This window comes from Nicotiana tabacum, chromosome 22 (assembly GCF_000715075.1).
Source record: "Nicotiana tabacum cultivar K326 chromosome 22, ASM71507v2, whole genome shotgun sequence".
NCBI classification, from domain to species: domain Eukaryota; kingdom Viridiplantae; phylum Streptophyta; class Magnoliopsida; order Solanales; family Solanaceae; genus Nicotiana; species Nicotiana tabacum.
This window is the reverse complement of record NC_134101.1, coordinates 31,219,724-31,291,812: the sequence shown is the minus strand read 5'-3', so window position 1 is coordinate 31,291,812 and position 72,089 is coordinate 31,219,724. Positions and strand designations below refer to the sequence as shown.

The 72,089-nt window shown below is 37.9% G+C and overlaps 1 protein-coding gene across 1 annotated transcript; it reads right to left on the bottom strand.

Moving 5' to 3' along the window:
* Positions 1-16,487: 16,487 nt before the first annotated feature.
* On the bottom strand, positions 16,488-33,316 carry LOC107798884 (uncharacterized). Its single transcript, XM_075242768.1, has 6 exons — positions 32,226-33,316; positions 31,804-31,875; positions 31,556-31,695; positions 30,884-31,443; positions 17,088-17,290; positions 16,488-16,551 (listed from the first exon to the last, which is right to left on the bottom strand). Exons 1-6 carry the CDS (start codon positions 33,314-33,316, stop codon positions 16,488-16,490), a joined length of 2,130 nt encoding a protein of 709 aa, XP_075098869.1.
* Between the last annotated feature and the right edge of the window lie 38,773 nt (positions 33,317-72,089).

Here is a 72,089-nt window from a genome sequence, read left to right as displayed (position 1 = left end):
TGCCTTTTGTTTAAGCGCTCTTCGTGGTTCCCCATATTCTTGCTAATTATTATCATTAGCAGTGAAATTGTTTAGCAAGATCTGGATCTCACTATACGGTCTTGCCATGCAACTACCCCCACATGCTGAGTCAAGATTCATCTTTGATGTCTCGTCCAACCCATCAACTAAAGTGTGACGCAACACCTCATCAGTCTGACAATGATGTGGGCAGTCTCTGAGTAGCTTCTTGTATCTTTCCCAAGCTTGACGAAGAGTCTCGCCATCTCGTTGTTGAAACCCGAGAATCTGGCTCCTCAGCGACTTTATCTTCTTAGTGGGAAAAAACTTGATTAAGAATTTCCTTGTTAGATCATCCCAATTTTGGATTGAGTTCGCGGGCTCCTTTTGCAACCATTCCTTAGCTTCCCTTAGCAGTGAAAAGGGAAACAATGTCAGCCTGACATAGTCCTTAGAAACGTTCGGATAATTGTAAGAGTCTGTAATTTCCAGGAAGTTCTCAATGTGCCTCTGCGGGTCTTCATGAGATAGACCCACATATTGCCATGTGGACTGAATCAGCTGTACCATGTATTGTTGGAGTTCATAGTGACCCGTGATCTCAGGCTTCACAATTGCCTGAGTCATATTAGCAAGATTGGGTCTTGCAGCTTCTATCACCGGACGCCCTTCATTACCTGCCATCTCTATTGGTTGTGGTTGAACTACGATGTCCAACTCTCTTTCAATTCTAGTTCTAGCTTCAACTTCCCTCCTCACTCTATGAAGTGTTCGTTCGATCTCAGGATAAAGAGGAAGGATATTGTTTTCGCTTCTACTACTCCACATTCAACAGAAGAGCATGCGTTATCATAAATAAAGCAAACTAAAAATTAAAACTTGAACAAATAATGAATAAAAGCTTAACTTAGATAAACAATCAATAACTAAGTCCCCGTCAACGGCGCCAAAAACTTGTTGGTTCCCCAAGTACACACAAGTATACATGGCCGTCAAGTAATAAAGTGACTCGAAAGTCGGATGTCGAACCCAAAGAGACTTAGATCAATTGTCAACTAAGCAAACAAAAATCAATTAATTGTCCATGATATTTAAGAGAGATGTTTTTCTATTAATCTATAATTGCGGAAATTAAAAAAGCAACAACTAATTTATCAAGAATGCAAATGTTTATGATGAGATTTTAATTCAGAGGAGGTGAAAATTCAAGGATTGTGGTTGGTTTATCAATCCTATTAAGCTCAATAATCACACTCGTTAATCCAGATTATCTATGGTTGCTAATTAGCCGGATCATTTATATGAATAGCATGTTCCCACAATACTACTCGCCTGCTCACTGTATATCAATCATAAATTCTTATGGTATTGAGTCTATCATGAACGAATATAATACGGTATTCAATTAAGCAAGACTGTTAGGTATATTCTTATCCTAACCGCGAAATCGTCCCCCAAGCCACGGGTTCAGAAACAAGCTCTCTCTAATTCTATTCTAATCTAAACACAGTCTCGCCATCTCATTGTTGAAACCCAAGAATCTGGCTCCTCAACGACTTTGTCTTCTTAGTGGGAAACAACTTGATTAAGAATTTCATTGCTAGATCATCCCAATTGTGGATTGAGTTCGCGGGCTCCTTTTGCAACCATTCCTTAGCTTCCCCTAGCAGTGAAAACGGAAATAGTGTCAGTCTGACATAGTCCTTGGAAATGTTCGGATAATTATAAGTATCTGTAATTTCTAGGAAGTTATCAATGTGCCTTTGTGGGTCTTCATGAGATAGACCCACATATTGCCCTGTGGACTGAATCAGCTGTATCATGTATTGTTTGAGTTCAAAGTGACCCATGATCTCAGGCTTCACAATTGCCTGAGTCATATTATCAAGATTGGGCCTTGCAGCTTCTATCACCGGACGCCATTCTTTACCTGCTATCTATATTGGCTGTGGTTGAACTACGATGTCCAACTCTCTTTTAATTCTAGTTCTAGCTTCAACTTCCCTCCTCACTCTATGAAGTGTTCGTTCGATCTCAGGATCAAGAGGAATGATATTGTTTGCGCTTTTACTCCTCCGCATTCAAGAGAAGAGCCTGCGTTATCACAAACTAAAGCAAACTAAAAATTAAAACTTGAACAAATAACGAATAAAAGCTTAACTTAGATAAACAATCAATAACTAAGTCCCCGGAAACGACGCCAAAAACTTGTTGGTTCCCCAAGTACACGCAAGTATACGTGGCCGTCAAGTAATAAAGTGGCTCGAAAGCCGGATGTCGAACCCACAGAGGCTTAAATCAATTATTAACTAAGCAAACTAAAATCAATTAATTGTCCAATATATTTAAGAGTGATATTTTTCTATTAATCTACAATTGCGGAAATTAAACAAGCAACAACTAATTTATCAAGAATGCAAATGTGTATGATGAGATTTTAATTCAGATGAGGTGAAAATTCCAGGGTTGTGGTTGGTTTATCAATCCTATTAAGTTCAATAATCAATTCGTTAATACAAATTATCTATGGTTGCTAATTAACCAAATCATTTATATGAATAGCATGTTCCCACAATACTACTCGCCTGCCCATAATATATCAATCCTATATTCCTATGGTATTGAGTATATCATGAACGAATATAATACGTTATTCAATTAAGCAAGACTGTTAGGTATATTCCTATCCTAACCGCGAAATCGTCCCCCGAGCCACGGGTTCAGAAACAAGCTCTCTCTAATTCTACTCTAATCTAAACACGAATTTCCCCAAACATAACATAGATAGTAGGGTGAATTGGTAGCTACAACAATTCACAAGTTAAAACTAGAATTAAAGAAACAACCACAATATGATAATTCAAATTAACAAAGATGTGCTTAGCCACTCATGTTCTTAGTAACAATCTTCCAAGTATTTTGCATAAATAAATTACAAAGAAAAGAAAAATGAATGAAGAACTCGCTGATTTTCTACTCCGAAAGTTGTTCCACGTGATGTTCTTGCCTCCGGTCGCAAAAACACCTCTAAAAATATTGTTTAATGATTATTTATATGTGTAGGGAAAAAACCTAGACGAAATAACCAAGTCTAAAACCAAAAAGGATACAAAATAGGTTTTAAAACCCGGAACACCCTCGCTACAGGCCTCACGGCGGGAGGCAAAACGCGAGCTTCATCTCGCTGTAGCCCGTGCGACGCAAGCTCTGTCGCGCGCTTTAATCCTCGCCTCCCCTGCTCTAACGCGAGCAAAGTAGCTCGCTACGCCTGTTGCTGCTTCGATTCAATTTTGTTGCCTAAAATTTCCAATTCACGTTTTTGTTTCTTTTTTCAATTGTTATTTTTGTCTTCTTTTGATTTGTCTCTTTTGTCTTCCTTTGTAATGTTAAACTTTAATCCTTATATATCCACTAATTAAATAATCATAATTCCATTCTTGTAGTGTATAAAATACATATAAAATCTCTACTTTGCTCCCAATTTCGTTTTCAACGTACCTACACATAAAATAAACTAAATTAAGCACAAATATAGTATAGTTTAGCATTAAAACCCCAAAATGTAAGGTAAGTAATGCAGTAAAAATATGGAATTACAGTCAAATATCAGAAATCACTCGGATAAATAGTCATTCACGAAAGGGGATATCCTATAATTATAATAGATCAATATACAATCTGTAACAAGAAACTGTTTGATTTTCTAGACCAAGTGAATTTCAAATGGCTCAAACATGCATCACCTTTTATGTTCCCCATGACGTGAGTATCAAAATTGCCCACTTAATGTTTGGCGTTATTATCACTTGCCACTAAGATTTTAGTGGAAAAGTTAAGTACAAGGATAATACGAAGATCCTAAAATTCGCCCGGGCGGTATTAGTTTATAGATATTAATAATTTATATATATTTAATAAATTTCTAACATAAATACAGTACTTATGTAACATGTACACTAGCTCCACCCGCAAAAGAAGCCAAATTCTCATATGAATATGTGTAAAAGAAGAAAGGGGAAGAGACCTAAAACATGGTAGAGCTAAGCACCTGCTCATCTCTTTCAGTAGTAGAATTAGTTTAGACAGTTTGTAACACATGATCAAGCTTATTAGTTTAACAGTATCAGAAGAAGATTCTTTGTCTAAATAAAAAGTTGAACACTAAATTCGGACTAATAGCATCTCAAAAGCAGCAAACCAAAGGACTATTTAGAAAACAACTTGAAACTACTGATATTACTTCAAAAGTGCAGTATGTACAGTTATTGTTCAAATCTCAAATGAATTGCTGGAAAGATTATTACAATTTGTTAGAGATATATCCATGAGAAGCATTAAATACACTTTCAAAGACAAGAATTGAACCTAGCTAATACTAAGTTAGCTGAAACTTGTCAGGTAGATTGTTCCAAGATTGTTGGTCCAACATTACTGTCTGATCCATCCTCATTGCAGCCAATCTTTCCGTCATAGGCGCATTATCTAACATGGCGTCCACAAGATCAGTAATGAAGCTAGTTTCTGTTTCAGTAATTGTTTCCCCTGTCAAAACATCCTCCTCGTTACCCGTACCCTCATCGAGTTGTACTAACTCACCCCCTCTTGTGTGTGCAGCTCAGGTTCAACAGAGGCTGGTCCTTCCAACTGCAGAATAGTATTCCCTTCAGATACTAAATTTACCTCAGGTACTTCAATAGTGGTTGGTAATATCAATTTGCTGGTTGAATAGAACAAGGTGTTGTGTCACATTCTCCTGTTGCAATTTCATTAGAATTTAGCATAGTAGTCGATTCAGGTACCAACGACATGGACATTGAAGATTCATACAACCGATCCCAACTTTCTAGGAAATATTGTAGTCCATTGATCAGGTACCAATTGCACCTGATTGTTCCCCATACCATAACCCCTGCAACCAGTTAGTAGTTCAAGAAAACTTGTAGCCTTGACTTCAGATTCCATAAATGCAATATTATGCTCCTCATTAACAGCAAAAGAACAACCTTCTTCTTCTTGATCTTGTGTCTGGATCTTCTCCAATAGTGTTTCACAGCCCATATTTTCATCCGATCTAACCATTATTTCAGGCACATTAAATTCTTGCATCGCGTTCTCAAAGTCAGCGATCATAGATTCTTGAAATTGAGAAAAAGTAGTTAGCCCCAACGACGAACCATTCTCTACACCAGTAGCCTCGTGACTTTGCACCTTAGATTCCTCCATTGGTTCTTCAACATAATAGATAGGAGTGATCATCTCAGTATATTCCTGATCCATCAAAGGCTTAACCGAATTTATCCCAACAGTTTCCACCATTAATGGTTCAACAGATTCTACTATTGCTTTCTCAACAAAATAGTCCTGATCCATCAATGGCTGATCAACATAATTATTTATATCAGAAGTCACCTCAGTATCCACCTTCTCTTGTTCAGAACATGACTCCATAGTAGTTGTCACATTACTAGTCTGACTAAAATTACAAGTAGTACTTCTTTTGGGCAACATTTTTATGGCACAAATAACATAATCTTTACGCTCAGAATTACTGAACTTATTAAGAATAGGATCAGACAACACATATTCCTTCATTAGCCACTTACCATCATTATAATCATCAGAATTGTTTCCAAGTTCCACCTCTTGTTCCTACAATCCTACTAAACCTTCCCTTGTTCTTGAATATGAAGATGAAAAAAACGCAGCGGCCGAGACTAGAGAGTTTTGAGTGATAAAATAGGGCTATATATATGACTTAGGAGTTTAGATACTTTGTATTTATAGAATAAAAAGTTGATTATGATCAACGGCAATGAGTTCGATTTTAGGGAAGTACGTGAAGCCCAAGTATATTCAACAAATTTTACCTGAAACCCCTGCCTTTGTAGGAAACCAAACGTGTAACAATTTAGGAAACTTTCTTCAAACGGTCGAAATTGTTCGTTGTAAAATAATTAAAAAAAAGGAACTGTTAATATATGGAAACATGGTAGTTAAATAATAAAAACAATGTACAATATTTATTCATTTAGCATGTAGTGATCTTTCAAAGAAACAAAAGAGTTAAAAGAATTTCCAAATTAATATATTTTTGCCAATCTTACTGTGAAATATATGTTATTTTTGTGTATTCTTGAGTTTTTTTTATTTTTATAGAATTTAATGTTTATATTTCATTTTAAAACGTAACAGAAATTGTTAATATGTAGAAATTGTTCGTAGTAAATAAAACAAAAGTGTTAATATGTGGGAACTTCGAAAATTTTTTCTTTAAGCAATACATATTTATTAAACAACCAAGTCAAAACAAAGTTACGTTATGGAAAATCCTTGTTCTTCAAATGAGAAGCATCAAAACAAAAAATAAAAGCTAAACATGAAGGATAGAAATCCCAAGTTACACGAGTTACATACGATAAAGCTATACGAGCAGGAGAGAGAGCCGCTTTATTAACGTTCTGCCTAATCCGTGGAAAGATAAATCATTGAATTAATTCTTCAAACACAAACAATCCCCAATAATTTGTCTGAATGTGGAAACTTAGGAGTTAAATAATAGAAACGATGTACTCTATTTATTCATTTATCATGAGTAATCTTCTTCTTTTAAAAAAAAAACCAATGTTAAAACTTCCAAAAATATGTTATTTTTACGTATGACATTATCTTTGTCTTTTAAAAAAATAGAATTTGATATTTTTATTTATTTTAAAAGGCATATACTAAAATAATATTGGCAGAATACATAGACAGGCCTTTTAACTATCCTAGAAATTCCACTTGAACACCTCAACTAAGCCATTTACCAACGGAACACTTTAACTCTATCTTTACAGTACCATTTTAACACGTCCGACTGACATAGAAAATAACGTGAGCATCACTGTTGTTGAGCGCGTGAACATTAAAAATATGCTGACAAAAACTATTTCAACGGTAAAATACAAACGGTAAAAATATACCCCTTCCCTATTATATAAACCCTTGTCCATGTTTACTTTGTCTCTTAAATCCAATCATATTTCTTCACACTTTTCTTTATTTTCTGTTTAAAAATTCTACTCTTCTCTCCAAATTGAAAGTAGTCTCGCCTGAGTGTTCGGATTTTGGCTTAAGCTCTCAATTTTGTGGATAATGTCTCTCACACCAAGAATCGATTCATGTCGGTGTGATCATGAATGTCAATTAAAAACTTCATGGTTTCCATGAAGGAGGTTCTATGGATGCAAAATTGAAAAGGTAAGTGTTAAATAACTACAATTAATTATTTTTACTATGTTGTCCCCGATTTTAGTTTGAATCAATTTCTTTTTTGTTTGAAGGACAAAGGTGGATGTAAGTATTTTAGGTGGGTTAATGACGAGTTTCCTAGCCAAGCGAATAGTGTTATTTGGGGTTTATTGAACAGGGTCAAAGATTTTGAAGAAGAATGGGCTCGAGCAAGAATATGAAGGAAGAAATTGGCTTTTGTTATAGTAATAATACTAATTATCTGGGTTTGCTATTGTGCCTTCGATCATTGAAGTTGTTGTGGTTCTGCATGTGGTTGGAGTAGAAGCGTTTTGATGCCATTATGTCATCTATGTCTTAGCTCTTGTATTTTGCGTTTGTAATGGTGGTTGATATATTTTGGATGTGTCTTAACTGGTAGTTTATGTGAATGTAATTGTGGTCTGTGGCCTTATTTCAATGAATTGAAGAAATTTTCTGCTTTTTTTTATATACTGGTTCAAATATGGAATTCGAAGTACTAACATGTTGAAGGTTTAATTGAACTCAACTGATAAGTATTTAACAAATATCCGTCGCAGCCTACCATCTTCCAGATTTACCAAGCACATACAGTCCAACTTATCAGCCATATCTTATGTTCATTTGAAGAAAAAGCATATCAATTGCATTCACAACTGTTGCAAAGGTTGTTGAGGCTGCCAACTGATGTTATAAAAGCAATAAATAACACGAATGTTGAGGCTACCAATAGTATTTAAATTGCATTCACAACTAAAGTATTATACAACACCAGTCATATTTCCAAAAGTTGAATAGAAATGCAACAAAGCTTGAATATAACTTCTTAAAATAGTATCAACTAGTGACCCAAAAAAGACAGAATAATTAATCCAAGTCTGGATACTTAGCAAAATACATGAACTCAAAATAGCATAATCCTAACACAACTACATTCTTGAGGATGCTCTTTTGCATTATGGTGCTGGAGGGGCTGGACTTGCAACTGAAGAGGTAGTTGATGAAGATCCAATTTGGTTTTTCCTGTTTGCACTTAGTTGTTATAGCTGGGAAGTAGTAACAGCATTTCTGCCTTTAAACTTAAGCCCAGAAGGTTTAAAATCAAGATCAATATCGACTGCACTAGTATCCTTCACAACCTTAGTCCCATTTGATTGCTTTTTTAATCCCAACATTAAGTTAGGAGCAGTTGTTGGAGATGCATTTGGAATGCACCCATGCCAAATCTAGTATTGTTTCCCCTTCCTCTGCCACTGCTTGTATTAGTTGCACTAGATTCTTGAGTTGCTTGACTTCCTTAGTTTTCTTGAGTTGCTTGAGTTGACCGTCTACTTGTAGACTCTCCAATTACACCCTAAAAAAGATTCCAATTATAACATTTATTTAAGTTAGCATTTGAAGTGAAAAGAAAGGTGAAAAATATTACAACTTACCCTTGATTGGAAGGAAGACTTGCTATGGCCTTCTTGATGACATTTTGAACATGTCATCTTCACTCCTTGCTTAGAGAGCTTGCCATACTTCTTTTTTAAGGCTCATTCTTGGCCTTTCTTCTCTTTTTGGGGGGTCTGCATGGCATTGGCTTTGGTGTTGGAAGCTCAATTACCATGTTATTAGTGTCAGGCCACATCTTCATGTTAGGGATTTGTTCAAGAAATTATTGATATGCCTTGAGAAATGTCTCCTTTCTATGCCAGTTATCCACATAATTATATGGTTCTTCTTCTTGGTGATAGATTGCACATATTGCATGTGCACAAGAGATCTCTCTTAACTGTCAGGATCTACAAGTGCATGTTCTTCTCCTCAAGTTAACTCCAGGATCTACAAGTACATGTTCTTCTCCTCAAGTTCACTATATATATGTATTCATACTCATCAACCTCAAACCCATCAGTTCCAAACCACAAAACTTTGCATTTCCTAGAAAACTCCTTATTTTCTTCTAGTATCACCCTTGCCATAGGAGAAATTTCTGTAATCCAAATCTCTGCAAACTTTATCATATCAACATGTCTCCTAACTACTTTATATCTAATGTCCTCTAATATGCTAATAATAGACTGGTGCCTAGGTACCAATATCCAAAAACTAAAGGTTTCACACATATTATTTTCTACAATATCACATTTGAAGTATTCAAGAAAAAACGCTCTGCACTAATACTCTTTGTTATACTTCAATAGGCTTTCGCATATATTTTTTCATGTTTTCCCAACCTGTTCTTCTTTCAACTTCATGTCACGACCCAAATTCCAACTAGTCGTGATGGCACCTAACCCAACCCGCTAGGTAAGCCAACTTTCAACTATCCAATTCCAATAACAATTATTTAAAAATTGAAGTAAATAATTATCTTAACCTTTTACATTCCCCAAGAACTGGTAGTACAAATCATGAGCTTCTAAGAATAGAGTATACAAAGCGGAAATGAAATAAATACATAGTCTGTTTGAATAGTACATAAACAGAGCTTTTATAAAATCTAAGTCTACCCTGAACAAGGGACAGCTACAGCAGGAACGCAGGTACATCTTCAAGTCTCGCAACCATCGAGCACAGCAACAACATCAGCCAATATCTGCACGCAATGTGCAGAAGTGTAGTATCAGTACAACCGACCCCATGTACTGAGTAAGTAACAAACCTAGTCGTAGGTTGAAAGTAGTGACGAGCTTCTACCAAGGTCGGGTCCAAAACCAATAGTCCACAACAATCCATAACAACATAAAGCAAATAATACCAGAAGTAACTCAGGGATAAAATACTCAGCCAAATAATGATTTAAAAAAAATAGTAGTTCTTTCTTTCAAATACATCAGTGAAAACCCAAATCGTTTGCCGAAGTAGCCAATAATATGAATAGTTTGAAAACAATAACTTTCTCAAAAAAGGTTCTTCTCAATAATAAATAATATGTTTCATTTTTCTTCCGGATAACCCCTATAAAACAAATGCATCACTATGCCCATTTGTCAAAATATGTGAGAAATCATGAATGATGTGATGTTGTACAACATGAGAAAAAATACATCTCTATGCATGTATATCATATGTGCATGCCAATGCGATACAATTCAGTGATAAAATCATAAACAGCCCATCGGGCAGAACATCACTCATATACAGCCTCTTGGGCAAACCTCACAGTCACTCGTGCCACTCGGGCATACCTCACAATCACTCTTGCCAATCGGCCATACCTCACAATCGCTCTTGCCATTCGGGCATACCTCACAATCACTCTTGCCACTCGGGCATACCTCACAATCACTCATGCCTCCCAGTCACTCAGCACTCGGCACTCACACTCAATAGGTATCTGCGCTCACTAGGGGTGTGTACAGACTCCGGAGGGGCTCTTTCAGCCCAAGCGTTATAATCTACACGGACAACTCACGTGCTGCACGGACAACTCACGTGCTATAATAATAATATATGTTGCACACGGGAAGCCCCGATCCACACTCATCCTCACAATCAGGCCCTCGGCCGATATCAAACATGCTGCGGTGTGCAGCCCGATCCCATAAATATGTAACATAAATCAGGCCCTCGGCTTCACCCAGTCATAAACCTCTCAAGCCACTCGGGCATTTCAGTAAAACAGGGCATTCGGCCCAAAACATTTATATGCATCAAAATAGAGTCATAAAACTGAGTTATGATATGCAATGAAATGAATATGACTGAGTATGAATTTTCAATTTAACACAATAATTCACAGCAATATGACCTCTGAGGGTCCCAATAATACTGGCACATAGTCTCAACATGATTTTTAATATGCTTTTCAGCTCAATTTCTTTAACACATAAAACCGCATGGAAAATGCCAAGATTATTTAACTATCAAAATTCACAGAAATAATTATGTCACAATTTCTATAGTGCACACCCACACGCCCGTCACCTAGCATGTGCGTCACCTCCCAAAATTCACAAAGTACATATATTCAGGATTCATACCCTCAACTGCAAGATTAGAAGAGTTACTTACCTCGAACAAGCCAAATCCAATGCCGAGCAAGCTAATTAATGCTTCAGAAATCCCATTATGCGCGTATCAACTTCCAAACGGCTCGAATCAAATCAAAATAATTTAATTCAGCCCACCAAAATTATAGGAATTAATTCCATATCAAAACACTAATATTTTTCAAAAATCCGAAATTGCGCCCCAAAAATCATCCGTGGGGCCCACGTCTCGGATTCTGGTAAAAATTACAAAATCCGAACCCCCATTCAACCACGAGTCCAACCATACCAAAATTACTCAAATCCGACCACAATTCGGCCTTCAAATCCTCAATTTAAACTAAGAAAGTTTTCAAACTTTTCCAACTTAATTCACCAATTAGATGATAAAAACAACCATGGATTCGGGTAATTTAACCAATATTAAGTTAAGAACACTTACCCCGTTGTTTACTTTGAAAACCGCCCAAATTTCGCCTCAATCCAAGCTCCAAATCGTTAAAAATGGAAAATGGGAGTCCCATTTTCTGAACTTCAACTTTCTGTCCAGGCCTCTCTTCTTCGCGAACGCGACAGGACCCTCATGTTCGCGAAGCACAACTCGACTGCCCACAAGTTAAACTCTTCGCGAATGCGACCATGGCTTCGCGAACGCAAAGTTTTGAAAATCTTACCCTTCGCAAACGCGAACGCGAAGCTTTACTAGCTCAGACCTTCGCGAACGCGAACGCGACCGCCACCTCGCGAACGCGTAGAACAAGAACCCGGGGTCCCCAATCGCCTCACTCCTCTTCCCGAACGCGACACCTCTCGCGCATTCGCGATGCACACACAGACCATACCTTCGCGAACGCGAAGAACAAAACCTCACACTCAGAAAACACTCTTCGCGAACGCGAAAGAGAAAATCAGAAAAATGCAGCAACAGATATCAGTAATCCCACCAAGGCCAAAAATGATTCGTTAACCCCCCCGAAACTCACCCGAGCCACTCGGGACCTCAACCAAATATACTGACAAGTCCTAAAACATTATAAGGACTTAGTCGAGCCCTCAAATCACCTCAAACAATGCTAAAACCATGAATTACACCCCAATTCAAGCCTAATGAACTTTGAAATTTCTAGTTTCTACAAACGACTCCGGAACCTATCAATTCACGTCCGATTGACCTCAAATTTTGCACGCAAGTCATAAATGACATAACGGAGGTATTCAAATTTTTAGAATTGGATTCCGAACATGATATCAAAAAGTCAACCCCCCAGTCAAACTTCCCAAAAATTCAATTTCAAGCCTAATTCCACTACGGACTTCCAAATAATTTTCCGGACATGCTCCTAAGTCCAAAATCACCATACGGAGCTATTGAAATCATCATGATTAAATTCCGAGGTCGTTTACACATAAGTCGACATCCGGTCACTATTTTAACTTAAGATTTAAACCTTGGAACTAAGTGTTCCAATTCATTCCAAAACCTTACCTGACCCGAACCAATTGCCCCGGCAAGTCACACAACAATTGTAAAGCCCAATTTGAGAAGTAAATGGGGAAACGGGGTTGTAGTACTCAAAATGACCGTTCGGGTCGTTACACTTCACCTCAAAACTAGCCTTAGAATACCTCCAAAATTGCTTTCTCATCTCCTCACCTCTCCAAGTTTTTGACCAGTTAGACCATATGTGCCTAGCACACATTCGATGCTCAAAATTTGGTAGTAATTAAGGAATGCTTGGTACCAATCCCTACAAAACATAAATGAATCAAACAGAACCCTATAAAATAGAGATGAATAAAACAAAATAATAACACATGAAGTAGAAATTTAAGCCAGAAAGTTTTGGTAAAATAGCTTTTGCGTATCAAACATAACTGTTAATCCAGCTTCATCTCCTAACTCCAAATCAGATATTAAGTTGTATATAAACCAACTCCAAGATGCTTTTGACTCATTGTCTATCACATCCCATGCAATGGGATATTAAGAAACTAGATAAAGGATCTCTAGTTGTCGCAAATAGATCAATATTTTCCTTAATGATAAAGTTTGCCTTCGCAAATGAGAAATTACTGGTTCTCCAAGTACATGCAAGTATACGTGGACGTCAAGTAATAAAGTTACTCGAAAGTTGGATGTCAAACCTACAGAGACTTAGATCAATTGTTAGCTAAGCAAACTAAAATCAATTAATTGTCCAAGATATATAAGAATGATATTTTTCTATTAATCTACTATTGCAGAAACTAAACAAGTAACAACTAATTTATCAAGAATGCAAATGTGTATGATGAGATTTTAATTCAGAGGAGGTGAAAATTCCAGGGTTGTGGTTGGTTTATCAATCCTATTCAGTTCAATAATCACACTCGTAAATCCAGATTATCTATGGTTGCTAATTAACCGGATCGTTTATATGAATAGGATGTTCCCAGAATACTACTCGCCTGTCTATAATATATCAATCCTATATTCCTATGGTATTGAGTCTATCATGAATGAATATGATACGGTATTCAATTAAGCAAGACTGTTAGGTATATTCCAATCCAAACCGCGAAATTGTCCCCCGATCCACGGGTTCAGAAACAAGCTCGCTCTAAATCTACTCTAATCAAAGCATGGCTTTCCCAAGCATAGAATAGATAGTAGGGTGAATTGGTAGCTACAACAATTCACAAGTTAAAGCTAGAATTAAAGAAACAACCGCAAGATGATAATCCGAATTAACGAAGATGTAATTAATAAACGTTAATAATCATGTCAACTACAACCCTAGAACTAGAGTTCTTAGCCACTCATGTTCGTAGTAATAATTTTTCAAGTATTTTGCATAAATAAATTACAAAGAAAAGATAAATGAATGAAGAACTCGATGATTTTCTCCTCCAAAAGTTATTCCACGTGATGTTCTTGCCTCCGGTCGCAAAAACTCCTCTAAAGTGGTGTTTAATGACTATTTATATGTGTAGGAAAAAAGTCTAAATGAAATAACCAGGTCCAAAACCAAAAAGGAGACAAAATACATTTAAGTGTGCGGCGCGAGGCAAAATGCGAGCTTCATCTCGGTGTAGCCCGTGCGACGCAAGCTCTGTCACGCACTTTAATCCTCACCACGCTTGCTCTAACGCGAGCAAAGAAGCTTGCTACGCCTGCCGCTACTTCGATTCAATTTTGTTGCCTAACATTTCCAATTCACGTTTTTGTTTCTTTTTTCAATTGTTCTTTTCGTCTTCTTTTGATTTGACTCTTTTGTATTCCTTTGTAATGTTAAAATTTAATCCTTATATATCCACTAATTAAATAATCATAACTCCATTCTTGTAGTGTATAAAATACACATAAAATCTCTACTTTGCTCCCAATTTCGTCATCAACGTACATACACATAAAATAAACTCAATTAAGCACAAATATAGTATAGTTTAGCATTAAAGCCCCAAAATGTAAGGTAAGTAATACACTAAAAATATGGAATTAAAGCAAAATATCACTACCCCATACTTAAACGTTGCTCGTCCTCGAGCAATCAAACTACATTTTATATAGACACGACCTTTTGAAACAATTCTCCTAACTCATCACACCAAGAATCTTTAAAATAGACTAAGCACAAGGGTGTAACATCTTCACCTCAAGATTTGACTCACAAGTACCATGCATTATTCACTACTCACTCACTTACTCTAACATAGAGGTAAATGACATTATTACCTTTCCTTCATGAATCAAGTGCCCTCACACAACAAAAGAGAGTAGTTCCACACACATTAAAATTTAAGAACAATTATTAATTCAAGATAGGAAGAATTCACTCACTCTTAGAAATAACATTCATATGCCACAAAGAAGCACCATAGGCTTGCCCGTAGTGTACCACTCTACTAATCGAGCTCATTTAGTCTAGGATCAAGTATGGCTTTAATTGTTTGTAATGTAGGTTGCTGGTCGGGTAGGATACATTTGGCTATAAGAGTGACTACACCTCCCTAAGCACTTTAATACATATACTTTAACATTCAAACCCCATACTTATGTCAAACCAAACTCCACCTTCACATCTATGTATATTACTTCATACTTCTTTTAAGCACAATTACATCAAGAGTCACCAATATCAAGGAATATTTTTCACATCAATACAACTATATTTTTTTTTCTTTCTTTTTCAATTCACGTGGCTCTTAGTTTTTCAAAACAGTGCACCTCTCTACTTATTTCATTAGTTCCACTCAAAAGCCAAACCAACCACCCCACACTTTAACTTTTACAAAGTTCACTACAATTCAAGTGCTCATGAGAGGTTAAAATGTTCAAATAGATGGTTAATTCAAACAAATGGGTAAGTCTTGTAATGTGGTTGCCAAAGAAACAGGATTATAGGCTCAAAGGGGTTAACTATGATACATAACAATTAGGCAGGTAAACTATATATATCTATCTGGCTCAACAAAGAAATGCCTATATCACTTCCAAGACTGAACAAAAATACTATTTCGCTTTGCAAACACACGGGGCAAGTTATAGACATCAAATGCAATGCACAGAATAATACACAAACCTCACACACACCTGACACGTAACTCACTCAGGATCGGACTCATCAAGACACTCTAGTCAAAGCAGTTAAGCAAATTTTAGATCATACAATTTAAGGTACTTATACAAGAGTCAAAAATTGAGCCTAAGCGTCACAACCAAAGTACTCACTATTCTCAAGGCATAGCAAAGTCAAGAGATATTGCTTCAATTCAATTCATCTCACAATGGCTCCTACTCCTAAAAAAATAAAACTAACTACACCCGGTTCAAACAAAACCCTTGGAAAAGAAACGCGACACAAAGAAAAAACTAAGGGGGAATTACTACACTACAAACAAAGAAAATGTTTTTGTCCTTTTTCCTTAGACCTAAATCCCTCAAGAAAACTGTCTAGGAGATCCATCGTCGGGAAAAGTCCAATTTTTCTACTTGTTTTCTTTCAATTTTTTTCATAGCTAATAAAATACTAAAACACTACACAACTACGAAAACAAAAATAAGAAGTTAACATTTTTCTAACTTCCTACCACTAATTATCTAGAGAATTCTCCCACCCTACACTTAAAAGAGTACAGCATCCCCAATGCGCAAATAAATCAAAAAAATAAAGAGGGTGGACAAGAAACTCTATGAAAGGCCAAAGGCCGAAGCAATAGCGGCTTACGGGGTACTCAGATTTCCCCCCAAGCATGGTCCTTTGTGCGGGCACCCCATACTTAGTTCTCACCTTCTAACTCGATTTTCACACTTCCAATGGCTTTGCCTCTTATGCTTATAATCCTGCAAAACATAAACAAACACTACAACAATAATAAGATAAAAAATATAAATAAAATAAAGCAGCAAAGATGGGTTGCCTCCCAACAAGCGTCTGATTTAACGTCGCGGATTTAACGTCGTGGCACGACACAAAATCTCGTCTAATCATTGGCAAGTAACACCTTCGACTTCTGACGATCAAAGTCACCTCCATAATAGTGCTTTACTCTTTGTCCGTTCACTAAGAATGTTCTCTCGCCACCTAAGATGCGTTGCTCAATTGCACCATGTGGAGTGACTCTCACTACCTCAAACGGGCCTGACCATCTCGATTTGAACTTCCCTAGAAATAGTCTTAACCTCGAATTGAACAAGAGAACCAATTGGCCCGGTTCGAACTCGCGATGGTGGATATGCTTATCATGCTAGCGCTTGGTATTTTCTTTATATAACTTGCCATTCTCATACGCATGCAAGAAAAACTCATCAAGCTCGTTCAATTGCATCACCTGCTTTCTACCCACTAATTATGCATCAAAGTTCAGCTTCTTTATCACCCAATAGGCCTTGTGCTCAAGTTCCACCGGTAAATGGCATGCCTTCCCATAACTAGCTTGTAAGGGGAGGTTTCGATTTGAGTTTTGTAGGCAGTCCAGTATGCCCATAAAGCATCATCAAGCTTTGCAGCCCAATCTTTCCTTCTTGCACTAACCGTCTTCTCCAGGATCTGCTTTATCTCTCTATTTGAGACTTCAACTTGCTGTGATGACCCAAAAGATCATATTTAAATTTGATAAGTAATTCTATGTTCTAAGACCTCGAAAAGCACTATTTATCATTCCTCGACTTGCATGCGCAGTCCGTATAAGTTTTCGGAAAATGTTTATGTGAAAAATGGATTAAAATATGAAATAGAGCCTTAAAACTCAACAGAGTTGACTTTGGTCAATATTTTGAGTAAACAGACCCGGATTGGTGTTTTGACAGTTCCAATAGGTCCGTATTGTGATTTGAGACTTGGGCGTATGCCCGGAATTTAATTTGGAGGTCCCTAGCTCAAGTTATGACCATTTAACAGAAACTAGAAATTTAAAGGCTAAAGAATTCCAGGTTTGACCACGGAGTTGACTTTTTGATATCGGGGCCGGAATCCAATTCTGGAAATTGAAATAACTCCATTATGTCATTTATGACTTGTTTGCCAAATTTGAAATCATTCCGGATTCATTTAACATGTTTCGGCACGACATTTGCAAATTGAAAAGTTTAAAACTCAAAGTTCGAATCGAGGTGTGAATTGTAATTTTTAGCATTGTGATTTGAGGTCTCAACTAAGTTCATATGATATTTTAGAACTTGTTGGTATAATTGGTTGAGGTCCCGGGGGGCTCGGGTGGATTCCGGATGGTTACAGGTTCAAAATTTGGACTTAAGGAAAAATCTGAAATTTTGGCCTTCTGGTGTAATCGCACCTACGGTCAATTTTCCGCAGAAGCGGAAATGCTGGATAGAACACATAAAATCGGGTTTTAGCCATTTTTACTCAATGTATTGAGTTTTGAGTCTCGGATTTTGGCGATTTCAAAGCGATTTTTCACAACTTTGAATTGGGTCAGTGTTCTATAACCAAAAGTGATTATATTTCATAAATCTATGTCTATATTCATCATTTATTTCGGATTTAGATGGAAGAAATTGAATTTTTTTTAAAACTTTCAAAAAATAAAAAATTATGATTTGAAGATGCACTTGACATCAGAATGAGATAATTTTTGTATGGTTGGACTCATATCGGAATGGGTGTTCGGATTTCGTAACTTTTTCTGAGATTCGAGACGTGGGCCCCACTGTCAATTTTTAAAGTGAATTTCAGATTTTATACGGAAAATTAATAAATTCATATGGAATTAATTCCTGTGATTCGTATTGAGTATATCGAATTGTTTGTGAATAGATTTGAAGCTTTTGGAGACAAATTTAAAAAGAAAAGCTGTGGTCGACTAATTTATTGAAATTGCAAAGTGACGTAAGTGTCGTAGCTAACCTTGACTTGAGGGAATAGAACCCCTGAATTATTTGACTATGTGAATTTCATGTGCAACGATGTATAGGCAAGGTGACGAGTGCCTATACTTTGTCAATTTAATTGGTTGCTTAATTATTTAAACATCTTAAATTGTTTTAAGATACGAATTGATTGTTATAATAATTGTTTCTCTCCTATTCTTTGTCAAATATTAATTCTTTAATTCTTGCAATAATTGTTACATGTTTATTTGATTTATGTGTTTTAATTGCTACTTGACATTTTGCGTATTAAATATTAAACTGCCTATGTTCTCCTTGATTTCCATAATAAATTGTTATTTGTCATTATTTGTTTCATAAATAAATCATAATTATTGTATGCTTGTTGTCTTATAATTTCATATTAATGCATTTATTGGGGCAATTTCTTTTATAAGAATTGGTAAATGAATATATTGGAGGAGCGGGTTGCACACCGCAACAGAATTGATTGAAATGAACATATTAGGGGTTCGGGTTGCACGCCGCAACAGACTTATTAAAAGTCCATATTGGAGGATCGGGTTGCACGCCGTAACAGACTTATTAAAAAGTCCATATTGGGGAATCGGTTTGCACACCGCAACACACTTATTAAAAGTCCATATTAGGGGATCGGGTTGCACACCGCAACTAACTTGTTTAAAAGTCCATATTGGGGGATCGGGTTGCTCGCCGCAACAGACTTAAAAAGTCCATATTGGGGGATCGGATTGCATGCCACAACAGACTTATTTAAAAGTCTATATTGGGGGATCAGATTGCATGCCGCAACAGACTTATTAAAAAGTCCATATTGGGGGATTGCACGCCGCAATAAACTTATTTAATAATCTATATATATACTTGATTAAAATAAATATATTGGAGTGTTGAAAATGAATATATTGTGGGAACGGGTTGCACGCTGCAACAAAAATTAGTTGAAATAATAATATGTTATGACTGCCGAATTGGCTTTCACTGTTAAAAATGAGTTACCTAATTTATTTATATTATTGTTGTTATTACTATTATTGCGTACAGGTTATTGTAAGTGACCTGCCTTAGCCTCGTAGCTACTTCGTCGAGGTTAGGCTCGGCACTTACCAGTACATGGGGTCGGTTGTACTGATACTACACTCTGAACTTCTTGTGCAGATTTCGGAGTTGGTCCCTGCGATGTACCATAGACTTGCTCGGATTTCAGCTATCCATAGGAGACTTGACGTATAACTGCAAGGCATCCGCAGTTCTTAAGTCCCCATCTACTTTACTTTAGTTGTGTGTTTGTTTTCAGACAACTTTATTTTATTCAGACCTTTATTTATATTATTCTAGAAGCTCATGCACTTGTGATACTAATTCTGGGATGGTATTTAGACACCGTTATTTTTATGGATTATTCACTACATTTCGAACTTTTCTTCCGCATTTGGTTCTTTGTTATTAATAAAATTAAAAATTATTTTAAAATGGATAATATTATTCTAACCTTGGCTTGCCTAGCAAGTGAAATGTTAGGCGCCATCATGGTCCGAAGGTGGGAATTTCGGGTCGTGACAGTTGGTGTCAGAGCACTATGTTACATAGGTCTCACGAGTCACGAGCAAGCTTAGTAGAGTCTGAAGGATCGGTACAGAGACGTCTGTACTTATCTCTCAGTGGCTATGAAGCTTAGGAACAATATCACTTTTTTCATTCCTTATCGTGCGGCATTGATTTAGCTTGAAACATATATCTCGTATTCCTTTGTACCCACAAGTGTATGACATTGCGCACTCGGTATCAGTTGTGCGTCGACGGTTCGTGATGCCGCAGATGGACTACGAGGGAGCCAGAGATGCTCAAACATTGCCTCAATGTGTGGTTCCGACTGAAGATGTGGACGCATTGAGAGACCACCCAGTGAATCATGTGGGGGGTGCAATGGACCTTGGCATCTGGTTGATTTATACGAGCTGTGAAGATTAATATTATGGATCATCGGACGTGGTGAACTATGACTTCGCACCGAGTGGGGGAAGTCCACTATCAATGGATGTATTGCGGGGTCATGTGTTATATTAGTTTTGGCCTAAAATGTATATATGTGGTACTGAAAGGTTCCCCATAATTTAACACATGTTTAAGGCCTGGGATTTTGTAGAAGATAAGGTTGGGACTTGCGGTATGTCTACCTACTTTAATAATCCTATACTTCAGTACCAAAGGAGTTAGAGAAAAAACTTTAAATTTAGAGAAGGTCTACTCAGCGTGGACGTCATAGTTGCGGATTTTGGGGTGCTTCGGAGGAAGTACATTGGTTGACGAGATTCTGGACTATGTGGTTCGTGCCAAGATTTGTCTATATGGAGCTCTACTTTTGTGATCGTGGTGTATAAATAGGGGTAAGGGTTACCTCTAAGAAGAATCGAAGAGTATGTTAAGAAATGGGTCAGCCCAACAGTGTTGAGTCAGCATAACAAAAGAAGAAATTGGCCTTGGGAGAGATAATTCTCCACAGGTGTCCGTGGCAAGCCTATGAAGAGGGGCAGACCAGCCAATGAAACACCGCCCACTTGGCTTAGTTCTCAGAAATTCTTTTGAAAAAGTTTGTTCCCGAATTCTCCGTAATGCGTGGCGCATATGGTTCGAACGGTTGCGTCAAGTCACCATGATGATGTCAGAATATGCCATCAGGTTCAATAAGTTAGCCCGTCATATTCCTACTTTGCTTCCTATATCCAGGGAGCGAGTCCACAAACTCATTAAAGGACTCAATTATGATCGTAAAATTTTGTACGACTTAGGAGCTACAGGCTGATACTTATTTTTCACTAGTGGTAGAAATTTCCAAGATATTAGAACGTGTTCGGGTGAGGAAAAAGGAAACTAAGGAGACCAAGACGTCTCGAGGTTTTGGGGGATTCCGTGGATTCTACTCTACAAGTATAAATCATTATGGCGGGGGCTCGGGCAGTCAGCCAGCCTAGTTCGCATATCGGATTACTCGTGGTGCTCCAGTAAATTCTTTTAATGCACCACCGACATGAGTTTACTGCAATGGTTATTCCAGTTATCTGGCACAGACTCAATATGAGCAGCCAAACCCGTAAAAGGGGTTGTTATGAATACGGTGATACTAGGCACATCATGAGAAATTTGTCCCTAACATGGGAGAGACATTTCATCAAAGCACTCAGGCTACGTGCCCCATTGCAGTTACTACACCACCCACACGACCAGTTAGGGATGGAGGACAAGCGGGTAGAAGGCGTCCTAGAGGTGGAGACCCAGCCGTTGATATAATTGTTGTATGGTATGGCGGAGGTCATTACATCAGATGGTGTCGTTACAGGCACGACCTCAATTTAATATAAAGGAATAATTTCCTTAACTTGGTTCGGTTTTGAGTATCGAGACGAGTCCTCATATTATGCTTCACTTATGAGTGAGCTTCGTAATTCTATAATCTACTTATGTGTTTACTCGTGTTGGTAGGTTCTATGGAGATAACTACGCCTATCATTCTACGTTGGACTCTAATAAGAGCTGTGAGGCTAAATGTGGCTTTCTGGTACTCATTTCGGTAAGTTTTGATGTAATTTCCGGATAATCAATTACAAATTGTGAATTATATGCCCTACCGGTATAGGGTTCATTATGTGTTGTGATTTGGTGTAACTGAAATTATTTGAAAGAAGAAAATGGAAATTTTTGATTGGCACGATGTGCATATTATTTGTGATTCGAAACTGAGGACGAGATCCTCACACTTTAACATAAATTGATATGTTTAAACCGGGCTACGAGCTGCAGTGGAAGTTATATAAGAATGCAATCCTTGTGAGGAAAATTCTTGTGTTTAAGTTCTCCCTTGTTAAAATAAAGTTGTACTATAGCAATAATAGGGAGTCATGCCTGTTAGGCCTAATTGAAAATTCTTGTATGAAATTCCCTGTGCATACTTGCCAAATTTGTATTGTAATTATTGAGTTTTAACCTATGATATAGGTGCCCGCCCAGGTGGCATTAAATGTGACTCGTTAATTCGGGTAAATAATTATGAGGTCTGGTTATCATCAGTTGAAGATTAGTGCATCTGATGTCCCTAAGACAGCTTTTCGGACTCGGTATGGGCATTACGAATTCCTAGTGATGTCATTTGGGTTTAAAAATGCCCCAGCAACATTTATGGATTTGATGAATCTAGTGTTCAAGCCTATTTGGATTCTTTTGTGGTTGTATTCATTGATGATATCTTGATTTACTCCATCAGTCGAGAGGAACATGAGTAGCATCTTTGGAGTGTGCTTCATACTTTGAAGAATAATCAGTTATATGCCAAATTTTCAAAATGTGAGTTTTGGTTAGACTCAGTTGCCTTTTCAGGGCATGTTGTATCGGCAGAAGGCATAAAGGTGGATCCTAAGAAGATAGAGGCTGTTCAAAATTGGCCTAGACCTACTTCAGTTACAGAGATCCAGAGTTTCCATGGTTTAGCAGGTTACTATCGTCGGTTTGTGGAAGGGTTTTCATCTATAGCAAGCCCATTGACCAGACTGACCCAGAAAGGTGTCCCATTCAGATGGTTAGACGAGTGTGAGTTGAGCTTTTAGAAGCTCAAGACCTCTTTGACTACGATGCCAGTGTTGGTATTACCCACAGGTTCAGGATCGTAGACGGTATATTGTGACGCATCTCACATTGGGCTTGGTGCAGTATTAATGCAGGATGGTAGGGTGATTGCATATGCGTCGCGGCAATTGAAAGTTCACGAGAAAAATTATCCTGTTTATGACTTAGAATTGGCAGCCATTGTTCATGCGCTGAAGATTTGGAGGCATTATCTCTACGGTGTTTCATGTGAGGTATTTACTGATCATCGTAGCCTTCAGTATCTGTTCAAACAAAAAGATCTTAATTTGAGGCAGAGAAGATGGATGGAAATGTTGAAAGACTATGATGTCACCATTTTGAATCACCATGGAAAGGCCAATGTGGTGGCCGATGCTTTGAGTAGAAAGGCTGTGAGTATGGGCAGTCTTGCGTATATTCTGGTCGGTGAGAGGCTGTTAGCTCCAGATGTTCAGACTTTGGCTAATCAGTTTGTGAGGTTAGATGTTTTAGAGCCCAGTCGGGTTTTAGCTTGCACAGTCGCTCGGTCTTCTTTATATGAGTGCATCATAGGGCGGCAGTATGATGATCCTCATTTACTTGTCCTCAAGGATACAGTGAGGCACGGTGATGCCAAACAGGTTAATGTGAATGACCTGCCTTAGCCTCGTCACTACTTCGTCGAGGTTAGGCTTGGCACTTACTAGTACATGGGGTCGGTTGTACTGATACTACACTCTGCACTTCTTGTGCAGATTTCGGAGTTGGTCCCAGTGGCGTACCATAGACTTGCTCGGATTTTAGCTACCCATAGGAGACTTGAGCTATAACTGCACGGGGTCCATAGTTCTGAAGTCCCCATCTACTTTACTTTAGTTGTGTGTTTGGTTTCAGACAGCTTTATTTTATTCAGACCTTTATTTCTATTATTCTAAAAGCTCAAGCACTTGTGACACCAATTCTGGGATGGTATTTAGACACCGTTATTTTTATGGATTATTCACTACATTTCGGACTTTACTTCCGTATTTGGCTCTTTGTTATTAATAAATTTAAAAGTTGTTTTAAAATGGATAATATTATTCTAACGTTGGCTTGCCTAACAAGTGAAATATTAGGCGCCATCACGGTCCGAAGGTGGGAATTTCGGGTCGTGACAACGCCCTCTACCCGTTGATATAATCGCTATGATTTGACGTGAATGTTACTTGTATATTTATGTGAATTCCGTGAGTTTGATGGTTTGATATTTCTTGGAATTTAATTTTATTATGGATTTTTCCTCTGCAAATAATAAATTAAATAAGCTTAAGAAGAGGTGTTTATATAATTATTGAGAATTTGGATTAATGAAGGTGTTGCCCTATGCTGAGTAATTTCTATCTCTGTTGATTGTTTTTGAGGTCTTATACACATTTTGTGGAGCCTTCGGCTATTTGTTGTGAAATTAATTGATTTGTTATATCTTTGGAATTGGTTGTGGCCATTGGGCAAATTGTGTTATGAATTGATTTTTGTTATGTTGTCTTGATAATATTCTGTGTAAATTGTTGAGTTATTATTTTGAGGATATAAGGGTGACATTTCACTGTTGATATGATGTGGGTATAAGGGTGGCATTTCACTGTTGTTATGTGTGTTGGGATATTGTCTGGGCGGAGCGATAAGGGTGGCTATAGGAGAGATAAGGGTGGCTATAGGAGCGATAAGGGTGGATATTGATATTGTCAGGGCGGAGGGATAAGGGAGGCTATTATAGAAGTGATAAGGGTGGCTATAGGAGAGATAAGGGTGGCTATTGCCAGGGATGATATGTGATGATGTGGAGTGGTTGCATTGGTGATTTTATGTGATGTTGTGATTTTCCTTGTATTTATTTTTATACCTTGTGCAATTTGTCTTGTTATTGGTAAATTGATAATAGTCTAATTTATGATTGAAATTGGGAGCCTGTGTCTACTGCCAGGCGGATTATGAAAAGAAATGTGGGTACGAGGTGCCGTGAGTAAATAATGATGATATTGGCACGTCAATTGTCCGTGCAGTTGAGATATGAAACGTGGGCACGAAGTGCCGGGGAAAATATGATGATTTTATTATTTGTATGTGAATTGTCCGTGCAGATGTGATATGAAAAATGGGCACGAGGTGCCGAGGAAATATGATGATTTAATTATGGGCACGAAATGCCGTGAAAATATGAGAAGGGACGAGACCCGTATTTTTATGATTATGAAATGAGGTGTCACATGGTGACTTTTAATTGAAAGAATTATATTCAAAATATTTATTTGGAAGAATTTTTATTCAAAAAGTAGTATTTGAAGGAATTGTATGTGAAAGATATTTATTTGAGGAAATTATATTTGAAAAATATTTATTGAAAGAATTATATTTGAAAGATATTTATTTGAGGAAATTATATTTGAAAGAGAGTTATTTGGAAGAATTACATGTGAAAGATATTTATTTGAAGAACTTGATTTAATTGGGTGTACTTGTATTTATTATTTGTTGAGCAATATTAATAGTGTTCTTGTTGACATGTCGGGCATATCACTGGTTGATTTGTGTTGCCCTTATTGTTATTTGTTTCCTATTATTTTGTATACTATATTGCACAGGTTATTAGATTAGTGAGTGTCTTGACTGTACCTCGTTTCTACTCCACTGAGGTTAGTCTTGATACTTATTGGGTACCGACTGTGGTGTACTCATACTACACTTCTGCACATTTTTGTGCAGAGCCAGGTATTGGAGATATCAGACTTGGACAGAGTTAGAGTGGGATCACAAGGATTCGAGGTAGAGCTGCTTGGTCGTCGAAGTTCCTTGGAGTCTTTCCCTTTTATTATACTGTTATTTATTATTCAAACAGTATTGAGTATTCGATCCTCGAGACCATTTCATGTATTCAGTTAGAGTTCATGACTCAGTATTACCAGTCTTGGGAGGTTGTTATATTTGTAATTATTTCCGTTGTTGGAAAAACAAAATGACTTGAATTGTTATAAAATTGGCTTACCTAGTCTTAGAGACTAAGTGCCATCACGACGCATGTAGAAGGATTTTGGGTCATGACAAGTTGAAGATGGAGTTCTATGAATGCAGGGTCGTATTTGTGTGCCTAATGTTGACAGGCTTCGTGAATTAATCCTTGAAGAGGCGCACAGTTCCAGGTATTCTATTCATCCAGGTACCGCCAAAATGTAACAAGATTTGCGGCAACATTACTGGTGGAGGAGAATGAAAAAGGATATAGTTGCATATGTAGCTCGGTGTCTGAATTGTCAACAAGTTAAGTACAAACATCAGAGACCTGGTGGTTTGCTTCAGAAGTTAGAAATTTCTGAGTGGAAATGGGAGCGTATCACTATGGATTTTGTTGTTGGACTCCCACGGACTCAGAGAAAATTTGACGCAGATTGAGTCATTGTAGACAGGTTGACCAAGTCAGCACATTTCATTCCAATTGCAATTACCTATTCTTCAGAGAGGTTAACTGAAATTTACATTCGTGAGATTATCCGCCTTCACGGTGTGCCCGTGTCTATTATTTCAGATCGAGGTACGCAGTTTACCTCACACTTTTGGAGGGTTGTACAACATGAATTAGGCACGCGGGTTGAGTTGAGTACAACATTTCATCCACAGACAGGTGGACAGTTAGAGCATACTATTCAGATATTGGAAGATATGCTTCGCGTTTGTGTTATAGACTTTGGAGGTACTTGGGATCAATTTTTGCCACTTGCTGAGTTTGCTTATAATAATAGCTACCAGTCGAACATTCAAATGGCTCCATATGAGGCATTATACGGAAGACGATGTCATTCGACAGTTGGCTAGTTTGAACCGGGTAAGGCTCGGTTGTTAGGTACCGATTTGGTACAGGATGCCTTGGATAAGGTAAATATTATTCAGGAACGACTTCGCACAGCTCAGTCTAGGCAAAAAATTTATGCCGACCGTAAAGTTTGTGATATTGCATTAATGGTTGGAGAGAGAATATTGCTCCGGATTTCACCTATGAAAGATGTAATGAGGTTTGGAAAGAAGGGCAAGTTGAGCCCTAGGTATATTGGACCCTTTGAAATTCTTGAAAGGGTGGGTGAAGTAGCCTACAGGCTTGTATTACCACCTAGTTTATCAGCGGTTCATTCGGTGTTCCATGTGTCTATGCTCCAGAAATATTATGGTGATCCATTCCATGTGTTAGATTTCAGCTCAGTCCAATTGGATAAAGATTTGACTTATGAGGAGGAGCCGGTAGCTATTTTAGCCCAATATGTCCGACAGTTGAGGTCTAAGAGTTACCCTTCAGTTCCGGTGCAATGGAGAGGTCAGCCGGTAGAAGCATCTACCTGGGAGTCCGAGTCAGACATGCAGAGTAAATATCCACATCTTTTTACCAGCTCAGATACTTTTTCTAATTCCGTTCGAGGACGAACGTTTGTTTTAGAGGTGGAGAATGTGATGACCTAAAAGTTCATCTTTAAATTTAATAAGTAATTCTGTGTTCAAACACCTCAAAAAGCACTAATTATAATTTCTCGACTTGCGTGCGCAGTACGTATAATTTTTCGGAAAGTTTTTATGTGAAAAATGGATTAAAATGTGAAATAGAGCCTTAAAACTCAACTGAGTTGACTTTGGTCAACATTTTGAGCAAACAGACCCGGATCAGTGTTTTGACAGTTCCGGTAGGTCCGTATTGTAATTTGGGACTTGGGCGTATGCCCGGAATTTAATTTGGAGGTCCCTAGCTCAAGTTATGACCATATAACGAAAACTAGAAATTTAAAGGCTAAAGATTTCCAGGTTTGACCACGGAGTTGACTCTTTGATATCGGGGTCGGAATCCGATTCTGGAAATTGGAATAGCTCTGTTATGTCATTTATGACTTGTGTGCCAAATTTGAAGTCATTCAGGATTCATTTAACATGTTTCGGCATGACATTTGCAAATTGAAATGTTTAAAACTCAAAGTTCGAATCGAGGTATGAATTGTAATTTTAGCGTTGTTTGATGTGATTTGAGGTCTCGACTAAGTTCATATGATGTTTTAGAACTTGTTGGTATAATTGATTGAGGTCCCGGGGGGCTCGGGTGGATTCCGGATGGTTAACGGATCAAAATTTGGACTTAAGGAAAAATTTAAAATTTTGGCCTTCTGGTGTAATCGCACCTGCGGTCAATTTTCCGCAAAAGAGGAAATGCTGAACAGAACACATAAAATCGGGTTTTTGCCATTTTTACTCATTTTTTGAGTTTTGAGTCTCGAATTTTGGCGATTCCAAAGCGATTTTTCACGACTTTGAATTGGGTAAGTGTTCTATAACCAAAAGTGATTATAATTCATAAATCCATGTCTATATTCATCATTTAGATGGAAGAAATTGGAATTTTTGTAAAACTTTCCAAAAATAAAAATTTATGATTTAAAGATCCATTTGACATCGGAATTGGATAATGTTTGTATGGTTGGACTTGTATCGGAATGAGTATTCGAATTTTGTAAGTTTTTCCGAGATTTGAAATGTGGGCCCCACTGTCAATTTTTAAAGTGAATTTCGGATTTTATCCGGAAAATTAGTAAATTCATATGGAATTAATTCCTATGATTCGTATTGATTATATCGAATTGTTTGTGAATAGATTTGAAGTTTTTGGAGACAAATTTAAAAGGAAAAGTTGTGGTCGAGTAATTTATTGAAATTGCAAAGCGAGGTAAGTGTCGTGGTTAACCTTGACTTGAGGGAATAGAACCCCTGAATTATTTGACTATGTGAATTTCATGTGCAACGATTTATAGGCAAGGTGACGAGTACCTATACTTTGTCAATTTAATTGCTTGCTTAATTATTTAAACATATTAAATTGTTTTAAGACACGAATTAATTGTTATAATAATTGTTTCTCTCTTATTCTTTGTCAAATATTAATTCTGTAATTCTTGCAATAATTGTTACATGTTTATTTTATTTATGTGTTTTAATTGCTACTTGACATTTAGCATATTAAATAATAAACTGCCTATGTTCTCCTTGATTTCCATAATAAATTGTTATTTGTCATTGTTTGTTTCATAATTTAATCAAAATTATTGTATGCTTATTGTCTTATAATTTCATATTAATTGTTGTATTTATTGGGGCAATTTCTTTTATAAGAATTGGTAAATTAATATATTGGAGGAGCGGGTTGCATGCCGCAACAGAATTGATTTAAATGAACATATTGGGGGATCGGGTTGTACGCCGCAACAGACTTATTAAAAGTCCATATTGGGGGATCGGGTTGCACGCCGCAACAGACTTAGTAAAAGTCCATATTGGGGGATCGTGTTGCACGTCGCAACAGACTTATTAAAAGTCCATATTGGAGGATCGAGTTGCACGACGCAACAGACTTGTTTAAAAGTCCATATTGGGGGATCGGGTTTCTCGCCGCAACAGACTTATTAAAAAGTCTATATTGGGGGATCAGATTGCACGCCACAACACACTTATTAAAAAGTCTATATTGGGGGATCGGATTGCACGCCGCATTAGACTTATTTAAAAGTCTATATATATACTTGATTAAAATAAATATATTGGAGAGCTGAAAATGAATATATTGTGGGAACAGGTTGCACGCTGCAACGGAAAGTGGTTGAAATAATAATTGGTTATGACTGCCGAATTGGCTTCCATTGTTAAAAATGAGTTACCTAATTTATTTATATTATTGTTGTTATTACTATTATTGCGTACAGGTTATTATAAGTGACCTGCCTTAGCCTCGTCACTACTTCGTCGAGGTTAGGCTCAGCACTTACCAGTACATGGGGTCGGTTGTACTGATACTACACTTTGCACTTCTTGTACAGATTTCGGAGTTGGTCCCAGCGGCGTACCATAGACTTGCTCGGATTTCAGCTACCCATAGGAGACTTGAGGTATAATTGCACGGGGTCCGCAGTTCTGAAGTCCCCATCTACTTTACTTTAGCTGTGTATTTATTTTCAGACAGCTTTATTTTATTCAGACCTTTATTTGTATTATTCTAGAAGCTCGTGCACTTGTGATACCATTTCCGGGATGGTATTTAGACACCGTTATTTTTATGAATTATTCACTACATTTCAGACTTTTCTTCCGCATTTGGTTCTTTGTTATTAATAAATTTAAAAATTATTTTAAAATGGATAATATTATTCTAACGTTGAAATGTTAGGCGCCATCACGGTCCGAAGGTGGAAATTTCGGGTCGTGACACTTGCCCACTAGTCTGAGGATGGTAAGCGGTTGCAACCTCATATTTGAGCCCATATGGTTATAAGACATTGTCCAAGAGCTTGTTACAGAAATGGGTGCCCCCATCACTAATCATCACTCTCGGAGTGAGTGCCGAACCTTGTAAAGATATGCTTTTTCACAACGTTGACGACAACCTTGGCATCATTGGTAGGAAGAGCAATGGCCTCCACCCACTTCGACACATAGTCAACGGCCACCAAAATGTGCTTACACCCACTGGACAAGGGAAACGGACCCATAAAATCAATTCCCCACACATCAAAAATTTAACCTCCATAATACCGTGCAATGGAATCTCATGCCTTTTTGTGATTGTTGCTTTTCACTGGCACCTATCACACCTTCTCACGAACTCATGGGCGTCTTTAAACACCCTAGGCTAATAAAAACCCGATTGCAACACCTTAGTTGCCATTTTGTCTCCCGCATAATGACCACCATAAGGCGAGGCATGACAGTCATGTAAGATAGCATTTATTTCATATTCGGGCACACATCTTCTCATTAATTGATCGGTACAAGATTTGAACAGAAATGGCTCATCCCACACATATGACCTCACATCCCGCAAGAACTTCTTTTTAGCATATGGTTCAAGATCAGGAGGCATCTCTCCACTTGCCAGATAGTTCACAAAATCTGCATACCATGGCACCTCCCCAGCAGTAATGGCCAATAATTGCTCATCTGGGAATGTTTCCTTGATGACTCTCTCAGCTACATGATTCCGAGTTTCTAACCTGGATAAATGATCAGCTACTTGATTCTCTGATCCTTTTTGGTCTCGGATCTCCAAATCAAATTCCTTCAAGAGTAAAACCCAACGGATTAGCCTTGGTTTAGCATATTTCTTTTCGAACAAATACTTGATGGCTGCATGGTCTGTGTAGACGATGACTTTGGTGCCAACCAAATAGGCCCAAAATTTATCGAACGCCCACACTACAACAAGCAACTCCTTTTCTATCACAGTATAATTTATTTGAGCGGGAGTGAGAGTCTTTCTGGCGTAGTAAATGGAGTGAAATATTTTTGCTCCTCCTCTGGCCCAACACGGCCCCAATTGCACCATTACTAGCATCACACATCAGCTCAAATGGCTCTTTCCGGTCAGGAGTCACTATGATTGGTGCACTTACTAACTTCTTTTTCAGCTCCTCAAATGCTTTCAGACAAGCATCGTCAAACTTGAATGACACATCCTTCTCTAACAACCTGCACAAAAGAGAAGAAATTTTTGAGAAATCCTATATAAATCGACGATAAAAACCTGCATGTTCCTGAAAACTCCTAACTCCTTTCACCAAAATTGGTGGTGGCAACTTTTCAATTGCTTCCACCTTAGATTTGTCAACTTCCAGTCCATCTTTGGACACCTTGTGCCCAACACTATACCTTCACATACCATAAAATGGCACTTTTTCCAATTCAGTACCAGATTAGTCTCTCACACCTGGAAAGCACTTTAGCAAGATTGGTCAAGCATTCATCAAAATAAGGACCAAACACAGAAAAAATCATCCACAAAAACCTCCTCAAACCGTTCCACCATATCGGTGAAAATAGCTATCATACACCTTTGAAAAGTCGCAGGTGCATTATACAACCCGAATGACATTCTCTTAAATGCATAAGTGCCATAAGAGCATGTAAAAGTGGTATTTTCTTGATCTTCCGGGGCAATAGCAATCTGATTATACCCTGAATAGCCATCAAGGAAACAATAGTATTCCTGTCCGGCTAACCTGTCAAGCATTTGTTCAATGAAGGGGAGGGGGAAGTGATCTTTTCGTGTAGCATTATTCAACTTCCTATAATCTATGCATATTCGCCAACCAGTTATAGTCCTAGTTGGGATTAATTCATTTTGTTCGTTCACTACAACAGTCATACATACCCCCCCTTTAGGTACACATTGAACAGGGCTTACCCACTTACTATCGGAGATGGGAAATACTATACCTATGACGAGCCACTTAATCACTTCTTTTCTTATCACCTCTTTCATTATTGGATTTAGGCGGCGTTGATGTTCCACGCTAGGCTTGTGTCCCTCCTCCATGAGTATTTTGTGCATGCAGAATGCAGGACTAATACCCTTTATGTCAGACATTGTCCAACCAATGGCATGCTTGTGCTCCCTCATTACACCTAAGATCTTTTCTTCCTGAAATTTAGATAAATAAGAAGAAACAATCACAGGTAAAGTCTTAGAACTACCCAAATATACATAATGAAGATGAGATGGTAAGGGTTTAAGTTCCAGTTTTGGAGCCTCCTCAACTGAGGGTCTAGGGGGCAGGCCTATTGTCCTATCCAGAGGCTCAAACTGGGATCTTTCTCTTATGTATTCACAAAATGCATCCAAAATTTGCAACATCTCCTCAACCTCTTCTTCCAGTTCTAAGTGATTGAACAACATCAATGCCTTTTCTAGTGCATCTTCTTTAAATCCACTTGTCTCTACTGCTGGTTCATTTATCTTCATCATAGAAATTATGGCCAGGTCCTCGTAATGAAGAGGCAACGGAATGGCTCGATAAACATTGAAGACCCCTTCTTCATTGTCAACCCTCAGGATCATCTTACCTTCTCGGACTTTGATAATGGCATCTCTAGTTGCCAAAAGAGTTCGTCCCAAGATGATAAGAACTAACTCATCAGCCTCGTAGTCCAGGATGATAAAATCTGCAGGGAAAATAAACTTCCCAATCTGCAGCAAGACGTCCTCAATTACCCCCTCAGGATAAACATAAGATATGTCAGCTAACTGTAGAAGCACCGTGGTGGGTCTCAGAGCTCCTAATCCCAATTGTTTGAACACTGACAATGGCATCAGATTGATACTTGAACCCAAATCACACAAGGCTCTACCCACATCAATTTCACCAATCCTCACGGGGATGGTAAAACTACCTGGATCCTTAAGCTTTTGTGGAAGCTTATGTTAAATCCTGGAAGTGCACTCCTCAGTAAGTGCACCGGTCTCAAATTCAGTTAACCTCCTCTTATTTGCCACTATATCCTTAATATATTTTGGGACCTCACGGAGCATGTCCACCAAAGGGATGTTCAAGTGTATCTGCTTCAGCATATCTAAAAATTTGTGAAACATGTGGTGATCATTCTTATTTCTCAGTCTTTGAGGAAAAGGAGGTGGCACCCTCTCTGATATTTGCTCAGACTCTCTTCTGTTTCTCTCATATACCTCTACAGGTTTTGGCACTCTTTCTTCTTCGAGCCCAGACTGCTTTTATTTTTTCTTAGCCACTTCTACTAACTCTCTCCCATTTCTCAACGTCACTGAATTGACTTGAGAATTTTTCTCTATATCACTTGGGAGAGCTCTAACAGGTCTAATATTCTGATTGTTAGCAATTAACCCAAACCGCCTCTCTAGATTTCTGAACGATGTGCGCAATTGTTGATTCTCTTTCTGATTGTCTAGCACGAGCTTTTTCATCATGTCAGTCAAACTCTCTTCTGATTGTTGTGGAGGTTGAGGTGGATGATTATAATTTGCTTGAGACCTGAAGTTCTGATTTCCACCCCAAGAGAAGTTAGGATGATTCCTCCAGTTCAGATTGTATATGTTACCATATTGAGCATTTTGATTCATCGGCCCTCTAGCTTGTTGCCCCACGTAGTAGATGGATTCAGGATTCACGGGGCATATGTCACTTGTGTGACCTTCACTACATAACTCAGAGCAAGTAGACATTTGTTGCACATGCTGGATCTGTTGTGCTTGGTGCATTATCATCTTATTCAATTGATTTGCTAATCTCGCTATATCTACCCTCATGGATGAGAAATCATCAAGCTCGATCACACCTGTTGTCTTTTGTTTAAGTGCTCTTCGTGGTTCCCCATGTACTTGCCAATTATTATAATTAGCAGTGAAATTGTTTAGCGGGATCTGGATCTCACTATAAGGTCTTGCCATGCAACTACACCCACATGCTGAGTCAAGATTCATCTTTGATGCCTCATCCAACCCATCAACGAAAGTGTGACCCAATAATTCATCAGCCTGACAATGATGTGGGCAGTCTCTGAGTACCTTCTTGTATCTTTCCCAAGATTGACGAAGAGTCTCGCCATCTCGTTGTTGAAACCCAAGAATCTGTCTCCTCAGCGACTTTGTCTTCTTAGTGGGAAAAAATCTTAATTAAGAATTTCCTTGCTAATCACCCCAATTGTGGATTGAGTTTGCGGACTCCTTTTGCAACCATTCCTTAGCTTCCCCTAGCAGTGAAAAGGGAAACATTATCAGCCTTAAGTGTCTGTAATTTCCAGGAAGATCTGAATGTGCCTCTACGGGTCTTCGTGAGATACAACCACATATTGCCCTGTGGACTGAATCAACTCTACCATGTACTGTTTGAGTTCAAAGTGACTCGTGATCTCAGGCTTCACAATTGCCTGAGTCATATTAGCAAGATTGGGCCTCGCAACTTTTATCACCGGACGCCCTTAATTATCTGCCATCTCTATTGGCTGTGGTTGAACTACGATGTCCAACTCTCTTACAATTCTAGTTCTAGCTTCAACTTCCCTCCTCACTCTATGAAGTGTTCGTTCGTTTGTTCAAGAGAAGAGTCTGCGTTATCACAAATAAAGCAAACTAAAAATTAAAACTTGAACAAATAACGAATAAAAGCTTAACTTAGATAAACAATCAATAACTAAGTCACCGGCAACGGCATCAAAAACTTGTTGGTTCCTCAAGTACATGCAAGTATACATGGCCGTCAAGTAATAAAGTGACTCGAAAGTCGGATGTCGAACCCACATAGACTTAGATCAATTGTCAACTAAGCAAACTAAAATCAATTAATTGTCCAAGATATTTAATAATGATGTTTTTCTATTAATCTACTAATGCGAAAATTAAACAAGTAACAACTAATTTATCAAGAATGCAAATGTGTATGATGAGATTTCAATTCAGAGGAGGTAAGAATTCTAGGGTTGTGGTTAGTTTATCAATACTATTAAGTTCAATAATCACACTCGTTAATCCAGATTATCTATGATTGCTAATTAATCTGATCGTTTATATGAATAGCATGGTCCCACAATACTACTCGTCTGCCCACAATATATTAATCATATATTCCTATGGTATTGAGTCTATCATGAACAAATATAATACGGTATTCAATTAAGCAAAATTGTTAGGTATATTTCTATCCTAACCGCGAAATCGTCCCCCGAGCCATGGGTTCAGAAACAAGCTCTCTCTAATTCTACTCTAATCTAAACACGGCTTTCCCCAAGCATAGCATAGATAGTAGGGTGAATTGGTAGCTACTACAATTCACAAGTTAAAACTAGAATTAAAGAAACAACCACAAGATGATAATCCGAATTAACAAAGATGTTATTAATAAACATTAATAATCATGTCAACCACAACCCTAGAACTAGAGTGCTTAGCCACTAATGTTCGTAGTAACAATTTTCCAAGTATTTTGCATAAACAAATTACAAAGTAAAGATAAAGTAATGAAGAACTCGATGATTTTCTCCTCCAAAAGTTGTTACACGTGATGTTCTTGCCTCCGGTGACAAAAACTCCTCTACAAATGGTGTTTAATAACTATTTATATGTGTAGGAAAAAAGCCTAGACGAAATAACCAAGTCCAAAACCAAAAAGGAGATAAAATAGGCTTAAAAACCCGGAATACCCTCGCTACAGGCCTCGCGGCGCGAGGCAAAACGCGAGCTTCATCTCGCTGTAGCCCGTGCGACGCAGCTTTAATCCTCATCTCGCCTGCTCTAACGCGAGCAAAGTAGCTCACTACGCCTGCTGCTGCTTCGATTCAATTTTGTTGCCTAACATTTCCAATTCACGTTTTTGTTTCTTTTTTCAATTGTTCTTTTTGTCTTCTTTTGATTTGTCTCTTTTGTCTTCCTTTGTAATGTTAAACTTTAATCCTTATATATCCACTAATTAAATAATCATAACTCCATTCTTGTAGTGTATAAAATACACATAAAATCTCTACTTTGCTCCCAATTTCGTCTTTAACGTACCTACACATAAAATAAACTCAATTAAGCACAAATATTGTATAGTTTAGCATTAAAGCCCCAAAATGTAAGGTAAGTAATGCACTAAAAATATGGAATTATAGCCAAACATCACTACCCCACACTTAAACGTTGCTCGTCCTCGAGCAATCAAACTACACTTTATATAGACAAGACCTTTTAAAATAATTCTCCTAACTCATCACACCAAGAATCTTTAAAATAGACTAAGCATAAGGGTGCAACATCCTCACCTCAAGATTTGACTCACAAGTACCATGCATTATTCACCACTCACTAACTTACGCTAACATACAGGTCAATGACATTATTACCTTTCATTCATGAATCAAGTACTCTCACAAAACAAAAGAGAGTAGTTTCACACACATTAAAATTTAAGAACAATTAGGAACTCAAGATAGGAAGAATTCACTCACTCTCAGAAATAACATTCATATGCCACAAAAGATGCACCATAGGCTTGCCCGTAGTGTACTACTCTACTAATCGAGATCATTCAGTCTAGGATCAAGTATGACTTTAATTTGTTGTAATGTAGGCTGCGGGTCGGGTAGGATACATTTGGATATAAGTGTCACGACCCAAAAATCCTTGAAAGGTCGTGATGGTGTCGGACACTACTGTCAGGCAAGCCAACACCAATAACTAGTAAATTCTCATTTTAATATTTTTGAAATCGTAAATTTACTTCAATTTGTCTAGTAAAAGATGAATTCACAGAATAAAATACCAATGTTTTACAAATTTAAATATTGAACATCCCATAATCATCCCAGAACCCGGTGTCACAAGTGCATGAGCCTTTTCTAGAAATTTAAAATAAAATACAATAACTGTCCGGAATGCAACTTGGACAGGAAAGAAAATACAATACTCTTAAGGAGACTCTGCTGGCTGCGGTGCATCGTACAGAATGCAGCTCACCTAAGTCCCCGCCATAATCGCGCCTCTACGCCCACGAGGCCGCTAAACATATGTGTACCTGCACAAAAATGTGCAGCAAGTATAGTATGAGTACGTAAATCAAGGCCGCTAAACATACGCTTGCTGCTGCTTCAATTCAATTTTGTTGCCTAACATTTCCAATTCACGTTTTTGTTTCTTTTTTCAATTGTTCTTTTTGTCTTCTTTTGATTTGTCTCTTTTGTCTTCCTTTGTAATGTGAAACTTTAATCCTTATATATCCACTAATTAAATAATCATAACTCCATTCTTGTAGTGTAAAAAATACTCAAAAAATCTCTACTTTGCTCCCAATTTCGTTTTCAACATACCTACACATAAAATAAACTCAATTAAGCACAAATATAGTATAGTTTATCATTAAAGCCCCAAAATATAAGGTAAGTAATGCACTAAAAATATGAAATTATAGCCAAACATCACTACCCCACACTTAAACGTTGCTCGTCCTCGAGCAATCAAACTACACTTTATACAGACTCACCTTTTTAAACAATTCTCCTAACTCATCATACCAAGAATCTTTAAAATAGACTAAGCACAAGGGTGTAACATCTTCACCTCAAGATTTGACTCACAAGTACCATGCATTATTTACCACTCACTCACTTAAACATAGAGGTCAATGACATTATTACCTTTCCTTCATGAATCAAGTGCCCTCACACAACAAAAGAGAGTAGTTCCACACACATTAAAATTAAAGAACAATTAGGAACTCAAGATAGGAAGAATTCACTCACTCTCAGAAATAACATTCATATGCCACAAAAAGATGTACCATAGGCTTGCCCGTAGTGTACTACCCTACTAATCGAGCTCATTCAGTCTAGGATCAAGTAGGACTTTAATTGGTTGTAATGTAGGCTGTGGGTCGGGTAGGATACATTTGGATATAAGAGTGACTACACCTCCCTAAGCAGCACTTTAATACATATACTTTAACATTCAAACCCCATACTTATGTCAAAACAAACTCCACCTTCACATCAATGTATATTACTCCATACTTCTTTTAAGCACAATTACATCAAGAGTCACCACTATCAAGGAATATTTTTCACAGCAATACAACTATATGTATATGTTTTTCTTTCTTTTTCAATTCACGTGGCTCTTACTTTTTCAAAACAGTGCACCTTTCTCCTTATTTCATTAGTTCCGCTCAAAAGCCAAACCAACCACCCCACACTTTAACTTTTACAAAGTTCATTACAATTCAAGTGCTCATGAGAGGTTAAAAGGTTCAAATAGATGGTTAATTAAAACAAATGGGTAAGGCTTGTAATGTGGTTGCCAAAGAAATAGGATTACAGGCTCAAAGGGATTAACTACGATACATAACAATTAGGCGGGTAAACTATATATATATATCTGGCTCAACAAAGAAACGCCTATATCACTTCCAAGACTGAACAAAACTATTATTTCGCTTTGTAAACACACGGGGCAAGTTCTAGACATCAAATGCAATGCACAAAATAACACACAAACCACACACACACATGGCACATAACTCACTCAGGATCGGATTCATCAAGACACTCTAGTCAAAGAAGTTAAGAAAATTTAAGATCATACAATTTAAGGTACTTATACAAGAGTCAAAAACTGAGCCTAAGCGTCACAACCAAAGTACTCACTATTCTCAAGGCATAACAAAGTCAAGAGAAGTTGTTTCAATTAAATTCATCTCACAATGGCTAATAAAACTAACTACACCTGGTTCAAACAAAACCTTCAGAAAAGAACGGCTGCACAAAGAAAAACCAAGGGGGACTTACTACACTACATACAAAGAAAATCTTTTTGTCCTTTTTCCTTAGACTTAAATCCCTCAAGAAAACTGTCTAGGAGATCCATCGTCGGGAAAAGTCCAATTTTTCTACTTTTTTTTTAATTTTTTTTTTCACAACTACTAAAATACCAAAACACTACACAACTAAGAAAACAAAAATAAGAAGTTAAAATTTTTCTAACATCCTACTACTAATTATCTAGAGAATTCTCCCACCCCACACTTAATAGAGTGCAGTGTCCCCAATGCACAAATAAAGTAAAACAATAACGAGGGTGGACAAGAAACTCCCTGAAAGGCCTAAGGCCAAAGCAATAGCGGCTCACGGGGTACTCAGACTTCCCCCAGGTATGGTCCTTTGTGTGAGCACCTCACACTTAGTTCTCACCATCTAACTCGCTTTTGCACACTTACTATACCTGTGTGAGCATCCTATGATTATAATCATGCAAAACAAAAACAAACACTACAGCAATAATAAGATAAAAAATAAAAATAAAAGAAAGCAGTAAAGATGGGTTGCCTGATTTAACGTCGTGGCACGACACAGAATCTCGTCTAATCATTGGCAAGTAACACCTTCGACTTCTGACAATCAAAGTCACCTCCATAATAGTGCTTTACTCTTTGTCCGTTCACTAAGAACGTTCTCTCATCATATAAGATGCGCAGCTCAATTGCACCATGTGGAGTGACTCTCACTACCTCAAACGTGCCCGACCATATCGATTTGAGCTTCCCCAGAAAGAGTCTTAACCTCATATTGAACAAGAGAACCAATTAGCCCGGTTCGAACTTGCGATGGTGGATATGCTTATCATGCTAGCGCTTGGTCTTTTCTTTATATAACTTGGCATTCTCATATGCATGCAAGTGAAACTCATCAAGCTCGTTCAATTGCATCACCCGCTTTATACACTCTAATTCTGCATCAATGTTCAGCTTCTTTATCGCCCAATAGGCCTTGTGCTCAAGTTCCACCGGTAAATGGCATGCCTTCCCATAAACTAGCTTGTAAGGGGAGGTTCCGATTGGAGTTTTGTAGGTAGTCCGGTATGCCCATAGAGCATCATCAAGCTTTGCAGCCCAATCTTTCCTACATGCACTAACCGTCTTCTCTAGGATCTACTTTATCTCTCTATTTGAGACTTCAACTTGCCCACTAGTCTGAGGATGGTAAGCAGTTGAAACCATATGTTTGACCCCATATTGCGCTAAGACATTGTCCAAGAGCTTGTTACAAAAATGGGTGCTCCCATCACTAATCATCACTCTCGGAGTGTCGAACCTTTTAAAGATATGCTTTTTCACAAAGTTGACCACAACCTTGGCATCATTGGTAGGAATAGCAATGGCCTCCACCCACTTCGACACATAGTCAATGGCCACCAAAATGTATTTACACCCACTGGATAAGGGAAACGGACCCATAAAATCAATTCCCCACGCATCAAAAATTTAAACCTCCAAATACTGTGCAATGGCATCTCATGCCTTTTCGTGATTGTTCCTGTTCTCTGGCACCTATCACACCTCCTCACGAACTCATGGGCATCTTCAAACACCCTAGGCCAATAAAAAACCGATTGCAACACCTTAGCTACCATTTTGTCACCCGCATAATGAGCATCATAAGGCGATGCGTGACAGTCATGTAAGATAGCATTTATTTCAGATTCGGGAACACATCTTCTCATTAACTTATCGGTACAAGATTTGAACAGAAGTGGCTCATCTCACACATATGACCTCACATCTCGCAAGATCAGGCGACATCTCTTCACTTGCCAGATAGTTCAAAAAATTTGCATATCATGGCACCTCCCCAGCGGTAATGGGCAACAATTGCTCATCCGGGAATGTTTCCTTGATGACATCTCCCTCGGGTTCATGATTCCGAGTTTCTAACCTGGATAAGTGATCAACCACTTGATTCTCTATTCCTCTACGGTCTCGAATCTCCAAATCAAATTCCTGCAAGAGTAAAACCCAACGGATTAGCCTTGGTTTAGCATCTTTCTTTTCGAACAAATACCTGATGGTTGCATGGTCTGTGTAGACGATGACTTTGGTGCTAACCAAATAGGCCCAAAATTTATCGAACACCCACACTACAGCAAGCAACTCCTTTTCTGTCACAGTATAATTTATTTGAGCAGGAGTAAGAGTCTTGCTTGCATAGTAATTGGAGTGAAAAATTTTGGTTCTCCTCTGGCCCAACATGGCCCCAATTCCACCATCACTAGCATTACACATCAGCTCAAATGGATCTTTCCAGTCAGGAGCTAATATGATTGGTGCACTCACTAACTTCTTTTTCAGCTCCTCGAATACTTTCAGACAAGCATCGTCAAACTTGAACGGCACATCCTACTCTAACAACCAGCACAAAGGAGAAGAAATTTTTGAGAAATCCTTTATAAAAAGGTGACAAAAACCTACATGTCCCAGTAAACTCCTAACTAATTTCACTGAAATCGGTGGTGGCAACGTTTCAATTGCTTCCACCTTAGCTTTGTCAACTTCCAGTCCATCTTTGGAGACCTTGTACCTCAGCACTATACCTTTACGTACCATAAAATGGCACTTTTTCCAATTCAGTACCAGATTAGTCTCCTCACACCTGGCAAGCACATTAGCAAGATTGGTCAGGAATTCATCAAAAGAAGAACCAAACAAAGAAAAATCATCCATAAAAACCTTCACAAACCATTCCACCATATCGGTGAAAATAACCATCATACACCTTTGAAAAGTCGCAGGTGCATTACACAACCCGAATGGCATTCTCTTAAATGCATAAGTGCCATAAGGGCATGTAAAAGTGCTCTTTTCTTGATCTTCCGGGGCAATAGCAATCTGATTATACCACGAATAGACATCAAGGAACTAATAGTATTTCTCTCCGGCTAACCTGTCAAGCATTTGATCAATGAAGGGGAGGGGGAAGTGATCTTTTCGTGTAGCATTATTCAACTTCCTATAATCTATGCATATTCGCCAACCAGTCACAGTCCTAGTTGGGATTAATTCATTTTGTTCATTCACTACAACAGTCATACCCCCCCCTTTTAGGTACACATTTAACAAGGCTTACCCACTTACTATCGTAGATGGAAAATACTATACCTGTGTCGAGCCACTTAATCACTTCTTTTCTTACCACCTCTTTCATGATTGGATTTAGGCGGCGTTGATGTTCCACGCTAGGCTTGTGTCCCTCCTCCATGAGTATTTTGTGCATGCAGAATGCATGGCTATTTCCCTTTATGTCAGACATTGTCCAACCAATGGCATGCTTGTGCTCCTTCAGCACCCTTAAGAGCTTTTCTTCCTGCAAATTAGACAAATGAGAAGAAACAATCACAGGTAAAGTGTTAGAACTACCCAAATATGCATAACAAAGATGAGGTGGTAAGGGATTAAGTTCCAGTTTTGGAGCCTCCCCAACTAAGGGTCTAGGGGGCAGGCCGCTTGGCCTATCCAAAGGCTCAAACACGGATCTTTCTCTTATGTATTCACAAGATGCATCCAAAATTTGCAACATCTCCTCAACCTCTTCTTCCAGTTCCAAGTGATTGAACAACATCAATGCATTTTCTAGTGCATCTTCTTTAAATGCACTTGGCTCTATGGCTGGTTCATTTATCTTCACTAGAGAAATCATGGCCAGGTCCTCGTAATGACGAGGCAACTGAATGGCTCGATATACATTGAAGACCGCTTCTTTATTTTCCACCCTCAAGATCATCTTACCTTCTCGGAATTTGATAATGGCATCTCCAGTGGCCAAAAGTGGTCGTCCCAAGATGATAGGAACTAACTCATCAGCCTTGTAGTCCAGGATGATAAAATCTGCAGGGAAAATAAACTTCCCAATCTGCAGCAAGACGTCCTCAATTACCCCCTCAGGATAAACATAAGATATGTCAGCTAACTGTAGCAGTACCGTGGTGGGTCTCGGAGCTCCTAATACCAATTGTTTGATCGCAACAAGTAGACATCTGTTGCACATGCTGCATCTATTGTGCTTGGTGCATTGTCATCTTATTCATCTGATTTGCTAATCTCGCTATATCTGGCCTCATGGCTGAGAAATCATCAAGCTCGATCACACCTGTTGCCTTTTGTTTAAGTGATCTTCGTGGTTCCCTATCTCTTTGGCAATTATTATCATTAGCAGTGAAATTGTCTAGCAGGATATGGATCTCACTATACGGTCTTTCCATGTAACTACCCCCACATGCTGAGTCAAGCTTCATCTTTGATGCCTCGTCCAACCCATCAACAAAAGTGTGACCTAACACCTCATCAGTCTGGCAATGATGTGGGCAGTCTCTGCGTAGCTTCTTGTATCTTTCCCAAACTTGACGAAGAGTCTCGCCATCTCGTTGTTGAAACCCAAGAATTTGGCTCCACGGCGACTTTGTCTTCTTAGTGGGAAAAACCTTGATTAAGAATTTCCTTGCTAGATCATCCCAATTGTGGATTGAGTTCACGAGGTCCTTTTGCAACCATTCCTTAGCTTCCCCTAGCAGTGAAAAGGGAAATAGTGTCAACCTGACATAGTCCTTGGAAATGTTCGGATAATTGTAAGTGTCTGTAATTTTCAGGATGTTCTGAATGTGCCTCTGCGGGTCTTCATGAGATAGACCCACATATTGCCCTGTGGACTGAATCAGTTGTACCATGTACTGTTTGAGTTCAAAGTGACCCATGATCTCAGGCTTCACAATTTCCTGAGTCATATTAGCAAGATTGGGCCTTGCAGCTTCTATCACCGGACGCCCTTCATTACCTGCCATCTCTATTGGCTGTGGTTGAACTACGATGTCCAACTCTCTTTCAATTCTAGTTCTAGCTTCAACTTCCCTCCTCACTCTATGAAGTGTTCGTTCGATCTCAGGATAAAGAGGAAGGATATTGTTTTCGCTTCCACTACTCCGCATTCAACAAAAGAGCATGCGTTATCACAAATAAAGCAAACTAAAAATTAAAACTTGAACAAATAACGAATAAAAGCTTAACTTAGATAAACAATCAATAACTAAGTTCCCGGCAACAACGCCAAAAACTTGTTGGTTCCCCAAGTACACGCAAGTATGCATGGCCGTCAAGTAATAAAGTGACTCGAAAGTCGGATGTCGAACCCACAGAGACCTAGATCAATTGTCAACTAAGCAAAAAAATTAATTAATTGTCCAAGATATTTAAGAATGATGTTTTTCTATTAATCTACTATTGTGGAAATTAAACAAGTAACAACTAATTTATCAAGAATGCAAATGTGTATGATGAGATTTTAATTTAGAGGAGGTGAAAATTCCAGGGTTGTGATTGGTTTATCAATCCTATTAAGTTCAATAATCACACTCGTTAATCCAGATTATCTATGGTTGCTAATTAACCGGATCGTTTATATGAATAGCATGTTCCCACAATACTACTCGCCTGCCCACAATATATCAATCCTATATTTCTATGGTATTGAGTCTTTCATGAATGAATATAATACGGTATTCAATTAAGCAAGACTGTTAGATATATTCCTCTCCTAACAGCGAAATCGTCCCCTGAGCCACGGGTTTAGAAACAAGCTCTCTCTAATTCTACTCTAATCTAAATACGGCTTTCCCCAAGCATAGCATAGATAGTAGGGTGAATTGGTAGCTACTACAATTCACAAGTTAAAACTAGAATTAAAGAAACAACCACAAGATGATAATCCGAATTAACAAAGATGTTATTAATAAACATTAATAATCATGTCAACCACAGCCCTAGAACTAGAGTGCTTAGCCACTAATGTTCGTAGTAACAATTTTCCAAGTATTTTGCATAAACAAATTACAAAGTAAAGATAAAGTAATGAAGAACTCGATGATTTTCTCCTCCAAAAGTTGTTACACGTGATGTTCTTGCCTCCGGTGACAAAAACTCCTCTACAAATAGTGTTTAATAACTATTTATATGTGTAGGAAAAAAGCCTAGACGAAATAACCAAGTCCAAAACCAAAAAGGAGATAAAATAGGCTTAAAAACCCGGAATACCCTCGCTACAGGCCTCGCGGCGCGAGGCAAAATGCGAGCTTCATCTCGCTGTAGCCCATGCGACGCAGCTTTAATCCTCATCTCGCCTGCTCTAACGCGAGCAAAGTAGCTCGCTACGCCTGCTGGTGCTTCGATTCAATTTTGTTGCCTAACATCTCCAGTTCACGTTTTGTTTCTTTTTTCAATTGTTCTTTTTGTCTTCTTTTGATTTGTCTCTTTTGTCTTCCTTTGTAATGTTAAACTTTAATCCTTATATATCCACTAATTAAATAATCATAACTCCATTCTTGTAGTGTATAAAATACACATAAAATCTCTACTTTGCTCCCAATTTCGTCTTCAACGTACCTACACATAAAATAAACTCAATTAAGCACAAATATAGTATAGTTTAGCATTAAAGTCCCAAAATGTAAGGTAAGTAATGCACTAAAAATATGAAATTATAGCCAAACATCAGAAATCACTCAGGTAAATAGTCATTCGCGAAAGGGGATATCCTATGATTATAATAGATCAATATACAATCTGTAACAAGAAACTGTTTGATTCTTAATGGTAAAATACTTGCACGGTAGTTATATCAAATACGAATTGTCTTTATACGATTTCATTTGTGTGCGTGCGCGCAACGAATTAAAAGGAACCAAACATGATCTTGTTTTTCATTATCAGTTTCATGTAATTTTTTCTAGACCAAGTGAATTTCAAATGGATCAAACATGCATCACTTTTGATGTTCCCCATGACGTGAGTATCAAAATTACCCACTTAATGTTTGGCGTTATTATCACTTGCCACTAAGATTTTAGTGGAAAAGTTAAGTACAAGGATAATACGAAGATCCTAAAATTCGCCCGGGCGGTATTAGTTTCTAGATATTAATAATTTATACATATTTAATAAATTTCTAACATAAATACAGTATTTATGTAACATGTACACTAGCTCCACCCGCAAAAGAAGCCAAATTCTCATATGAATATGTGTAAAAGAAGAAAGGGGAAGAGACCTAAAACATGGTAGAGCTAAGCACCTGCTCATCTCTTTCAGTAGTAGAATTAGTTTAGACAGTTTGTAACACATGATCAAGCTTATTAGTTTAACAGTATCAGAAGAAGATTCTTTGTCTAAATAAAAAGTTGAACACTAAATTCGGACTAATAGCATCTCAAAAGCAGCAAACCAAAGGACTAATTAGAAAACAACTTGAAACTACTGATATTACTTCAAAAGTGCAGTATGTACAGTTATTGTTCAAATCTCAAATGAATTGCTGGAAAGATTATTACAATTTGTTAGAGATATATCCATCAGAAGCATTAAATACACTTTCAAAGACAAGAATTGAACCTAGCTAATACTAAGTTAGCTGAAACTTGTCAGGTAGATTGTTCCAAGATTGTTGGTCCAACATTACTGTCTGATCCATCCTCATTGCAGCCAATCTTTCCGTCATAGGCGCATTATCTAACATGGCGTCCACAAGATCAGTAATGAAGCTAGTTTCTGTTTCAGTAATTGTTTCCCCTGTCAAAACATCCTCCTCGTTACCCGTACCCTCATCGAGTTGTACTAACTCACCCCCCTCTTGTGTGTGCAGCTCAGGTTCAACAGAGGCTGGTCCCTCCAACTGCAGAATAGTATTCCCTTCAGATTCTAAATTTACCTCAGGTACTTCAATAGTGGTTGTTGGTAATATCAATTTGCTGGTTGAATAGAACAAGGTGTTGTGTCACATTCTCCTGTTGCAATTTCATTAGAATTTAGCATAGTAGTCGATTCAGGTACCAACGACATGGACATTGAAGATTCATACAACCGATCCCAACTTTCTAGGAATTGAGGCATAGTTGTTGTTATTGTAGTCGATTGATCAGGTACCAATTGCACCTGATTGTTCCCCATACCATAACCCCTGCAACCAGTTAGTAGTTCAAGAAAACTTGTAGCCTTGACTTCAGATTCCATAAATGCAATATTATGCTCCTCATTAACAGCAAAAGAACAACCTTCTTCTTGATCTTGTGTCTGGATCTTCTCCAATAGTGTGTCACAACCCATATTTTCGTCCGATCTAACCATTATTTCAGGCACATTAAATTCTTGCATCGCGTTCTCAAAGTCAGCGATCATAGATTCTTGAAATTGAGAAAAAGTAGTTAGCCCCAACGACGAACCATTCTCTACACCAGTAGCCTCGTGACTTTGCACCTTAGATTCCTCCATTGGTTCTTCAACATAATAGATAGGAGTGATCATCTCAGTATATTCCTGATCCATCAAAGGCTTAACCGAATTTATCCCAACAGTTTCCACCATTAATGGTTCAACAGATTCTACTATTGCTTTCTCAACAAAATAGTCCTGATCCATCAATGGCTGATCAACATAATTATTTATATCAGAAGTCACCTCAGTATCCACCTTCTCTTGTTCAGAACATGACTCCATAGTAGTTGTCACATTACTAGTCTGACTAAAATTACAAGTAGTACTTCTTTTGGGCAACTTTTTTATGGCACAAATAACATAATCTTTACGCTCAGAATTACTGAACTTATTAAGAATAGGATCAGACAACACATATTCCTTCATTAGCCACTTACCATCATTATAATCATCAGAATTAATACACTTATTATTATTCTTCTCAGTATAACACAACTCTTTATAGTAACAGCTCTTCCCTTATCTTGTTGTTTCCAAGTTCCACCTCTTTTTCCTACAATCCTACTAAACCTTCCCTTGTTCTTCTTCCTTGGTGTAATAAAGTAACGGTAAATACTTGTGTCCCAATTATCTTCTACTCCTCCAGTAGAATGGCCATGGCTGTAAGTTACCCAAGGTTCCCTTATCATGCAATTCTTGCTTAGCAACAAACCTCAAAAGAAATTTCACTAACTCTGAATCCGTCGGTCGAAATCGATACCCTTCTCCAAGATTATCTAACTCCATCATATTCATTGTTTCTTGAATATGAAGATTAAAAAAACGCAGCGGTCGAGACTAGAGAGTTTTGAGTGATAAAATAGGGCTATATATATTACTTAGGAGTTTAGATACTTTGTATTTATAGAACAAAAAGTTGATTATGATCAACGGCAATGAGTTCGATTTTAGGGAAGTACGTGAAGCCCAAGTATATTCAACAAATTTTACCTGAAATCCCTGCCTTTGTAGGAAACCAAACGTGTAACAATTTAGGAAACTTTCTTCTAACGGTCGAAATTGTTCGTTGTAAAATAATTATAAAAAAAAAGGAATTGTTAATATATGGAAACATGGGAGTTAAATAATAAAAACAATGTACACTATTTATTCATTTAGCATGTAGTAATCTTTCAAAGAAACAAAAGAGTTAAAAGAATTTCCAAATTAATATATTTTTGTCAATCTTACCGCGAAATATATGTTATTTTTGTGTATTCTTGAGTTTTTTTATTTTTATAGAATTTAATGTTTATATTTTATTTTAAAATTATGGAAAATCTTTGTTCTTTAAATGAGAAGCATCAAAACAAAAAATAAAAGCTAAACATGAGGGATAGAAATCCCAAGTTAACGTTCCGCCTAGTCCATGGAAGGACAAATCATTGAATTAATTCTTCAAACACAAACAATCCCCAATAATTTGTCTGAATGTGGAAACTTAGGAGTTAAATAATAGAAACGATGTACTCTATTTATTCATTTATCATGAGTAATTATTTTTCTTTAAAAAAAAACCATTGTTAAACCTTCCAAAAATATGTTATTTTTACGTATGACATTATCTTTGGCTTTTAAAAAAAATAGAATTTGATGTTTTTATTTATTTTAAAAGGCGTATACTAAAATAATATTGGCAGAATACATAGACAGACATTTTAACTATCCCAAAAATTCCACTTGAACACCTCAACTAAGCCATTTACCAACGGAACACTTTAACTCTATCTTTACTGTACCATTTTAACACGTCCGACTGACATGGCAAATAACGTGAGCATCACTGCTGTTGAGCGCGAGAACATTAAAAATATGCTGACAAAAACTATTTCAATGGTAAAATACAAACGGTAAAAATATGCCCCTTCCCTATTATATAAACCCTTGTCCCTTTTTACTTTGTCTCTTAAATCCAGCCGTATTTCTTCAACTTTTTCTTGATTTTCTGGTTTAAAAATTCTATTCTTCTCTCCAAATTGAAAGTAGTCTCGCCTGAGTGTTCGGATTTTGGCTTAATCTCTCAATTTTGTGGATAATGTATCTCATACCAAGAATCGATTCATGTCGGTGTGATCATGAATGTCAATTAAAAACTTCATGGTCTCCATCTAATCCTGGAAGGAGGTTCTATGGATGCAAAATTGAAAAGGTAAGTGTTAATTAACTACAATTAATTATTTTTACTATGTTGTCCCCGATTTTAGTTTGAATCAATTTCTTTTTTTTTTTGAAGGACAAAGGTGGATGTAAGTATTTTAGGTGGGTTAATGACGAGTTTCCTAGCCAAGCGAATAGGGTTATTTAGGGTTTATTGAACAGGGTCAAAGATTTTGAAGAAGAAAGGGCACGAGCAAGAATACAGAGGAAGAAATTGGCTTCTGTTATAGTAATAATGCTAAATATCTGGGTTTGCTATTGTGCCTTCGATCGTTGAAGTTTCTGTGGTTCTGCATGTGGTTGGAGTAGAAGCGTTTTGATGCCATTATGTCATATATGCCTTAGCTCTTGTATTTTGCGTTTGTAATGGTGGTTGATATATTTTGGATGTTTCTTAATTTGTAGTTTGTGTGAATGTAATTGTGGTCTGTGGCCTTATTTCAATGAATTGAAGAAATTTTCTGCCATTTTTTTATGTACTGGTTCAAATATGGAATTCGAAGTGCTAACATGTTGAAGTTGTAATTGAACTCAACTGATAAGTACTCAACAAAACATCCATTGCAGCCTACCATCTTCCATATTTATTAAGCACATACAATCCACCTTATGAGCCATATCTTATGTTCATTTGAAGAAAAAGCACAGTAGTTGCATTCACAACGGTTGCAAAGGTTGTTGAGGCTGCCAACTCATGTTATAAAAGTAACAAATAGCACGAATGTTGAGGCTACCAATAGAATTTAAATTGCATTCACAACTAAAGTGTTATACAACACCAGTCATATTTCCAAAAGTTGAATAGAAATGCAACAAATCTTGAATATAACTTCTTAAAATAATGTCAACTAGTGACCCAAAAAAGACAGAATAATTAATCCAAGTCTGGATACTTAGCAAAATACATGAACTCAAAATAGCATAATCCTAACACAACTACATTCTTGAGGATGCTCTTTTGCATTATGGTGCTGGAGGGGCTGGACTTGCAAGTGAAGAGGTAGTTGATGAAGATCCAATTTGGTTTCTCCTGTTTGCACTTAGTTGTTGTAGCTGGGAAGTAGTAATAGCATTTCTGCCTTTAAACTTAAGCCCAGAAGGTTTAAAATCAAGATCAATATTGACTGCACTAGTATCCTTCACAACCTTAGTCCCATTTGATTGATCTTTTAACCCCAACAATAAGTTTTCTAGGAGCAGTTGCTGGAGGTGCATTTGGAATGCACCCATGCCAAATCTAGTATTGTTTCCCCTCCCTCTGTCACTGCTTGTATAAGTTGCACTAGATTCTTGAGTTGCTTGACTTCCTTAGTTTTCTTGAATTGCTTGAGTTGACTGTCTACTTGTAGACTCTCCAATTCCACCCTAAAAACAATTTCCAATTATAACATTTATTTAAGTTAGCATTTGAAGTGAAAAGAAAGGTGAAAAACATTACAACTTAACCTTCATTGGAAGGAAGACTTGTTATGGCCTCCTTGATAACATTTTGAACATGTCATCTTCACTCCTTTCTTGGAGAGCTTCCCATACTTCTTTTTTTAAGGCTCATTCTTGGCCTTTCTTCTTTTTTTGGGGGGTCTGCCTGACACTGGCTTTGGTGCTGGATGCTCAATTACCATGTTATTAGTGTCAGGCCACATCTTCATGTTAGGGATTTGTTCAAGAAAGTATTGATATGCCTTGAGAAATGTCTCCTTTCTATGCCAGTTATCCACATAATTATATGGTTCTTATTATTATCTTGGTGATAGATTGCACATATTGCATGTGCACAAGATATCCCTCTTAACTGCCAGGATCTACAAGTGCATGTTCTTCTCCTCAAGTTCACTATATATATGTATTAATACTCATCAACCTCAAACCCATCAGTTCCAAACCACAAAACTTTGCATTTCCTAGAAAACTCCTTATTTTCTTCTATAATCACCCTTGCCATAGGAGAAATGTCTGTAATCCAAATCTCTGCAAACTTTATCATATCAACATGTCTCCTAACTATTTTATATCTAATGTCCTATAATATGCTAATAATAGACTGGTGCCTAGGTGCCAATATCCAAGAATTAAAGGCCTCACACATATTATTTTCTACAATATCACATTTGAAGTGTTCAAGAAAAAAAGCTCTGCATCAATACTCTTTGTTATACTTCAATAGGCTTTCACATATACAAGTTTTCCCAACCAGTTCTTCTTTCAACTTCACCTCAAAACTAGCCTTAGAATACCTCAAAAATTGCTTTCTCATCTCCTCACTTATCCAAGTTTTTGAACAGTTAGACCATAAGTGCCTAGCACACATTCGATGCTCAAAATTTGGTAGTAATTCAGGAATGATTTGTACCAATCCCTACAAAACATAAATGAATCAAACAGAACCCTACAAAATAGAGATGAATAAAACAAAATAATAACACATGAAGTAGAAATTTAAGCCAGAAAGTTTTGGTAAAATATCTTTTGGGTATCAAACATAACTGTTAATCCACACCAAATCAAATATTAAGTTGTATATAAACCAACTCCAAGATGCTTTTGACTCATTGTCTATCACATCCCATGCAATGGGATATTAAGAAACTAGATAAAGGATCTCTAGTTGTCGCAATAGATCAGTATTTTCTTTAATGATCAAGTTTGCCTTCGCAAAGGAGAAATTGATGGTTCCCCAAGTACACGCAAGTATACGTGGCCGTCAAGTAATAAAGTCACTCAAAAGTCGGATGTAGAACCCACAGAGTATAACGACCCGACCGGTTGTTTTGAGTATCACAACCCCGTTCCCCCATTTACTACTCAATTTATGCCTTACAGTTGATTTATGACTTATCAAGTTAGTTGGTTCGGCTATGGAAGGATTTCGGAGTGAAATGAGACTCTTAGTCGCATAATTGAAAACTTAAGTTAAAATAGTATCGACTGATGTATAAGCGACCCCGTAATGGAGTTTTGATAATTCCAACAACTCCGTATGGTGATTTTGGACTTAGAAGCGTGTTCGGAAAATTAAATGGAGGTCCGTAGTGGAATTAGGCTTGAAATGCCGAAAGTTGAATTTTTGGAAAGTTTGACCGGGGGGTTGACTTTTTGATATCGAGGTCGGAATCAGATTATGGAAATTGGAATAGCTTTATTATGTCATTTATGACTTGTGTGAAAAATTTGAAGTCAATCGGACTTGATTCGATAGGTTACGGCATCGAATGTAGAAGTTGGAAATTTCATAATAGACTAAAGATCAAGTGAGTTCGCACAAGTCCCAAATTCAAATGCGTATACCTCTCATGATACAAAGTGTTATATGGCGTATTACCTATCAAATGAAAGATCGTTGAGTCTAATTTCTAATGCTTTAAACCGTTCATCATTTGTACATTCCTACAAGAAGTTATGACCAAATTACCAAAGGCTGGAAAAATGCGATTCTGCGACCAATTCTGCGATCGCAGAACCATTATGCAATCGCAGAAGTAGTTATGCGACCGCAAAATGGTCGCAAACCTGTCCAGTGAAGCCCATTTCTGGGCATCGATTTTGTGGTGCATTTTGCGACCCGCATACCCATTCTGTGGTCCATTATGCGACCGCAGACCTGCTTTCGGAGGGTTAATTTTTCAATTTTCATAACCTGACCCCATTTTTATAAATAGGCTTGGGGACTCATTTTGGAGCAAAACTCTGATATTTTTAGAGATAAGGGAGAGTGTTCTAGAGAGAGGAAGAAGCTCAAGTGCTTTGTTCATCAAGATCTTGTTCAAACTTTGAAATCCAACAAGGAAATATCACAAGATCTTCACCCAAGAGGTAAGGTTCTAACCCCTAGTCTTCAATTTCGAGTTTGCGTAAAGATGGGTGATTAAGAGTATGATTCTTTGGTGTAATAGTATTATTTATACATATCAATAAGGTTTATGGAAAGATTGTTGAGTTCAAATGGGTAAAGATTGGGTTGAAAATGGTAGAAAACTTCAAAGACTTTAATTGAGGATTTGAAGGCCGAGTTGTGGTCGGATTTGAGTAATTTTGGTATGGTTGGACTCGCGGTTGAATGGGGGTTCGGATTTTGTGAGTTTTATTGGATTCCGATATGTGGGCCCCACGGGTGATTGTTTGGGCGTAATTTTAGATTTTTGGAAAATATTAGTATTTTGATATAAAATTAATTCCTATAATTTTTGTGAGCTGAATCATATTAATTGTGACTAGATTCGAGCCGTTTGGAAGTTGATACGCGCATAATGGAATTTCTAGATCATTGCTTAGCTTGCTCGACATTGGATTTGGCTTGTTCGAGATAAGTAACTCTTCTAATCTTTGAGTTAAGGGTATGAACCCTGAATATAAGTATTTTGTGAATTGTTGGGAGGTGACGCACATGCTAGGTGACGGGCGTGTGGGCGTGCACTATAGAAATTGTGACATTTTGTAGTTAAATAATATTTCTGTGGAATTTTGTAGTTAAATAATCTTGGCATTTTCCATGCGGTTTTATGAGTTAAAGAAATTGAGCTGAAAAGCATATTAAAAATCATGTTGAGGCTATGTGCCAGTATTATTGGGACCCACAGAGGTCATATTGTTGTGAATTATTGGTTATGTTGAAAATTCATACTCAGTCATATTCATTTCATTGCATATCATATCTCAGTCTCTGTTGTTATTTATTGATACATCATATCATCATTTTTGGGCTATTCTCATGACATTGTGAGCCCATGAGAGAGAGACTGGAGAGGTTGATGACTGAGGGAGGCCGAGGGCCTGATTGTGAGGATATTTTTGGGATCGGGCTGCACGCCGCAGCAGGCCATGTTGGCTTTATATATATTATTACTATCATATGGATCAGGGCTGCCCACCTGCAGCAGGATTTATTGGCTTATATTATGGCACGTGAGTTGTCCGTGTAGCACGTGAGTTGTCCGTGCTTATAGCGGTTGGGCTGTAGGAGCCCCTCATGAGTCTGTACATACCCCAAGTGAGCGCAGTCGACTATAAACAGGGATTGGGCTGCACGCTGCAGCATGTATTGTATAGCGCTGAGTGATTGAGTGTGTTGAGCACAGTGAGAGAGAATGCGAGACAATGAGATTGAGTACTCTGAGAGAGTGTGAGTACATGAGTGCAATCTCTGAGATACATTGCATTGACATGCACACATGACATATATGCATAGAGATGTGTTTCCTCATGCTGTACGGTATCACATTATTCATGATTTCTCACACACGTTGACAGATGGGCATAGTGATGCATTTGTTTTACACTGGTTATCTGGGAAAGAAAATGAGATATTTTATTTATTATTGAAAGGATTTTGGAAAAATTAATGTTCTCAAATTATTCATATTTTTGGCAATTTCGGCAAACAATTTGTGTTTTCACTGATGTATTTGAAAGGAAGAACTATTATTTTTGAAATCATGATTTGGCCAAGCATTTTATCTCTGTGTTTCTTCTGGTATTATTTGCTTTATGTTGTTATGGAGTGTTGTGGACTAGTGGTTTTGGACCCGACCTTGGTAGAAGCTTGTCACTACTTTCAACCTAAGGCTAGGTTTGTTGCTTACTCAGTACATAGGGTCGGTTATAATGATACTACACTTCTACACATTGCGTGCAGATATTGGCTGTCGTTGTGGCTGTGTTCGATGGTTTTCGGATTTGAAGATGTACTTGCGTTCCTGTTATAGCTGCCGTTTGTTCAGGGTAGCCTTAGATTTATAAAATCTCTTTTTATGTATTATTCAAACAGACTATGTATTTATTTCATTTCTGCTTTGTATACTTTATTCTTAGAAGCTCATGATTTGTACTACCAGTTCTTGGGGAAATGTATTGTTTTTAGATATTTTCTTTTAAATAATTGTCATTGTAATTTAATAGTTGATAATTTGCTTACCTAACGAGTTGGGTTAGGTGCCATCACGACTAGTTGAATTTTGGGTCGTGACAAGGTGGTATCAGAGCTCTAGGTTCATAGGTTCTACAAGTCATGAGCAAGTGTCTAGTAGAGTCTTGTGGATCGGTATGATGATGTCCATACTTATCTTCGAGAGGCTACAGGGCATTTAGGATATATACTTCCTATCTTTCTTTCCTTATCGTGCGAGATTGATTCAGCTTGAGACATAATTCTTTGAATTCCTTCCACATATTCTTATGCGCACATGAGTGCTCGCTATCAGATGTGCATCGCTGGCTTGTGATTCTATGAATGAGGTTCGAGATATATATTATGTGTTTTGGTGATGGACCAGTCTAGAGGACTTGAGGCCAGGTTTAGACTTAAGCTCGGTAGCTTCAGTTGTAAGTAGTGCTTTTAGATTCATATGTTCGGTAATGTTCCTTATATAGGAGTGGATAGTTTCTTTTCTGCCAGCAAGGCGTATGTGCGGAGATTTGAAATTGAATCTAGCTGAGAAACTTGACTTGAGTGACAAGAGAATGATTGCGAGCTTAGAGGATGATTGAGGTATTTTATGGTTGGTGTTGCATGAGCTTGAGAATAATTTTCATTGAACTGACTGCAGCATTATGGTAGTAAGAGAGTATGGTTATTGGGAGTTATCGAATGTTTTGATTTATGGCTTTGAGCCAAGTGGGGGATTCTGCTATCGCAATTTAATTCATGGCTATGTGTCAAAAGTTTGTTTTGGTCTGAGGTTTACTTGGGAATCAGTGATGACTTGCATAGATGGAGTTCGAGAATGACTCTAGTAAGGAAATTCTTGGATACGGGTTATATTGCACTTATGTGTATATGAAAATCGTGGGATGAGTGAGTTGCTATTTGTGAATGATGTAGTGCGCACGGAGTATGAATTTGATATGTGGTATTAAAGTAGAGTTACTTCTTTGAGTGTTGTTGTGCTAATGAGGCGCGTGTCTTTCAGCAAGTTTGGGCAGTGTAATTTTCAGATTTGAGCAAAATAGGTGACTCTCGAGAAGGTGCTAATGGATTCAAAAACGTATAAGTGGCAATATTCTTGGGTTTTGGTGACCTACATGGTTTGGTCGAGTTAGAGGAATTTAGTTCTAATAGCTTGGTTATGTGCAGATGGATTTCAAAGTGTTCATGATGGTTTCTACCATGATTTGAATCGGATACTTTTCTACCGGCGTGGAGAACGTGTTGTGTATTGTGATTTCCTCCTGGAAAGAAGCAAAAGAACGGTTTCAAACTAATAGAGTATGTAAATTGTTGGTGACTAAATGTTGATAATATGATTCTTGTGTTTTTCACATGATGGCATAATAGATGTGGTGTGTTGTGAGGGATTAGGATTTACATGTAAAGAGTCACAGTTCAGTCTTGAAGAGAAGGTAACGAATATTGGACAGCGTGGTCAGTTTCAGATATATCGATGGGTGTTATAACTGCTTGGTAATTCATGAGAAGGATTCGCATTTCAGAAGGCACGTTGTGTTTTGACTTACGGATGTTCATCGGTATTGCAGTACTCACCTGGTTGATAGACTGATGATATTCAAATTATTGCTATGTGGAACGGAAGAATTATGAAAGTATTCCCCATGGGTTTATTGTGAATGGAAGATGTGTTAGTCATTTTATTGCTGGAGTTGGGATCCGTTACAGTGATTCATGTGTTCGATGAATTTGGAGACTGGGAGTTCTCAGAAGTATATTGTTTCGGGGTTGCGACCTATTTGTGGTGACTATTTTATATAAAGCCCAGAGACTGGGAGGCACTAGTTGCGTTAATTATTTGTGATAGCTACACGCTATGAGTGCACATATATGTGAGGTTGAGCCTATGTGTGGGTATCGGGGCAAGTATTCCTACTTGAAAGAATGCTTAGGCTATAATATGCCTAGAGTTGACTGTTAATCGTAAAGTTATAAAGTTTCTAATGTTCGTACCTTTTTTGAAAACTATCTGGGCTACATTTGAGGTTACAAAGAGGCTAATTCCCCCGAATAAACGGGGTAGTTACTATTTCTACGTTTAATCGCCGATTTGAAGTGTGATAACAGACTTTGCACATTCTTACACTTTGGCGTGTTATTTTTACCAGTCCAGGAGCATGAGAATCTAATTTATTATCATATATTATAACGACCCGACCGGTCGTTTTGAGTATTACAATCCCGTTTCCCCATTTACTGCTCAAATTAGGCTTTACAGTTGTTGTGTGACTTGCCGGGGCAATTGGTTCGGGTCCGGTGAGTGTTTGGAATGAATTGGAACACTTAGTTCCAAGGTTTAAAGTTTAAGTTAAAATAGTGACCAGATGTCGACTTATGTGTAAACGACCTCGAAATTTAATTCTAATGATTCCAATAGCTCTGTATGGTGATTTTTTACTTAGGAGCGTGTCCGAAAAATGTGTTGGAGGTCCGTAGTGGAATTAAGTTTGAAATTTCGAAAGTTGAATATTTGGAAAGTTTGACCGGAGGGTTGACTTTTTGATATCGAGGTCGGATCCGATTCTGGAAATTGGAATAGCTTCGTTATGTCACTTATGACTTGTGTGCAAAATTTGAAATCATTCCGGATTGATTTGATGTATTTCGGCACAAGATATAGAATTTGAAAGTTCAAAGTTCATTAGGCTTGAATTGAGGCGTGATTTGTAGTTTTAGCGTTGTTTGATGTGATTCGAGGCTTCGACTAAGTTCGTATGATGTTTTAGGACTTGTTGGTATAATTGGTTGAGGTCCCGAGGGGGCTTCAGTGAGTTTCGGGGTGGTTTCGGACCATTTCTAGGCCATTTTTAGTTACTGGTTTCTACCTACAGAGGTGTGCATCGCGATCGTGAACATTGGGTCGCGTTCGTGAAGAGAAAACAGCAGTTTGGAACCTTGTGAATCGCGATCGCGGAAGCTCTTTCGCGATCGCGTACAACAAAATCTCTGCTGCACTGACACGATTTTTGAAACTTATATATCGCAATCTATAAGGAATTTGGAGATGATCCAAAAATGAAAGTTGTAGCCCTTGATGTCTAGTTTTCAGAAATATAAACCATGTGTCAATTGGAGTTGTTTATAAAAGGTTACAGCGGATAAGTTATAAGCTGTCTGGGAAGAATTTAGAAATCTCTGTTGCACAGGGCTGACTTTGTAAGCTTATATCTAACAATATATAAGGAATTGGTAGGTTAGCAACAAATGAAATTTATAGTTCTTGGTGTCTAGTTTTCAGAAAGTTAAACCAATTGCAATTTGGAGTTTTGTACAAATAGTTATGACCATTATACTAGAGGCTATCCGGAAGAGTTGGGGAGTTTGTTCTTCGCGATCGTGAAGAGCAATTTTAGGGCTGAAAATTTTTGTGCTTCGCGATCGCTAAGAGTAAATGCCTGGACAGAAGATATATTTCGAGGTTTCGGCCATTTTAACAAATTTGGTGCTATGGAGCTCGGATTGAAGCGATTTTTAGGCGATTTTCACCATATGGATTGGGATAAGTGATTCTACCTCGGTTTTGGTTAAATTACACAAATCTATTATTGTTTTTATCAACAAATTAGTATTTTGGGTTGAAAATAGTAGAAAAATTCATAGACTTTAACTGAGTAATTTGAAGGCCGAGTTGTGGTTGAATGGGGGTTCGGATTTTTTGAGTTTTATCGGATTCCGAGATGTGGGCCCTACGGGTGATTTTTGGGGCGTAATTTCGGATTTTTGGAAAATATTAAAATTTTGATATGGAATTAATTCCTATAAGTTTTTTGAGATGAATCAAATTAATTGTGACTAGATTCGAGCCGTTTGGAAGGTGATACGCGCAGAATGGAATTTCTGGAGCATTTCTTTGCTTGATCGACATTAGATTTGGCTTGTTCGAGGTAAGTAACTCTTCTAATCCTGGAGTTGAGGGTATGAACCCTGAATGTATGTATTTCGTGAATTGTTGGGAGGTGACGCACATGCTAGGTGACGGGCGTGTGGGCGTGCACTATAGAAATTGTGACATAATTATTTCTGTGGAATTTTGTAGTTAAATGATCTTGGCATTTTCCATGCGATTTTATGAGTTAAAGAAATTGAGATGAAAAGCATATTAAAAATCATGTTGAGGCTATGTGCCAGTATTATTAGGACCCACGGAGGTCATATTGTTGTGAATTATTTGTTTAAATTGAAAATTCATACTCAATCATATTCATTTCTTTGCATATCATATCTCAGTCTCTGTTGTTATTTATTGATACATCATATCATCATTTTAGGCTATTCTCATGACATTGTGAGCCCATGAGAGAGAGACTGGAGAGATTGATGACTGAGGGAGGCCGAGGGCCTGATTGTGAGGATATTTTTGGGATCGGGCTGCACGCCGCAGCAAGCCATGTTGGCTTTATATATATTATTACTATGGATCGGGGCTGCCCGCCTGCAGCAGGCCTTATTGGCTTCTTATTTCACGTGAGTTGGCCGTGCGGATCCTTATATTATTATTGCACGTGAGTTGGCCATGCAACACGTGAGTTGGCCGTGCGGATCCAGATATTTATATTATGGCACGTGAGTTGTCCGTTCTTATAGCGCTTGGGCTGTAGGAGCCCCTCATGAGTCTGTACACCCCCTAGTGAGCGCAGTCGACTATAAATAGGGATCGGGCTGCACGCCTCAGCAGGTATTGTATAGAGCTGAGTGATTGAGTGTGCTGAGCATAGTGAGAGAGAATGCGAGACAGTAAGATTGAGTACTCTGAGAGTGTGAGTACATGAGTACAATCTCTGAGATACATTGCATTGACATGCACACATGACATGTATGCATAGAGATGTGTTTTCCTCATCTGTACGTTATCACATTATTCATGATTTCTCACACATGTTGACAGATGGACATAGTGATGCATTTGTTTTACACTGGTTATCTGGAAAGAAAATGAGATATTTTATTTATTATTGAACGGATTTTGGAAAAATTATTGTTTTCAAACTTATTCATATTTTTGGAAACTTCGGTAAACGATTTGGGTTTTCATTTATGTACTTGAAAGGCAGAACTATTTTCAGAAGTCATGATTTAGCTGAGCATTTATTCTTTGAGCTACTTCTGGTATTACTTGTTTAATATTGTTATGAACTATTGTTGGTTATGGAAGTTGGACTCTGACCTTGGTACAAGCTCGTTACTACTTTAAACCTAAGGCTAGGTTTGTTACTTACTCAGCACATGGGGTCGGTTGTACTAATATTATACTTCTGCACATTGCGTGCAGATATTGGCTGTCGTTGTTTCTGTGTTCGATGGTTGTCGGATTTGAAGATGTACCTGAGTTCCATTGTAGCCGCCTCTTGTTCGGGGTAGCCTTAGATTTATAAAATCTCTGTTTATGTATTATTCAAACAAACTATGTATTTATTTCATTTTTGCTTTGTATACTCTATTCTTAGAAGCTCATGATTTGTACTACCAGTACTTGGGGAATGTATAAGGTTAAGATAATTATTTGCTTAAATTGCTTTAATAATTCTTATTGGAATTGGTTAATTGTAAGTTGGCTTACCTAGCGGGTTGGGTTAGGTGCCATTACGACTAGTTGGATTTTGGGTCGTGACAAGGTGGTATCAGAGCTCTAGGTTCATAGGTTCTACAAATCATGAGCAAGTGTCTAGTAGAGTCTTGCGGATCGGTATGATGACATCCATACTTATCTTCGAGAGGCTATAAGGAATTTAGAATATATACTTCCCATCTTTCTTTCCTTATCATGCGAAATTGATTCAGCTCGAAATATAACTCTTTGAATTCCTTCCACGTATTCGTATGCGCACATGAGCGCTCAGTATCAGCTGTGCATCACCGACTTGTAATTCTATGACCGAGGTTCGAGATGTGTACTATGTATTTTGGTGATGGGCCAGTCTGGAGGACTTGAGGCCTTGGTTAGACCGTAGCTTGATCTCGGTAGCTTCAGTTGTAACTTGTACAATTGGACTCATATGTCCGGTGATGACCCTGCAGTGGAATTTATGGCTCGATGAGCGGTGGAATGGCTTTGTGATGAGTATGATGTTACTGCAGAATGTGTTAAGACGATTTGAATGTGACGAGAAGTGTTTCCTTGAAATGTAAAGGAAGGCCATTGGGTACTTGATTTTCGTTTTGATGTGATGTACAGTCTCGAGTGTTAATGTTTTAAAGGATCTTTCACGATTGTTAAATTTTGGGACCAATTTAAATTCTCATGTCTGGTTAGTGAGTTTAGACTCAGATATACTAAGTGATTGCATAGTAATTGTGACTGCAAAAGGGTATATCAAGATACCAATTTGAGGTTAAGCAGGTGGATCATTCCCTGCGGAGTAACCTACGTAGGTGTATTCCCTATGATGTGAGTGGAGAATTTCTTTTATACTAGTGGGGCATATGTGTGGAGATTTGAATTTGAATCTAGCTGAAAAAGTTGACTTGAGTATCAAGAGAATGATTGCGATCTTAGCGGATGATTTGGCATATTTTTATGGTTAGCGTTGCATGAGTTTGAGAAGAAGCTTCGTTGAACTGACTGTGGCATTATGACAGTAATAAAGTATTGTTATTGTGAATTATGGAATGTTTTAATCTATGGCTTTGAGCCAAGTGGGGGAGCCTGGTATTGATAATTCAATTTCATGATTTTATGTAAAGGTTTAGTTATGGGCTGAGACATACTGGTGGATTAGTTATGACTTGCAAAAGTTGAGATCAATGATGACTCGAATAAGGAAATTCCTGGATACGGGTTATATTGCACTTATTAGTATATGAAAATCGTGGGATGAGTGAATTGTTATTTGTGAATGATGTAGATTGCACGGAGTAAGAATTTGATAGGTGGTATTAAAGTAGAGTTACTTCTTTGGGAGTTGTTGTGCTAATGGGGCACGTGTCTTTTGGCCCATTTGGGCGGTGTAATGTGGATTTGAACAAAGGGGGTGATTCTCGAGAAAGTTCTAATAGATTCGAGATTTATATGTAACAATTGAGAATTTTTGGCGGATTTGTTTGCGGCTAAAATTTGAGATTTAAGTTGGATGGTGTCGAGACTTGTGTCATTTTTGTATATCATTATGGATTTTATATTATGGTATCAGGAAGGTGAATGAAACAGCCTTAGCCTCAAATAAGGTATTTTGAGAGTGGGTTTTTTGTTTGTGGTATTTATATGGGTAATTATGATGTTGTGAGACTCTACAGATGTTTTGGTGGTAATATTCTTGGGTTTGGTGACCTACGTGGTTTGGTCGAGTTAGAGGAATTTAGTTCTAATAGCTTGGTTATGTGCAGATGGATTTCAAAGTATTCTTGATTGTTTCTACCATGGTTTGAACCGGATATTTTCTACCAGTGTGAGAAACGTGTTGTGTATTGTGATTTTCTCTTGGAAGGAAGCAAGATAAAGGTTTCTAACTAACCGTATATATAATTTTTTGGTGACCAGAGTTGATAATGAGATTCTTGTGCTTTTCACATAATGGCAAGATAGATGTTATGTGTTGTGCGGAAGTTAGATTTACATGTACAAGGTGGCAGTTCAGTCTTGAAGGAAGGTAACGAAGTTTGGGCAGAATGGTCATGAATTCTTAGACAACACGGGCAATTCCAAATGACTAGATGAATATGATTACTACATGGTGTTGTATGAGAAGGGTGCGTATTTCAGTAGGTGCATTGTATTTTGACTTACGGATGTTTAATTAGTATTGCGGTAATCACATGGTTGATAAACTGATGATATTCAAATTTTTCCAAGTGGCACGGAAGAACTTTTAAAGTATTTCTCATGGGATGATCGTGTATGAGAAAAGTGTTAGGCATTCGGGCGGTGGAGATGGAATCAAATATGGTGATTCGCGTGTTCTATGGATTTGGAGATTGGGAGTTCTCAGGAGCAGATTGTTTCATGGTTGTGGACTATGAAGTTGTGGCCGGAGCTAGCTAGATGATAGAATGTGATGTGATTCAGTCATTATGGATTTTCGGAGGGATTGTTATCTATTTGTGGGTAACCCGAGTTGGTTTGGGGTCCATTGGTAGGCCTAATTAAGATGTGTATTCTACACCAAGCCGGAATGGTTGGCTCCATACTGCTATTGTTGAGGGATGTGTCATTCGGTTGATGTTGAACTTATTTGTGTTATGAAATGATCTGTGAGTTACTCCTTTATGCTACGGGGAGTTGTGATTCATTAGTTATGTGCACAGATGGTGTGGCATTGTTGTCATTTGCCTCTCTATGGTTATTGATTTTGAGCGGGGTGGCTCGAGGTATATATTATGGACCAGCATTTGGATGGGGTCACGCATTGCAGCAGAGTTATGTTAAGGTATGAACCTTGGGTTAGAATCAGGTGATGGTTCTACGGTCTATGATGAATTTTCAGCGTTTTGTTGTGGCGGTACTTGTTAATCTGGCGGGGCAGTTCTCTCATTTGAGTCATTTTCCATGACTGGGTACATTTGAATTGTTGCGTATTGGTGCACGGATGGCACGAGATGTGGCTCTGAGTTATATTGGTGCGGCATGTCTATGGAATAGTTATTTTTAGTAATATAAGGTGATTGGACCTAGAGTGGGTAGTATCAGGTTTGATTTCGGTATATTCGGGAGTATAATATTGAGAGTCAGCTCAGAAAGTGATTATGGTTCTGGTTGGGGTGAGAGAGCCCCGTGACTTGTTGACCTGGTAAGTAGTCATGAAATATCACATGTTTCATTTATTATCAACAATGTACGAAGGTTTTGGGATGAGGTTTGGTTCGATATGGGTTTAATACTAGTATTTGGTTGGTTTTGGAGTAGTCACTGTGGTCAGGAATGGTGCTATAAGCATGCGAGTTGTGTAATATATTAGGTGATTATGTCCGTGATTATGGTTATGGTTATGGCTTGATACAGATTGTTCAAACTCATACAGGGTGTAAATGTAAGATTCATGTCTTGAAAGAAATTCTAAAGGTTGGAAATTAAATTCCAAAGTTTATGGGCTAAAGTTAAATCAATGATTTGAGTTGTATTGTGTTGTCAAGCTCTTATGGAATAGGGTGATGTGGGTTCACCCTCGAGTACGTGTGTGGTAAGTGGAACAATGATTTGATGGCTTGGAAACAACTCTTGGCACGTTCGAGGACGAACGTATGTTTAAGTGGGGGAGAATGTAACGACCCGACCGATCGTTTTGAGTATTACAACCCTGTTTCCCCATTTACTGCTCAAATTGGGCTTTACAGTTGTTGTGTGACTTGCCGGGGCAATTGGTTCGGGTCCGGTGAGTGTTTGGAATGAATTGGAACACTTAGTTCCAAGGTTTAAAGCTTAAGTTAAAATAGTGAACAGATGTCGACTTATGTGTAAATGACCTCGGGATTTAATTCTGATGATTCCAATAGCTATGTATGGTGATTTTTTACTTAGGAGCGTGTCCAATTTTTTTTTTGAGGTCCGTAGTGGAATTAAGTTTGAAATGCCGAAAGTTGAATTTTTGGAAAGTTTGACCGGGGGATTGACTTTTTGATATCGAGGTCGGAATCCGATTCTGGAAATTGGAATAGCTTCATTATGTCATTTATGATCTGTGTGCAAAATTTGAAGTCATTCCGGAATGATTTGATGTATTTCGGCACAAGATATAGAATTTGAAAGTTCAAAGTTTATTAGGCTTGAATTGAGGTGCGATTCGTAGTTTTAGCATTGTTTGATGTGATTCGAGGCTTCGACTAAGTTCGTATGATGTTTTAGGACTTGTTGGTATAATTGGTTTAGGTCCCGAGGGGGCTCGGGTGAGTTTCGGGGTGGTTTCGGACCATTTCTAGGCCATTTTTAATTGCTGGTTTCTGCCTACAGAGGTGTGCATCGCAATCACGAACATTGGGTCGCGTTCGCGAAGAGCGAACAGCAGTTTGGAACCTTGTGAATCGCGATCGCGGAAGCTCTTTCGCGATCGTGTAGAACAAAATCTCTGCTGCACTCACCAGATTTTGGAAGCTTATATCTCGCAATCTATAAAGAATTTGGAGATGATCTAAAAATGAAAGTTGTAGCCCTTGATGTCTAGTTTTCAAAAATATAAACCATTTGTCATTTGGAGTGGAGAATAAAAGGTTATGTTGGATAAACTATAAGCTATCTGGGAAGAATTTGGAAATCTCTGTTGGACAGGGCTGACTTTGGAACCTTATATCTAACAATATATAAGGAATTGGGAGATAAGCAACAAATAAAAGTTATAGCACGTGGTGTCTAGTTTGGAGAAAATTAAACCAATTGCAATGTGGAGTTTTGTACAAAACGTTATGACCATTATACTAGAGACTGTCCAGAAGAGTTGGGGAGTTTGTTCTTCGCGATAACGAAGCATTTTCCGCGATCGCAAAGATCAATTTTGGGGCTGAAAATTTTTGTGCTTCGCGATTGCGAAGAGTAAATGCCTGGACAGAAGATGTATTTCGAGGTTTCGGCCATTTTAACAAATTTGGAGCTATGGATCTCGGATTGAAGCGATTTTCACCATATGGATTGGGGTAAGTGATTCTAACTCGGTTTTGGTTAAATTACATGAATCTATTATTGTTTTTATCAACAAATTAGTGTTTTGGGTTGAAAATAGTAGAAAAATTCATAGACTTTAATTGAAGATTTGAAGGCTCAGTTATGGTCAGATTTGAGTAATTTTGGTATGGTTGGACTCGTGGTTGAATGGGGGTTTGGATTTTATGAGATTTATCGGATTCCGAGACGTGGGACCCACGAATGATTTTTGGGGCATAATTTCGGATATTTGGAAAATATTAATATTTTGATATGGAATTAATTCCTATAATATTTGTGAGCTGAATCAAATTAATTGTGACTAGATTCTAGCCGTTTGGAAGTTGATACGCGCAAAATAGAATTTCTGGAGCATTTCTTTGCTTGATCGACATTGGATTTGGCTTGTTTGAGGTAAGTAACTCTTCTAATCTTGGAGTTGAGGGTATGAACCCTGAATATATGTATTATGTGAATTGTTGGGAGGTGACACACATGCTAGGTGATGGGAGTGCACTATAGAAATTGTGACATAATTGTTTATGTGGAATTTTGTAGTTAGATGATCTTGACATTTTCCATGCGATTTTATGAGTTAAAGAAATTGAGCTAAAAAGCATATTAAAAATCATGTTAAGGCTATGTGCCAATTTTATTGGGACCCACAGAGGTCATATTGTTGTGAAATATTTATTTTAAATTGAAAATTCATACTCAGCCATATTCATTTCTTTGCATATCATATCTCAGTCTCTGTTGATATTTATTGATACATCATATCATCATTTTAGGCTATTCTCATGACATTGTGAGCCCATGAGAGAGAGACTGGAGAGATTGATGACTGAGGGAGGCCGAGGGCCTGATTGTGAGGATATTTTTGGGATCGGGCTACACGCCGCAGCAGGCCATGTTGGCTTTATATATATTATTACCATGGATCGGGGCTACCCGCCTGCAGCAGGCCTTATTGGCTTCTTATTGCACGTGAGTTGGCCGTGCAGCACGTGAGTGGGCCGTGCGGATCTTTATATTATTATTGCACGTGAGTTGACCGTGCAACACGTGAGTTGGCCGTGCGGATCCTTATATTATTATTGCACGTGAGTTGGCCGTGCGGATCCAGTTATTTATATTATGGCACGTGAGTTGTCCGTGCAGCACGTGAGTTGTCCGTACTTATAGCACTTGGGCTGTAGGAGCCCCTCTTGAGTCTGTACACCCCCAGTGAGCGCAGTCGACTACAAACAGGGATCGGGCTGCACGCCGCAGCAAGTATTGTATAAAGCTGAGTGATTGAGTGTGCTGAGCATAGTGAGAGAGAATGCGAGATAGTGAGATTGAGTACTCTGAGAGTGTGAGTACATGAGTACAATCTCTGAGATACATTGCATTGACATGCACACATGACAGATATGCATAGAGATGTGTTTTCCTCATGTTGTACGATATCACATTATTCATGATTTCTCACACATGTTGACAGATGGGCATAGTGATGCATTTGTTTTACACTGGTTTTCTGGAAAGCAAATGATATATTTTATTTATTACTGAAAGGATTTTGGAAAAATTATTGTTTTCAACTTATTCATATTTTTGGTAACTTCGGTAAACGATTTGGGTTTTTATTTATGTACTTGAAAGGCAGAACTATTTCCAGAAGTCCTGATTTAGCTGAGCATTTATTCTTTGAGTTACTTCTGGTATTACTTGTTTAATATTGTTATGAACTATTGTTGGTTATGGAAGTTGGACTCTGACCTTGGTACAAGCTCGTCACTACTTTCATCCTAAGGCTAGGTTTGTTACTTACTCAGCACATGGGGTCGGTTGTACTAATACTACACTTCTGCACATTGCGTGCAGATTTTGGCTGTCGTTGTTGGTTTGTTCAATGGTTTCCGGATTTGAAATGTACCTGTGTTCCGTTGTAGCTGCCTCTTGTTCAGAGTAGCCTTAGATTTATGAAAGATCTGTTTATGTATTATTCAAACAGACTATGTATTTATTTTATTTCCGCTTTGTATACTATATTCTTAGAAGCTCATGATTTGTACTTCCAGTTCTTGGGGAATGTATAAGGTTAAGATAATTATTTACTTAAATTGCTTTAATAATTCTTATTGGAATTGAAGAATTGAAAGTTGGCTTACCTAGCGGGTTGGGATAGGTGCCATCACGACTAGTTGGATTTTGGGTCGTGACATATATACAAGTGTACTTGTTTAATTGCTCATGTATGATATGCTGGGACTGGAGGCCTGTGACCATGCCGGGCGATTCATATTATTGGCACATGAGTTGTCCTTACCGTGTGTGGGAATTCTATTTCTATAATAATTTATCTGATCTATTAATTTCCTTCTTCTACAATTGTGCACATGCACCTACGGTTATCCTCTTCACGAAATTAGAGGAGTTAGTTGTAACATTGCGGTTGTAGTGGTGCTTGTTGAACTTGCAATACAGTTCTCTTCCTTAAGACATCTCCCATATTTGGGTACACAGATTGAGCAGTCGTGGCTTGAGTTATATTGGTGTGGCTTGTCTGTGGGATAGTGGTGTTTAATAATATAAGGTCATTGGACCTAAAATGGGTACTATGAGGCTTGATTATGGTATATTCGGGAGGATAATATTGAAAGTCGACTTAGGAGATGATTATGGTTCTTGTTAGGGCGAGAGATCTCCATGGCTAGTTTATGTGATGAGTAGTTATGAGTTTTTGATTGTTTCTTTCATCATTGGCAGTGTACGAAGGTTTCAGAATGAGGTTTCATTGAATGCGGGGTTTTATACTAGTACTTGGTTGGTTTTGAGTAGTTACTGTGATCAGAAATGGTGCTACAAGTATGCGCGTTGTGTAGTATCTTATGTGATTATATCTGAGATTATGGTTATGGCTGGATACAACTTGTTCAGGCATATACAGTGTGTAGATGTGAGATTCGAGTCTTGAAAAGAATTCTGGATGTTAGAAATTTGGCTCCATGGTTTTTGGGCTAAGGTTGAATTAATGATTTTCAGTTATGTTGTGTGGTCATGCCTATATAGAATAGGGTGATGTGAGATCACCCCCGGGTATGTGCGTGGTAAGGTGGAATAGAGATTTGAAGGTTAAGAACAACTCTTGGCACGTTCAAGGACAAACGTATATTTAAGTGGGGGAGAATGTAATGACCCGACCGGTCATTTTGAGTATCACAACCCCGTTCCCCCATTTACTGCTCAATTTATGCCTTACAGTGGATTTATGACTTATCGAGTTAGTTGGTTCGGGTCCGGAAGGATTTCGAAGTGAAATGAGACTCTTAGTCTCATAATTGAAAACTTAAGTTAAAATAGTGACCGAGTGTCGACTTATATATAAACGACCCCGTAATGGAGTTTTGATGATTCCAATAGCCGTATTGTGATTTTGGACTTAGGAGCGTGTCCGAAAAATTATTTGGAGGTCCGTAGTGGAATTAGTTTTGAAGTGCCGAAAGTTGAATTTTTGGAAAGTTTGACCGGGGGGTTGACTTTTTAATATCGAGGTCGGAATCTGATTATGGAAATTGGAATAGCTTCATTATGTCATTTATGACTTGTGTGAAAAAATTGAGGTCAATCGGACTTGATTCGATAGGTTTCGACATCGAATGTAGAAATTGGAAATTTCATAATAGACTAAAGTTCAAGTGAGTTCGCACAAGACCCAACTTCAAATGAGCATACCTCTCATGATACGAAGTGTTATATGGTGTATTACATATCAAATGCAATATCTTTGAGTCTAGTTTCTAACGCTTCAAACCGTTCGTCATTTGGACATTCCTACAAGAAGTTATGATCAAATTACCAAAGGCTGCAAAATGCGATTCTGCCACCAATTTTGCGATCGCAGAACCATTATGCGATCGCAGAAGTAGTTATGCGACTGCAAAATAGTCGCAAACCTGTCCAGTGAAGACCATTTCTGGGCATCGATTTCGCGGTGCATTTTGCGACCCGCATACCCATTCTGCAGTCCATTATGCGACCGCAGACCTGCTTTCGGAGGGTTAATTTTTCTATTTTCATAACCCGATCCCATTTTGATAAATAGGCTTGGGGACTCATTTTGGAGCAAAACTCTGATATTTTTAGAGAAGGGAGAGTGTTCTAGAGAGAGGAAGAAGCTCAAGTGCTTTGTTCATCAAGATCTTGTTCAAGTTTTGAAATCCAACAAGGAAATATCACAAGATCTTCACCCAAAAGGTAAGGTTCTAACCCCTAGTCTTCAATTTCGAGTTTGGGTAAAGATGGATGATTAAGAGTATGATTCTTGGGTGTAATAGTATTATTTATACATATCAATAAGGTTTATGGAAAGATTGTTGATTTCAAATGGGTAAAGATTGGGTTGAAAATGGTAGAAAACTTCAAAGACTTTAATTGAGGATTTGAAGGCCGAGTTGTGGTCGGATTTGAGTAATTTTGGTATGATTGGACTCGTGGTTGAATGGGGGTTCGGATTTTGTGAGTTTTATTGGATCCCGAGATGTGGGCCCCACGGGTGATTTTTGGGGCATAATTTCGGATTTTTGGAAAATATTAGTATTTTGATATGGAATTAATTCCTATAATTTTTGTGAGCTGAATCAAATTAATTGTGACTAGATTCGAGCCGTTTGGAAGTTGATACGCGCATAATGGAATTTCTGGAGCTTTGCTTAGCTTGCTCGACATTGGATTTGGCTTGTTCGAGATAAGTAACTCTTCTAATCTTTGAGTTGAGGGTATGAACCCTGAATATATGTATTTTGTGAATTGTTGGGAGGTGACGCACATGGTAGGTGACGGGCGTGTGGGCGTGCACTATAGAAATTGTGACATAATTGTTTCTGTAGAATTTTGTAGTTAAATAATCTTGGAATTTTCCATGCAGTTTTATGAGTTAAAAAAATTGAGCTGAAAAGCATATTAACAATCATGTTGAGGCTATGTGCCAGTATTATTGGGACCCACAGAGGTCATATTGCTGGGAATTATTGGTTATGTTGAAAATTTATACTTAGTCATATTCATTTCATTGCATATCATATCTTAGTCTCTGTTGTTATTTATTGATATATCATATCATCATTTTTGGGCTATTCTCATGACATTGTGAGCCAATGAGAGAGAGACTGGAGAGATTGATGACTGAGGGAGGCCGAGGGCCTGATTGTGAGGATATTATTGGGATCGGGCTGTACGCCGCATTAGGCCATGTTGGCTTTATATATATTATTACTATTATATGGATCGGGGCTGCCTACCTGCAGCAGGCCTTATTGGCTTATATTATGGCACGTGAGTTGTACGTGTAGCACGTGAGTTGTCCGTGCTTATAGCGCTTGGGCTGTAGGAGCCCCTCATGAGTCTGTACACATTCCCAGTGAGCGCAGTCGACTATAAACAGGGATCGGGCTGCACGCCGCAGCAGGTATTGTATAGCGCTGAGTGATTGAGTATGCTGAGCACAATGAGAGAGCATACGAGACAATGAGATTGAGTACTATAAGAGAGTGTGAGTACATGAGTGCAATCTCTGAGATACATTGCATTGACATGAACACATGACATATATGCATAGAGATGTGTTTTCCTCATGCTGTACGGTATCACATTATTCATGATTTATCACATACGTTGACAGATGGGCATAGTGATGCATTTGTTTTACACTGGTTATCTGGGAAAGAAAATGAGATATTTTATTTATTATTGAAAGGATTTTGGAAAAATTAATGTTCTCAAATTATTCATATTTTTGACAATTTCGGCAAACAATTTGAGTTTTTCACTTATGTATTTGAAAGGAAGAACTATTATTTTTGAAATCATGATTTGGCTGAGC

Excerpts from the sequence above, each read along its gene's own strand:
- LOC107798884 (XM_075242768.1), bottom strand. The coding sequence starts at position 33,316 with ATGCCATTGTCAGTGTTCAAACAATTGGGATTAGGAGCTCTGAGACCC. Across the intron at positions 31,696-31,803 it reads AAGGTGGAAGCAATTGAAAA|GTTGTTAGAGAAGGATGTGT; the intron begins GTTGCCACCACC and ends TCTTTTGTGCAG. Across the intron at positions 17,291-30,883 it reads GAGACAAAATGGCAACTAAG|CAAGTTGAAGTCTCAAATAG; the intron begins GTGTTGCAATCG and ends GGGTCATCACAG.